This window comes from Oryzias latipes, chromosome 19, assembly GCF_002234675.1.
Source record: "Oryzias latipes chromosome 19, ASM223467v1".
Taxonomy (NCBI): Eukaryota; Metazoa; Chordata; class Actinopteri; order Beloniformes; family Adrianichthyidae; genus Oryzias; species Oryzias latipes.
The window spans coordinates 21,199,380-21,260,018 of NC_019877.2; the positions used below are offsets into that span (position 1 = coordinate 21,199,380).

General features: G+C 45.8%; 1 protein-coding gene and 1 long non-coding RNA gene across 5 annotated transcripts; one reads left to right on the plus strand and one right to left on the minus strand.

Annotated features, from left to right (window-relative positions):
• Nucleotides 1-1,972: 1,972 nt before the first annotated feature.
• LOC101162080 (ATP-binding cassette sub-family A member 5) lies at nucleotides 1,973-30,810 on the minus strand. 4 transcript variants are annotated; one of them, XR_002872187.1, is made up of 39 exons: nucleotides 30,502-30,594; nucleotides 26,935-27,104; nucleotides 26,121-26,313; nucleotides 25,878-26,051; nucleotides 24,291-24,388; nucleotides 23,855-24,081; nucleotides 23,641-23,782; nucleotides 21,875-22,063; nucleotides 21,638-21,785; nucleotides 21,037-21,235; nucleotides 18,281-18,339; nucleotides 17,790-18,076; nucleotides 17,550-17,669; nucleotides 17,334-17,472; nucleotides 17,049-17,139; nucleotides 16,815-16,954; nucleotides 16,592-16,711; nucleotides 14,907-15,108; nucleotides 11,110-11,276; nucleotides 10,917-11,044; nucleotides 10,565-10,702; nucleotides 10,374-10,487; nucleotides 10,004-10,174; nucleotides 9,818-9,931; nucleotides 9,609-9,743; nucleotides 9,447-9,515; nucleotides 9,284-9,375; nucleotides 8,110-8,233; nucleotides 7,917-8,034; nucleotides 7,759-7,850; nucleotides 7,024-7,199; nucleotides 6,801-6,876; nucleotides 6,635-6,729; nucleotides 4,139-4,258; nucleotides 3,912-4,064; nucleotides 3,689-3,768; nucleotides 3,526-3,581; nucleotides 2,492-3,065; nucleotides 1,973-2,285 (listed from the first exon to the last, which is right to left on the minus strand). XR_002872187.1 is itself a non-coding variant. In XM_004080673.4 (38 exons), the coding sequence occupies exons 1-38, from the start codon at nucleotides 30,681-30,683 to the stop codon at nucleotides 2,931-2,933; spliced, it is 5,064 nt and encodes a 1,687-aa protein (XP_004080721.1). In that variant the 5' UTR covers nucleotides 30,684-30,810; the 3' UTR covers nucleotides 1,973-2,930. The 4 variants fall into 4 exon arrangements, 3 of the variants coding, with proteins under 3 accessions (XP_004080721.1, XP_011486769.1, XP_020567686.1); XM_004080673.4 differs by lacking the exon at nucleotides 30,502-30,594 and adding an exon at nucleotides 30,671-30,810 and having other exon boundaries at nucleotides 1,973-3,065; XM_011488467.3 differs by lacking the exon at nucleotides 30,502-30,594 and adding an exon at nucleotides 30,667-30,788 and having other exon boundaries at nucleotides 1,973-3,065.
• A 3,175-nt stretch (nucleotides 30,811-33,985) lies between these two features.
• LOC105358030 lies at nucleotides 33,986-35,023 on the plus strand. The gene is made up of 2 exons (XR_002872214.1): nucleotides 33,986-34,522; nucleotides 34,616-35,023. It is a non-coding gene; the product is annotated as an uncharacterized LOC105358030 (long non-coding RNA).
• The last annotated feature ends 25,616 nt before the right edge of the window (nucleotides 35,024-60,639 follow it).

Consider the following 60,639-nt stretch of genomic DNA (forward strand, 5'->3'; position numbering starts at 1 on the left):
TATTGCACGCATGAAAACTGGTCATACGTGAAAATACGTGCCAAAAGTGATAAAAGTTGTGGTTTTTGCATGAAATTTTGACTAATGCACCATGTTAAAGTACTGAAGTACAAATAAACTATGCAAAGAACACGTGAATCAACAAAAACATGAACCGTGCGTGATTATTGGATTGTTTATATGCCATTCATTAGAGATTCAATTAAGTCTTTTTAACGTGAAATGTGCGCCATAGACGCGACATAAAAGGTGGTACAAGTTCGAAAAGCCTGTTTCGTGGAACGGTCGTGGAAAGCCAAACATTTGTGTATGCATCTCGCAAAAATCACCCACAATTGCATAAGATTTACCTAACAATTGTATACAAACTTCGTAAAATACAAAATAAACTGCGTATTTCTCAACCGACCAAAACTTTTGATCAGCTCAAAACTGAATTCACGTAAAGATCCGTCAGCTGAAACCCTCGACAGATGTCTGCACACACTTGGGAATTACATTTATCACGCATGGATCACGAAAGTTTGAAACTTCATAAGTGGAAAATGCGCTAAATGCACGTACTGGCTGTGTGACATGGCCTCCAAGCCCAGTGCTTATCCGTCAGGGGCCAGTTTCAACTGTTCGGGCTGACACAAGCATGGCGTCTTTCATATATGACGAAGCGTGTGGGCTGGAATGTGGGCTCTACTGCGTCTGAGATCATCACACGTCTGTCCGACACAGTCCAAGGGCGTCCGACATCACGTCTTCGTGAAAAGTAAACGTCCTTCCTTGAAGCCTCAGATTGGAGGGAAATCTCTTCCTGCTCTCGCCGAGGACAAACGCTTCGTCTTCTCTTTCCTCCTTTGCCCCTCCCAAGGCTCCTATCCTGTCTTACCCCAGACCTGAATTTACTTATTCTGGTCCAGACTCCGACAATGGATCTGATCAGCTGGTCTCTGAATTCGATCGACAAAGTTTTTTCCACGCTGAGGAACGGGGAAGCGGACCCGTCCTGCCCAGAGGGGACCCACGCCGTCGGATACACCAACGACCCGTGGGGCCAGTGGAGGCTGGTGTGCCTGTCCCAGCTGTCTGTGGAAGACGTTGAAGATGTGTATCTATTCGGATTCATGGTCATCGGATTCCTCGCGATTGGGATCGCAGGATTCGTGATTTACCGGGCAGTCTCGGAGGAGAAAACGGCGAGAGGCAAGCCGCCCGAGCTGTGTGGAGAGATCCTTGAAGAAGTGAGGACTCTGAGCGAGAAACTGTCCCAAACTGATCAAAGGCACTGGGCTTTGCTGAGTGCCCGCGACCTTTGAACTTGAGCGGAAAATGGATAACAACTTGGAGCGGCTTTCTGCCCGGATTGAAGGGAGGCTGGCCTAAACAGCCAACAACCCAGACTGACCGGACTTCGGAGATTCCGTTAGACCGGTCAAGGACAGAACAAGCGGGACAACAACTGCTGCTGGTGCCAGAGAGACTTTTATCTAATCGGACTCCCCTGAGCTGAGACTGCTGCCCTTGGTTCTGCCAAAACAAACCGGCAGCAGCTGATGTGAGGAAGAGGAGGAGGACGTCTTCTTGACCTCTGCATTCCTGTTCCCTCCCTCCCCTCCCGGGAATCGTCTGGACTGCACCTCTGGACGCAGCAATGTCCTTCCTGTGCCGTGTTTCTGGTCATGTTGAGCTTTTCCTTGTATCGACACATTGTTCTCAGCGTGAAGTTGTGACGTTTGTCACCAATGACGTGTCGACTCAGCGAGGAGCGCCTCTTCATTCCAACCTTGCTCTGTATTCCTAAAAAAGTGGCTTTAAGGAAGTTTTTAATCATAACAGACTTATTTTCCCCCTAAAGCTACGGTACTGAAACTAATGTCAGCATTGGCTGAATGACTTCTTGTGAGATGAATAAAGTTCTGTTGCAGAATCAAGTTACCAGCAGTTTTCAGTTCTGGTTCACGTTGAAATGAGTCCCTTAGAGAACGGCTCACCTTATATCGTTTATTTGTGAAAGGTTCACACAGAGCCCGTCCCCCACAGATCTTTACTTGGAGGAGGGGGGGGGGGGGGTGACAGAAATACGACTAAACCACAAAGGAAAGTCAGTGCACAGACACGCTTATAAATACTTGATAAGTTAAATGACGGGTATAAAAGTTCCCAGAAAAAGTGCAATTTTACAACCACCAAAATGAAAGTAATCGCTTCAGACTCCTTTCCCCGTAGATCCAAACCCGCGAGGCTCCGCAGAGGAAAGGTTCAGCTCCAAACGGATGCAGCAGGTCTCGCTGTTTCTGAACACACAAGACTTCAGTGAAAAATCACTCAGTGGTAAACGTGTAAACAACCATGGAGGACAGAAATAATGTTGGAGTGACACCAAAAACGCCTTAAAAAGAGAAAACAGAAATCCCTTTGCACCGTCGTTTTCACCTGAATCAAAAGTTACAATTAAATCCTAATATTGCACCAACAGAGCAGCTCTCCAGCAGAGGCTCACCTGTGCAGCAACCGTTAACCAAGGCAGGTGAGGGACACGCCCGGCTCTGAAAGGGTTCAAAGTGGAGCCCTTAGGAGGCTCCTCCCCCCAGAGGCCTGGTGGCCCAACAGAAGCGTCCTGCTGCGTGTCTGGGGTTAGAGGGGGCTCTGCTGCAGAAAACAGCAGATGAGTGTGCTGGTGAAGAAAGTTTTCTGGAACATCGCCGTTGTGGGAGCGGCGGGGGAGGAGGAGCTTTGCTTCCCCCGTGGAGGAGTCAGTTCAGTTAAAAACAACAAAAAGAAGACAGAAGGCAAAACGCCTCTGCGTGAGGGCGGGGCCTCCTGCAGAGGCGAAGTTCAGAGCCCGTAAGAACGGACCGGGCCAGCACGCCGCGGGCCACCTGTGTTGCAGGCGGAGCTCCTCCAAGGTTGGGGCGTAGTCCCCGTCAGGCGTGGGGGGGTCAGAGCTGCTGAACGACGCTGTCGGCGTGGTTGGTGGGGGTGTCCTGCTGCAGCCGGTGCCACTGGAAGGTGGTGCTGGGGAAGCCCGGCTGGTCGTCCTCGTTCTCCTGCTCCTTAGCAAACTCCATGAACACCTGAGGAGCAGAACGGGTGGGGGGAGCTTTAGTAGAGACGCTTTGCCCATAAGTGTGTCATTGAGACACGTTCACAGAAAAAGTTTTTTGCTGTTTTTATTCGTTTTCTAAAGATGGGGGACATATACCAAGAAAATTAGGATTAAATTCACATTTCTGAGTATTTCCTTATCCAAAGTCTTGTGAATCTGGAGCTTAGGTGTGACGTAGAACGAGCTCCTGTAACGGGGAGGGGAAGGGGAAGGGGGTGTGGGCTTGCTCCGCACCACAACAGAGAGGTAAATTTCCGACAAACATCTGCCGCTCTGCAGAAACTATATCCAAGAAAGTGATAAAGGCTTTTGGATTTTGGCTAAGAACGGCATAATCATGATTAAAGGATCACTGGGAAGGATTTGAAGGTAGATCTGAAGATTTTACAGGAGTCATCAGCTCAGAGGAGCAGGTCTTCTTCACCCACCTGCTCTAAAGTGCACTGGGAGAAGTTATACTCCTCAAAGTTGAAGTTCTGCTTGGCTGGAAACAGCAGAAAGACAGAAGCACATCGACTCACATCAACTCCAAAGGAAAGGCTGATCTTTGAAATGTGATGGCATCCATGACCTGAACAGGACCGGACTTACCTCGCTCCAAGTGAGCGAAGGCTGAGGACAGAGACGAGACGTCCTCCATGGGAATCTTGTAAACCATCAGAGTCGCAAAACTGAGGAAACAAGCACCAAGCTGTCAGACAGGAAGTGTGCTGTTCTGCAGCAGCAGCTTTGCATTCTGGGCTGTTCTGATGTTTGAATTCTGCCGTTTTTATGTTCATCTGCAGAGCTCAAACGTCTCACGCTAAGGTCTCACCTCTCCTGCCTCGCAGCATGAGGAAAGATCCGCAGGATCTCGTCGTGCAGATGCGCCACCTGCTGGAGGCCTGTGAGCTCCTCCCTGAGCTTCACCTCCAGGCTGTACCCGCGGCCGTACTTCCCTTTTAAATGCTGGATGGAGCCGATGCACCTGTTGGAGGGACGGAGCGTCAGTCTGCAGATCCTGCATTCAGAAAGCCGTGAGAGGCTGTTTTCAGAGCCGACCTCAGCTGGCCTGAAACCACGATGGCCACGCGGTCGCACACGGCTTCGGCCTCCTCCATGTAGTGTGTGGTGAGGACGGCTCCACGCCCGCAGTTCCTGAATGCAGCACGGATGGCCCTCCTGCAGAAACACGGGACAGAGGTGAAACACACACACACCGTGACAGCGGACCACACCGCTGCAGAAAAACACACATGGTTCCACACAATCATGTGTGACAGACATTTTCCCATGATCCTCTATGAAAGGTCCACTTATTTCCCTACAAGTTTTTAATCTTTGGCTCTTTTTCTTCTTGTTGATAAAGTCTGACCGGCTGACTTATCTCTTACTCTTTTGTCTCACTTAATGCGCCCTACAGATTTGTCTTCTATATGACAGAAGCACAAAAATGTTGCTTTAATACAGTGTTTTTCCTCTCTCTGGGTTCTCGTCGGCACCCGCCCTCCTCCCCGCTTTTTACTTGCATATTAGACACTCTGATTCATCTAGGGCCTTGTGGAGAGGGTCTGGTGGAGGGGGGCACGGTGAAACATCCGTGCTCACCTTTCGCTGGCCCCCCCCACAATTTTAACTTCCTCTGTAGACACACACACTGCATGCTAGCAGCACACACACGGCAAATACACACCAATCACAGAGGGACTCCGGAGTGGGGGGCTTTGCGGCTTGGCAGCGGTGGAGCCCCCCACACTGGTGACCTCCTATTTTACCTGCAGCACACACACAGCACTCCCACACCTCCATACATGGGTGGGGTCGGGGGGGGGGGCGGCCGGTCTTCACCCGCCTGGTCCTCTCAGGGCGGCCGGGCTTATGGGTTTCCTGTCGGCTGCGGGAGGGGTCGGGCATACGGCGCTGGGGGTCGGCCGGCTGGGGGGGGGTTACTGCGTGGCGGCGGGGGTAGGGGGGTAACCAGATGATTGTGAGTATGTGTGTGTGAGTGCATGGGTAGGACCGACCTGGGGGCTGGCTCGCTGGGACCCTCTGGGGCTTTCCCTCCCCATCACAGAGAGGGGAGGGCACTGAGAGGGTTGGGGAGGGGGGGTCAGATATTATGGCGGGGGGGGGGGGGGTTGTAGTGCATAGGGTTTTAGGGGGGTGGCTGTGGGTGCGTGGCGATCCCTGGGTTATAATACGACAAAAAGGGGTTTATACAAATCTACACTCTAGTTTCTTGAAGCTATATAACCTCTTTTTGTGATAGTAAAACCTGTCCAACACAAAAAGCCTTCAGCTCTAATCTGTTTGCTCAGCTGTTGGACAGAACAAGTTAAAAAAAACAAAAAAAAATACAGTGTTTTTCAACCTTTTTTGAGCCACGGCACACTTTTACCTTGACAAAAATCCCGCGGCACACCAGCATCCAAAAAAAAAAAAAGAGGAGAAACTCAGTCTGTATTGATCTACAGTCCCTCCACAATCTCACATGCATTTTTGTGATAACTGTGGCAGAAAAAGCTGGAAGCTGCAGCTGTTTATTCTAATAGATGTAATAAAAGTGAAGTAAGAAGATTTAAAAACTGTTTGATGTGTGTTCGTTGTCGTTTCGAGACGTTAGGAGGAGAGACTCATTGTGCGCTAAGCCGCTGTTACTTTAACCCAATGCATTATGGGAGATGTAGTGCAAAAATCTGCCGAACGCAGACAGACTAGCATCTCTGAGCTTCATTGTTTTGTTCGCTTGTTCCACGGTCTGACACCGGATTCTGTGGAAAGCTGCACAGCTAAAGACGAGCTTTAACTGGTATTTTTGGTGGAACTGAGAGACTTTATGAGCAGAATCCGAACAAGGAAGTGAAGAATTTAACCACTTCTGATTGGTCAGACTGATGACGTGTGATTAAACCTCCAAGAATGATTGGTGGAGACAGTTAAAGGGGAGGGACTTTTCAGAAAATGGCTTTAGTTGCAGCTGAATCGCGGCACCGTCATTCTTATCAAAATGTCTTTAATAGAATCAAATAAACACAAAGAAAAAAGTATTTTATGATCTTTCATATTCTAACTACTCAGTGTTTTATCAGGGCCTGTTTGGATGAACAAAGAGCTGATATCCTGGAGATGGGAAATGTTTTTAGATCAATTAATGAGGGTAATGTCCGACGGCACACCTGACCATCTCCCACGGCACACTGGTTGAAAAACACTGCTTTAATAGACGGCGCGCCCTATAATGTTCTATGGTGCAGACAATACTGTCGTTCTTTTCTTCCACATTAAAAACATCTTTTTTTGTTTACCTCCAATCTTTTATATAAGAATGTGAATTTAAACACCGATTTAGACAGATCCTACTGATACTCCTCCTACTGACCATTTTGGTTCACATTCCAAATTACCATGGCAACGAAGCCAAACTAGAAAGTACCCATCTATATAAAACTGTTTAGCCTGAGTTTGTGTCACTTAAGCCACGACTTTGTAAGGATTCCCGCCTCATGAAATAGACTTCTGGGCACTGTTAGTTTAGTAGAAAGGCCTGGTTCCACTCACCACATGCGCTGTTTGGACTTTGGATCCATCCCGGCTGACGGCTCATCCAGCAGAACAATCTGAGGGTTTCCAATCATGCTCAAAGCGAAGCACAGCTGCAGAAGTAGAAGCAAAGGTTGGTGGACACAGCAGAACAGCAGAGACTCCTGAGCTCTACAGGACTCGCCTTGCGCTTGACTCCTGCTGACAGACTCTTGGCTTGTTTGTGCAGGTGATCGTCCAGCTCCAGAGCTTTCGCCACACTGACAACGCAAACAACACACGTCGGCATTATGACCTAAAAACGGTTGTCGTCGTGGCTTTTTGCAGAGCCTCGATTGTGAATGGGTGTCTTATAAAAAAGTGTTGAAGACAGTTGTAATAAAGGTGCAGACGCCCTGAAGACCCACCGTTTGATGATCCCGGGCACGTCGTGTCCTCTCAGGCCTTTCACGGCAGCGTAGACCTCCAGATGTTCCTGCAGAGTGATTCTGGGCCACAGAGGGTTCACCTGTGGACAGTAGCCCACATGTTCCATGGGGAGGTCTGCAGGACGGAAGTCAGTGCCGTAGTCCCCAAACAGCACCTGGACATGATGAGTGAGGCACAGCATGACGCATGTTAGAGTCTGTGGCTGTCAGAGCACGGCCATGTCTCCTTAAAGTCCAGCTCCAATCACAGCTTGATCTGTTGTCAAAGGAATCCCAGTGGTCATTTTGTTCCGACAGCCGATTTTAGCCAAAATCAAAAAACCTTCTGAGACATAGTTTCTGCAGAGCGGCAATAGCTCTTTGGAAATTCACCTCTGAGTTGTGGAAAGGACTGTTGGGGTCGAGAAAGCCCGCCACCCTTCCCGCCACCCATTACCAAGGTATCTGTTTATACTTTTCCCTGCTAGCTCACAGCCTCTCACACCCCCCCAACATAACATTATCGTGCAACATAAACGGCGAGCAGTATCAGAGGTAACCAGCCGTATCTGCTCCTGATTCACAACTATTTGAATAAAGAAATACTTTTAAATTCCTTTCTAAATGTCCTTTATTAGAGAAAACACCACAAAAGTATGTTAAAAACACCAAAAAGACCGTTTTCATTGGAGTGGGTCTTTACAGACATTAGGATGGGGGGGTTCAGTTATGTACCTGGCCCGCCGTGGCCTCAGTGTCACCCGACAGCAGGTGCATGATGGTAGTCTTCCCTGCTCCATTGGGACCGAGCAATCCCAGCACCTCCCCTAAATGAGCAGCAGGTTAGCTTACAAAGAAAAGATGCAGCAGATTGACATCTACTATAGATTTACCTTTTTGAACACAGAAGGAGACGTTCTTAATGACATCTTTGGTGTTTTTGCTGAAAGAAAGTCCTTCTTTTCTCCCTTTAAACCGCTTCCTGAGGTTGCTCACAACTATGGCCGGCTTCTACATGGACAAAGGCGTGTTTGGTTTAAAAACGACTCCCTCTCACCAGGGACGGGGAAAGGCACATTTACCGACCTCCTGACAGGACTGGCACGTGAGGGCTTCCTTCACTCTGGCCTTCTCCATCCGAACATCCTCATCTTCATCCTCTCCTTCATCTGGACCCCGCTCCAGCTTCAGTTTTTGCTTTGATGAGATCCTTCAAAAATCAGAGCAACAGCCAGAAAGACAGTTTTTTTGAGCGGAACATTCCTGCGCTAACATTAGCTCAATATAATTGTGTTCTTTACATTAGCAGATAAAGCTCGTGAGGCTGGCAAACCGGCTTTTACTACATTTATATTTGATTCATTTATTATTGACTATTTAAAAAAAAAAAAATGTCCGGTGAACCACAGCTGTTCTTTTTCCTGATTAATGCAAAAAATTGGTACATTTTACTTGGAACAAAAGTTAAAATTGCAGCTTTTCCGTCTTTTAATTTATTAAACGCATCTGTAGGTGTTTACGAGAATTAGGGCCACCTTAAAAAATAAAAACAACGCATTGATGAGAACAAAAAGTCGTAAAATAATGAGAGAAAAAAATCATAAAATTATGAGTGAAAGAGTCAATATTTTACAGTAACAAAGTTATAATTTCAAAGATTATGAATCCAGAATTTACTATCCTAAAGTCATAAATCTATTTGGCAAAAGTCTGTTTACTAAGAAAAATATAATGGACAACAACAAAAAAACCTATTTTGTGTTTTAGTAGAGAAATAAAGCGCATTGCAAGCAGTTACTTCAGCATTGGTGTCACTGATAAGATGAGTCTTTTGGTGAGTCAACAGTTAAAGGACATTGGAAAGAATTGGCGGTAAACTGGGCGTCTTCAGAAGATGTGGTGGATTTCTGGCGAGCGCACCCCCTTTACGTCATCAGCAGAATATTATCAGAGGTCTAAATGCATGATGGCACATGGACTCCTATGAACTAAGGCCTAATGGCCTCACCATAAAGGGCTGTATTGATGTGGATGGAGGCTTACACAACCAACTAGCCTATATTTGCTAAAAAGCATGACTTTTGTAAAACTACGACTTTTTCTCATAAATTCATGACTTTATCTCAAAGGTTTATTCATTTTTAATGGCGGCCCTAAACTCTGTCGTAAGTCCTTGACATTAATCTTAGCCTGAACTGGTATCGATTCTCTTTTGTCCAACCAGCCAACTGTCAACTCGTATGGAGCGATCTGAGGCCACCTGCACAGCCGGTTGTCCTTTAGGCCCCTCCCTCCATAACGCATCTCCAGCCAGCGGAGCAGAAAGAGCAGTACGATGCACTGCAGGTAGGGCTGAGAACAGAGAGCCACACAGTCAGCTTCCAACCCAGCATCAGCATCCGGAGAGCCGTCCAGACACCTACCGATATGACGGAAATGAGCAGGCTCTTCCACCACGAGTTCTCCTCATAGAAAGAAGGCAAGAAGGTGGCCTGAGGAGAGACAACATCAGCAGCACAGCAATGAGACATGACGCTTCCAACACGGATCACAGGAAAGCGGCACCGCTTTGTGTTCGGCTCCACCTTGGTAACGCAGCTCAGGCAGCCCATGAGTGGGTAGAGTGGGTTGAAGAGGCACAGGACGTTGTGCAGTGATCTGGTCAAGTCAGGGCTTTCGTTCACAAACAGCTGAACCATGGAGACAGACACCACGCACACCTGCAGCACAAACCAGCAGCTAAAGCAGGAACAGCGGGACTTCCTCTCAGTTCAGTCTGCTTCGCAGAGCATACCATCATGGAGATGAAGGAAAAGAAGTCCTTGTTGTTCTGGACCCGTGTGAACCCAAAGGTGAAGATGTAGGTGAAAAGGATCATGGCTGGGCCAAAGCCCACCGTGCACAGGACCTGAGCGCAAAAAAATGAGTGTTAGACCGAGTGTTGGACCACATGCTGACATTCTGCAGCAGAGGCACAGACCACACAAGCCAGGTTGGTGGGGGTGAGCAGGTGGCCTGAGTGGAAGGAGAAGAGGACCAGGTTCATACAGGACAGGATCACGTAGAAGAAGGGGATGTCCACGGCCGCCTGACCGCACCAGTACGCCGATGGCAGCAGACCGGAGACTCGGAGCGTGGAGCGACACTTGATCTGAGGAGAAGAAACACCAGCTCGTTTCCATGGTAACAGAGCATGCTCAGATGACATCACCTCCATCAAAGCAGGTCAGTCCCGCTCTTTGTTCTTAAATGTTTAGACCACCACAACAGACAACTCTTCAGTCCTAATGTGATGACGCTGAGCTGTAAAGTCCAGTTTAAAATGATCCATCAGACGTGAACAGGTTTACCTCTTGGTCTCGCGTGTGATCCATTGCGAAATACGCCGGCATCCCCCCCGCCAGCATTCCCAACATGATGGCCTCGATGAAGACCAGGGCGTACAAGGCGGCGTCCGGGATTTTCTGCAGGACAAGCAGCTGAGCTTTTGAGTCTGAATCCGTATTCACCTCAAAGCTGTGCATCCCTCAAGCTCACTCACAAAGTCAAACGGTTTGGTCCAGGTTCGGATCTGGCCGGTTCCGTTCAGTCCTCTCAGGACAGCATTGCTCAGGATGTTGACCACCATTGGCAGAGCGTGCACAGTGGTGCTGTTGAAGGCCATGGTGTACTGGAAGTCCTGCAGGAGCAAAGAGTTCCAAAAGCAGGGTCTTAGACGGTGGAGCATCCTTCCAAAAAAATAAATAAACCCACTACCATGCTACAGACTAATAAAAATAAAATGTTCACATTCTATTTGCAAAAAATGAGCTTCCAACACTTTGAAGCTGCACTTTGAAGCTCCTCCTCTCTTGCTGGATTCAGTCAGAATCAGACAGATTAGGTATGAAGACCTTTTTGGGTCGAGTGACACGGATGGCGGCGCTGTGAGGAGCTGCAGACATGTAGTCGCTCTGCGTCATCAGCTCCACTTGGATATCCTGAGACTCCAGGTTGTGGAGAAAGTCAGAGATGTCAGAGCCTGTAAAAACAGAGAGAATCAGCTCATCTGCACTCTGCAGCCTTTAACCAGCCCTGCAGACTCACCGGTGGAGTTCTGGACCAGTAGGGGGGTTTGATATCTCCTGGACACCTGGTTTCTTCTGAGGAGGTAAACAGGCGAAAGCTGCCGCTCCGAGGAGTTGAACTGGATGTGCCCGGTGACCACAGACACGACGAAGACGGCAGCAACGAAGAGCAGGAACAAGGTGAGTCTGCAAGAAAAGAGACACTGCGGCGTGAACACCGGCCTCCTGATGGTCCTGCTCAAATAGAAACTGAGGAGCTCACGAGAACATGAGGTCTTCAGATGAGACTTAATGAGAAAACAACAAAAAACAACGAACAGTATTTCACAAACGAAAGTAGAACCCCTCTCTGTGGAAACAACTCTTTGACACAATGAAAAGTATCTAATGTTTATGTAGTAAAGGAGTTTAAAAGTAATTTTCCTTCAAAATAACTCAATAGCCAAACCCCTGGTGACAAAAGTGAAAATGCTCAATGTTGTGTGTCCACCATTATTGTCCAGGACTGCCTCAACTCTCCTGGGCATGGCGTTCACCAGACCTTCACTGGTGAAATCATCTTCCATGCCTCCATGAAGACTTCAGAGACTTTAAGCTCCTCCGCCTTCCTTTTTAGGACATCCCAAAGATGTTCATAGGGTTTCAATCTGGAGACGTGCTTGGCCAGTCCATCACCTTTACTCTCACTCCCTTAAGTGTTTGGGGTTATCATGCAGGAATACTGCCCTGCGGCCCACACTTGTCTTTGTAAAAGTTAAAGTCCCATTATCTGTCACACACACTTAGGTGGGTGAAACTTGCTCTCCACATTTGACCCATCCCCTGGAAGAGTGAGCTGCAGACACAGGAACCATTTGGTGGTTTAAATCCTTAATGCTGATGGCATTGGATCCCATTTTTAGTATGACTCGGCCTGGATTTGAACTCACAGCCTTACAGTCACAGGGCAGACACTCTACCACAAGGCCACTGACCTGTACTCCTCACCTGGTTGACACCAGAAGCGTGCAACATCATCTGAACCAAATAGGTTTATCTTGGTCTCCTCAGACCACAGGACATGTAATCCATGTCCTTACTCAGCTTCTCTTCAGTAAACTAATTCCGGGCTTTCTTCTTTAGAAAAGGCTTTCGTCCAGGACAACAGCCATGGACAGCTATTTGATGCAGCGTGCGGCGTATTGTCTGATCACTGACAAGCTCACCTCCCCATCCCTTTTAACCTCTGCAGCAATGCTCGAGGCATTCATATGTCTGTGTTTCTAAAACCACCTTTGGACGTGACGCCAAGAACGTACACTCAACGTCTTTGGCCGAACTGAGACGAACCGGTCTTTTTAAACGGCAGGATGGTCCTTAAAACTGCAACACAGTTTCAGGGTGTTTGGAATCTTCTCATGTCCAAGGGCATCTTTATGTAAAGCTTTACTTCAGAGCTTCTGAGGATTGTTTGGCATGAGATTCCTGCTGTAACCGCCCATGTGTCGACATGTCCTTGGGTAAGACACTGAACCCCACATTGCTTCTGGTGGTTATAGGTTGGCACCAGTGTTTGGCAACGGAGCCGCCATCAGTGTGCAAATGTGACTAAAGTGCTTTGGACCTTTAAGGGAGGTAGTAAAGTGCCGTCCAAGTATACACCATTTACTATTTATTGATGCTTGTAATAGGAGTTATATACATTTTAACTGCAATACAAGATGAACACCGACTACTTTTCATTGTGTCAGTCTCATGAAAAGATTTAAATAAATATCAGTAAAAATGAGAGGGGTGTACTTACTTTTGTGAGACACTGTAAATATATCAAAGAAGGTTTGCAGGTCTGGTTGTGTAAAGCTCAGTAGATTGTAAGTACCGTAATTTCCGGACTACAAGCCGCTACTTTTTTCCTGCGCTTACAGCCGTGCGGCTTATTCAGTGACGCGGCTAATTTATGGATTTTATTGGCGGACGCCGTGTACGTATTTTCGGACACAGTGAATGGTTTGAGTTCTCTATCTAACACCAAGCACAAGTCATTTATGTTTCAACACGCCTCCAAGCAGCCAAACAGCATGGACCTCACTTCAGGTCTTAGACACTTCAGTCATGGTTCAACAAAACGAAACACGCATGTCCAGCCGCATCCCAGAATCCTTTGGTGCCATTAGACACAACGTGCACGTGATCGCCGCTACAATATGATGAAGCTTTCAAGTTAAAAGCAATCGTTAATAGCAGCGTGAAAAAATCCACCATCACCAACGGGTTTGGAAAAGCCGGTCAGCTGCGTGACGGAGAGAACAGCGCATGGAGTGCATTTACCTCTGAGTCATAGTGACTCGGCTGGCTGCACGAAAATATATGGGAATAATATCAGCCTTTATTTTGTCGGGACACGACTGGAAACACAAATTGACGTGGTCGTTTTAACGGTTATTAAGGACTGAGCGGAGTTTTGCATTGAAACGCTCACAGCCTCCGTGTGAGCTGGAGACATGTCCTGCTGCTCATCACATAGAGCTGCGGGGCCGATGGCAGTCTGAAGGCTCCCACACGTAACAACGCATCCGCCCCTCATACACAAAACGTACAGTATTAAGTCCGATTGCTCTGCACAGACACGATTTGCTCTGTTCACCGGCGCAATGGGGATGAAGAGCTCCTCCTTGAAGCCGCCCTGGCCAGAGCTGTCGGAGTAGATAGGAAGGGGAGACGAGGAGCGCGCGGGGCGAGCGCAGAGCGCAGAGGCGTCGAGCCATTTTGCAGGCTGCAGCCAGGGCTTACTGGAGGCGTCCGCGGAGCAACAGTGTTTGTTGTGGAAGGAAACTTCTGACCCACGCGCCGCGAGGAGGCGCGCGTATCGCGCTGAGGCGCGCGCTTTTCAGTCGCCGCTGCTCTATTTTACCGGTGTGTTTTTTAACCAGCCCTGTTACTCCCATAACGCTGCCGCGACACAAGCGGAAGGAGAGCTTTTCCCGTTCACCCCTCCATCCACTGGTGATACTTGCTCATTCTTAAACACGTACAACAGAATGGCGAGCCGGGCGTTGGCCCCGCCTTTAGCCCCTAAGACTCATGGGAAATGTGGGATCGCGGATGTAAATTTCCTCATCATAACTGAGGGATGTAATGTTGATTATATGGTTACTGTTTGTAATTTTATGTATGATACCTAGATTGTCAATAAGTTAAAAAAATAAAAAATAAAATAAAAATCATAACTGAGGAACTTGTGAACAGAATAGAGGTGCATACTGTTTGGCAGATGCAGATATATTTAAATACATGAGCCTGAGGCAAAACTGACTCCACGTACTGTGTGCTAATAAATCACACTTGCTCTGTGAGTCAGGACCTGATCCGTCAGGATTACAATGTTGCCTAAATCATGTGGCTTGTACTCCGACGCGGCTTGTGTATGTGTAAAATTAGGTAAACACGTGAAAATAGGTGGGTGCGGCTAGTAATTGGGTGCGCTTTGTAGTCCGGAATTTACGGTAAATGTGTTCAAATGAAAGCAAAATGAGTGAAGTCCCCACATTCTGGAAAAGTGCTGGTGACTTCAGAACAGTGGCACCTGTGATGAAGAAGCAGCTTAAAGTTGAGGACGTTTCTGTCAAAGACGGCGACTAGACTCTTAAACAAAGGCAGTAAAAGGTGTATCCTAAAACATCAAGATACACAGACTCAAATTTAAGCTGGGACCTCAATTATTTCTTAATCATTTTCAGATTTTCATATGAGGAAGGAGTAAATAAAGACTGGTGTCAGAATCTGCAAATCTGGAGCCCTCATCACCGTCTTAGAACACGTGGATTTTAGAGAACTCACGTGTGAGCAAAGGCCTTCCACTCCCGGTACATGTTGAGCATGTGCAGCCAGGCCACCGTGCTGAACTGCTGACCCCAGAGGGCTCGACCCGACACCGTGTCCATCCCGCTGTCTGAGAAGGCAAGTAGCCGCTGGTCTGCGTCGTCCACACAGACACCGTCGGCCTCCTCCTCCGTCTGCTCCCTACTGAACACGCTGTAGTCTGCAAGCCGACACAACAACAGGAATCTGTTTCTCTTTACCGCCGCAAAGGGATGGAGAAGTTTGTGTTCAGGACAGATAGAGTGACACAGTGCAAGATGATTACATCCTATAATCTGAAAGAGATCAGCGACAGCAAAGTCAGAACTGGGGAGTCAGAACTGGCGTTCCTGCCTTCCACGGAAACTCTGCTGCGTCTTCTTGACTGTCGGAATTCGTTTTCCAGCTTCCTCCACTTGTGAACCATGGATTCATTCATCTTGAATTCTCTTGCAGATGTTGCCATGTTCCTCCATGTAGCTGATAGCATCCAGTTTAAACTGAGCTCTATAAGCGTCTCTTTACATTTTCAGGGTTTCCGACACGATGTCTTTCTGCATTATTCACATGCCTGCACTTCTGTACTATTCGGGGGGTGGGGGTGTCTTCTTTCACGTCCTCACTTCCCTCCTTACCGCCCTCATGCTGTCCTCTCCTACATCCTCTTTACCAAAGTCACACAACAACACATCAGGCCGTACATTTTGGAGAAAATGTAAGACTCTTAAGTGCGCTTTATGGTCGTGAAAACACGGTTTATGAATTTATGGACAAAAGACAAAGACTACAGCAGATGAATAGTACACAGTGTTTACTTTAACAGCCCATTTAGAGTAGAGCTGCGCTGCAGGGCACTAACCAGTCCACTAACCAGTCCACTTAATTCTCAAAATAAACAGATCCCAGTTGGTCCCTTTTTTCTTTTAACCTTTAAACAAAACAATTCTGTGAAGTAGTTTAAACAATCAGGCAAAACTAGTGCAATGATGATGATGACTATTCATGACAACATATCAATGGAATCATTTATTAGTTTCGGTTGCCTTTAAACATTATGGATTTATTCATTTATTTTTTAATCACGGTTTCCCAGAGTTGTAGACGGTGCCTCGGTAGTCGTCTTTCTGCTGTCTCTTCAATCTAGGTCGTTATTTCCATTAAGACAAACCAATAGAGAGACTTGCCGTCATTTTTAAACGTTTATTAAAAGAGTTATTGAGCTGTTGAACTGTTTTTGCACATTTCCTGCTCAAACTGCTGCCATAAAATGTCGGGATCCGTTCATGGTTTGTAGAATTCTACTAGGGCATTTATTGGAAGTGATTGGCTTGAAATACACAGCACTGATGGAAATAATAATACAATAAAGATCTGATGCCTGATTGGAATTCAACATCCAATTCCCGTCAAGTCTGAAACTACGATTTCCAATAACATGATCAGAAGGGGACGTCCATGGTTCAAACTTGAACTACTAGTGTGAATCCTGCACAAAACCCACACATACACGAGAAGAACAGGCAAATTCTACAGAGAAAAGACCCGGCTGGGATTTGAACCATCTCGCTGTGAGGCAAGAGTGCTAACCACTCCACCCCATGCAGCCTGCGCCCTTACCCAAGATGAATAGTTGACCGTCTGTCTAACATTTGGGTGATACTCACCAGCTTGATCCACGTCAAACTCTGCCTCCAAGCGCAGGAAAACATCTTCCAGCGTTGTCATAGAAACACCATAGTGAATGATTCCTGCCTGTGGCTGCGAGTCAAGCGCCGAGAACAGGTCTGCATGAGAAACCCCACCACGAAGATGTTATAGACTCACACTACGGCCCAAACGTTACTGTCTTTCAGCAGCAGGATAGGTCGGACTCTTGACCAGACTGACCTGGAAACGTGTTCACGCTTTCAAATGGCAGTGTGAATGTTAGCTCCGCCCCCTGCCGTCGGGACAGGTGTGCTTTGGGAGTGTGGCTCTGGACCAACGTTGTGATCTTGTCAGCATCGCAGTCCTCTTTGATAGACATGCTGCAATGGTCCGTCACAGATAAACAGCAGTTAAGGGACACAAGCTGCAACTGGACTCTGAGCCCTTCTGAATAAGAAAGACTAAGTCACTGACCTGAGATGGTAGCCCACTCCACACTTGGTCTTCAGGTACAAGGAGGAGCCCACACATTTAAGCTGCCCATGTGAAATCACAGCTTTCCGATCTATGAGGAGGGACAAATAATTCAAAATGACTCTATTAACTGTTCTCGGGTGTAAACGTTGACTTGGTCCGCTGTCCCTGTCAATCACATGCTTATCATGTTAAGCATGCCATGCCATGAGATCAGCTGCACATCTGTGCAGTACGTTCCTGTAGTGTCGCCTCTGCTTTCCCCGTGTTTGTCGGACTGCGTACCTGCGAGGATGTCTGCCTCGTCCATATAGTGCGTGCTGAGCACAATGACCCGGCCGGCGCGGCGGCTCTTCAGCAGAGACCACACCTGGTGCCGGGAGCTGGGGTCCATACCCGCTGTGGGTTCATCCAGCAGCAGGACCTGGCAAAAGGCACACAATCTCAACACCGAACCCCTGACGGCCCGCCAAGCACAGAAACTAAAGACCGTCTCCATACTTTGGGATCCCCGAGGATGGCGATGCCCACGGAGAGCTTCCTCTTCTGGCCTGCGCTGAGATTCTTGACCTGAGCGCTCCTTATTTTGTCCAACTCGAGATCCTTCAGCACTTTGCTAACCTGTTGATCAAACACAATACTGCTCAGCACCAAACAACAACAGTAGTTACGAGAAACTGCATGCGTACATATGCATGACCACAACGCTAAACTCTGAAATGAAAGCCTGCATCTGCTCACCTCCGAGTCCACGTCTGCTGGCGGGATTCCTTTGATGGCGGCAAAAACACCAAGGTGCTCCTCCACGGTGAGCACGTCGAAGACGATGTTAAACTGCGGACAGACTCCCACCAGCTGCTTCATCTCTGCGCCATCTGCCATCTCTGTGATTGGAGAGCCAAACATGGAGGCGGAGCCTGTTGTGGGGGGGCAGATGCCACACAGGATGCTCATAAGCGTGGATTTCCCAGCCCCGCTGTGCCCCAGAAGAGCGGTGATCTGGCCCTCGTAGATGTCAAAGGTCATGTCTAAGAAGTCCGGAAAGAGAATAATCAGAAAAACCCAAACATGTTCTAGTTCTGCTGCTTCAAAGAGCCACTCCAATCATAGTTTTACAAAAGCATTCCCAGTCATTTAGTTATGATTATGTGGTTTCTCCACAGAAAAATGCATCAAGAACAGGTTTTTGATCAGAGTTGGTCTTTAATTCTGCTCCGGCTAAATGCACAGACCTTTCAGAGCTTCTACCATGCCGTCCTTGTCCTTGAAAGATTTCCCGATGTTTGTGATCCTGTCAAACACGCAGAAAGAAGAACAGAGACACAGTGGGTCAGCCGAGAGAAACAGGTCCTTCAAATCCACCAGATGAGAGACCCGGAGCCTCATTTACAAAGACCTCCAAGCAAAACAAAGCTGCATAAGGGACGAGGAAATATAAAAATACAAACCTTAATGCAAACATCAATATTTATGTTTTAAAAATCTGTGGAAAAAGAATAGCTGATTCACATTGGCACTTCATAATTCATAGGATTGAATCGGAAAAACTGTAGATATTTTCAATTGATAAATGTTTCACAATCTAATATATTGTGCTGTAATCAATGACCCACATGGTGCAATTCAATTCAATTCAATTTTATTTGTATAGCCCAAAATCACAACAACAGTCGTCTCGATGGGCTTCGAAGTAAAACATGAACTCAAAAGGATCACGAATACAAAGAGTTCAATAGAAAAATACTAAAATGAACTAACAAACTGACTAGGCTATACTGGCATCCCTGCCCTTAGACCCCCCTTCGCGGTAAGGAAAAACTCCCAAAAACCGGATTCCGTAAAAACGAAGAAACCTCAGGGGTGCCCACATGAAGGAGGGATCCTCCCCCAGGACGGACAGGCGATGTACCAGAACTCTTAGAGAAGAATTAACTTATCTAAATCTACAACTACATATATAAAAGTCCAGCAGACGAGCTTCATCCAGTCGTGGGTGCAAGAGCTTTACATTCAAAGAAATGATTCTATCCTTACAAACGCACAGTAAATTCATGAGAGAACACCGCCATAAATTGTAATCTTGTAACTAGAGCTGTACCTGAAATTGTTAGACTTGCATCTTTACCTGCCTGTTTTCCTTTCTTAGATACACAATCCTCCGTCTGTCAAACATATCTTATGTTTTTTTTTTTTGTTTTTTTTTCTTTCTTTTTTTTAACTTGTCCTGTCCAACAGCTGGGCAGACAGACGAGAGCTGAGGGCCTCTTGTGTTGGACATATTTTACTTTAACAAGAGGGGTTATTAATCTTCTGACAAACTAAAGGTATGTCTGAATAAACCCCTTTTGTAATTGAGGCCAAACTTTATTAATTTCAATCATGTCTGAAAATCTTTGGTGTTGGACCGGACGGAAAAGGAAAGAGGGGAAGAAGAGAGAGGGACGCTAGAGAGAGGGGGGGGTAGGGGGTGATAATAGGAGGGGAAGGGGGATAAGACCATGAAGCAGCATACAGCAACAAGTTTACTGGTTGTTAATCATTATGGTAAGGTTCAAATGCAGTACAAAAAGGGCGGGGCCTGTCCACACACACACTCAAATGTTATAAACACACCTGCTAGCTGCAAAAATGTCCACCTGTCGACATGTACACAAAACAGATAGTGTTCACACACGCATACTTATGCCTTAAAACCAACTAAACCGCCGATGGCCTCAGCGGAGACCCCGACCCGTCAACCCCCCCTGCCCCGTACCAATAGTGGACCCCCCCCTCCCCCAGAATGCCCCCCCACAGGTCAGGGCCGACAAGACCCCCCCCCCCCCCCCCCCCCCAGACCCCGCAGCCGAAGCGGAGGACACCCAGAGCGACCGGGGGCCCCAAGAGGGTTGTCCCGTCCCGCCCCAGAGCCAGGGAAGGGCCGATCCCAGCCCCAGGCGTAGATGGGAAGCCCATCCAGCGCCGCTGCCCCCCCCCCCGAGCAGCGCCCCCCGCCAACCCCCCCCAGCACAGGCAAAGGGACCACCCCCCCCACCACGCACCCCCACACCCCATATCTTATGTTTTGACACAAATGTGCTTTCAGTAAGTACAACCTGTTGTGACGTCAAAACAATACGCTCTTTGACATCCTGTAAATATTTGACCGTTTACGCGATCAACGTGAATCCGCCCATTCTGACGCGGAGAAGAGCGGCTTTTTCACCCCCCTTCCTTTGTGTTTGTAAAGTGTTGCATAGCGGCATAAAGCCGCACAGAATCTGCAGATTTATCTTCATTGTGAAAAAAAGTCACTACTGTAAAGCAGGGCTGCTTGGTACTGGTCGTGGAGATCTACCACCCCTTCGAGTTTTCCAAATCTCCAAGCCCTGCTAGCTGCTGATTAGCTCAATCAGATGTCTCCACATTCTGAGATAATCAGCAGCTAACAGTGCAGGGAGGGCTGGACAACAGCAGGGTGGTAGATCTCCAGAACCAGGAACAAGCAGGCCTGTTGTGAAGTGTTACATGTCAGCACAAGGCTGCTTTTTTCCATGTCAGAATCCGCTGGAATTACGTGAATTGGCTTAAAAGTTGAAGAAATGTCAACCCTGGAGCTAAAGCTCTGGTGATAAAGGGTTAAAGTTCAAGGGTCTTTGAGTCTTTAGGGTCTTCTTTGCTAAGGATTATCAGATAGGTCATCCTAATTTTTATCTTAAAAGAAGTCCTATGGAGCAAAAGGTTCCACTAATAAAAGATCATGAGATTAGCAGTCCTCCAATGATGTCTGTACCGTGATTTAGATTTCAAAAACTTAACCAAAAAATAAATAAATAAAACAAGTAGCATTTGCCTCTTGCTTGTAACCCCTGTGTTTTCCTGAGGTGTCACAGTCAGTGGTTTTTCTGAGAACTCACACGTGAGCAAGAACAGATTAATCGGGGGACAGGCCCACAGCCTATGACAAAGTTTGCATTTTAGGCTCAGAACAAGTTTTTCTAGCGCTTACCGAATGGCTTCTTTTCCTCTAAACTCGGAGGAAACGGGCTCCACAAACTCGTTAGACTCGTCAGACTGGTCAGTGGAGTCTGGAATGCCGTTGGTTTCCGTCTCAAACACTGAGGTTACTTTAACGTAGCGCTTTCTGTGCCTGGACCAGTAGGATGGCTGCAAGAAGTAGACCAAGGATCTCCTCATTCCAAACTCGCCTTCATGTTGGGGGCAAAAAAAATGGAGAAAGTTATAAACATTTTCCTGGGTTGGTGTGTGTATGTGGGAACTAAGTCATGGAATTTACTTCTGACACTCTTATCTCATGACACCCCCTCCCCCCATCTTCACCCCCAAAATCCCGCTGTCTTCTTCTGCTTGCCTTTCTGTCCGGTTCAACAAGTAATGCATATATATATACAAATTTTTTTTAAATAAAGCTAAGCCTCAAATACAAAAGGGGTTTATACAAATATACACTCTGTTTGTCTGAAGATCCATAAAGCCCTACTGTCACAGTAAAATCTGTCCAATCTGTCTGTTTGCTCAGCTGTTGGACAGGACAAGTTCAGAAAAAATATATAATAAAAAAAAATGTAAGGAACACGGGTTGTTCTCACCTGGCAGTACTTGGTCCAGGTAGATGGCCAACAGAAGGTAGAGGATGCAATCCAGAACCAGCATAACCAGAGGGACGTAGAGTGGATGAGGACCACTGGTCAGTGAGGAAAACACTGCTCCATCTCCTTGCGCCTCTAGATAAACCACCTAACAGGTCCATGGTACATAGATCAGCTCTGTACTCAAAGAAACTTTGACAAAAACTGACATAAAAAGTCTCCCATTTGTTCTTCTACCTGTGCAATGCCAATTGAGAAGGCGCTGGGCGACAGCAGGCACAGAAGCCACACCAGTGGCTGAGGGAAGTCCTTCATAAGCACGGTGAAGAGAGACAGGCAGCCAAACACCACGGTCAGCATGGAGCCCACCGTGCTCGCCACTTTGGGCTTTTTGAACAGTGGAGTCAGCATGAAGGAGAAGAAAATCTGCAGATTGCAAAACACCACCAACTCACAGAATGTCGGCTGAACAAACAATGCAGAGCAGGGATTAGCAGGTTGATTGATCATTATTTCTGGCAGGAAAAAACCCCTCCAACGTTCATGGTTACTGTTTACGGCTTCCACTGTCAGCCATGACTCACCGTCTGCCCACATCAGAAATAAGTGCCTGTTCATGCTTCTAATCTATTTATGTTGAGTCCAGCAAACACTCAACTCTCGCTTCTTAACATATGGACCCCTGTGTTGTCATGTTCATTTTTGTTGCAATGCAAGTGGTTCCAAATATTGGTGTCTTTATACAAAACTAATAGGTGATACTGTCACACGACGAACATCAAAGCATATTCTGTCATGTTTTACACTTAGGTTACAAATATTCTGCCTAGGCGTGTGACGATAACAGCATCACCGCACGAGTGCGCGACGCGGCCGCCCGCCAGAGAGCGGTTAACGACGACACCACGCCCCCTGCTGGTTCATCACCGCAGTGATCAAAAATCCCACACCGTAACAGATCTAATTCTGGCTCCAAAAATGGAACAAGAGTGATCATGGCAACCAAACAAACTGCACTTTGAGGGCAAATGCTAAGGATCATAAAAGCAGCATACATTGGACACGGTGCAGCCTGTGCTGTTATTCGATGCTCATCAGATGTGACACATACTTGGAGCAGCTCAAATTTAGACCTGTACTGTTAAACAGGTCCTCCTTTTGGAGGAGATGACGCCGGTGCCGTTTTTTTTGACTTACCGTAAATCTTTGACCAATGCCACCAACGTGAACCACCTGACTCTGGTGGCTTTTTACATCAGCTTTGAGCTGATATGCAACACTTTACTGACTTAAAGTGTTTCGTATCAGCGCTAAGCTGCATTTCTCCAATTCAGAATCAGTTGATCTACAATGCTCTCCTCCACTTACTACACTTCCTGTTTTCAAAATAAAACAAAAACTAATGTAAATGTTGAGTCACTGTATGGGTGACATTTCTATACATTTTCGTCATCCAAACTTTGGAATATGGCATTAACTTCTCTAATTCTTGATGCTAAAGTCACTTTTAGCCTTACAGAACTGATCTGACTGCAGCATCAAAGCCTGAGCTAAAGTCCTAAATCCTTCATGCCTCTGGGCGATGTAGTCCAGATGGTTCAAAGAAACACCAACGGTCACTAGATCCTTCAAAGTTCTGAGGCCAGTTCCAAACTTAGCGGCTGGGTAGCTCGGTTGGTAAGGTGGGAAGCTACCATGCAGGTATTAATGGGGTTCGATTCCCGGAGGGGAATGAGCAATGGTACTGGGGGCAATTACCATATCAATGCTGAGCAGTTAACATCACCCAGTGAGGGTCCTTAGGCAAGACCCCTTAACGCTACCGCCTCCCGCGTGCGGTTCGGCTGCAGCTCACCGCTCAAAGGTGACCCATCCCCCAAGGGGAGAAATTCCCCTGGGAATTATTTCTAATTATTATTATTTCGTGGGATAAATAATGAAAAATAAAAAAAAAAAATAAAAAAAATACACACACAGGTATAAGAAGGGCAGCCGATACTTACAGATGAGATTCCATAAAGGAAGATGAAGAAACAGATGATGAAGAAGTCACTATTAGGAAACAGTGCTGTGAAGGTGGCAATGATGGCCATCAGGACGGACATGGCGGTCACTAGAGCAGCATACAGGAGGCCCCAAGACAACCTGCAGCGAGACAGGAAAATATGTGGACCTCCACACGCACAGGAGAATGTTCGAGCAGCTGACACTCCTCACCAGAAGGCTGTGTTATAGAGTCCCATCATGTTCATAGTGTCTTTGAGACGATGCTCTTTCTCAGCTACTACATTGACGATTAGGAAGGTGACGAAAGGGGTGAAAGCCAGAACAAGGTAGATGGAGATGAGAGCATGGGAGAACTTGTGCACCTCCACGGCGCCAGGCTGACCCATCATTACCACATTCACCTTCATCTCGTTCCACACCGAGCGCCTTGTCTGCATCTGCACACATGAGGACAGACTCACACAGAGGAACAGACCATATCTACCAACTAAACGCTTCATTGGTGGGCAGGAGGTCCAGAATCGTATCTTTGTCTTGAGGTTGAATGGTGACAGCTGATGTCACCATTCAACCTCAAGGCGTCACCTGGATGAAGAAGGAGCTTCATTGGCATGTATTATCTTTGCATGTCTGCAGTGTGTCCCACCTCAATGATTGCAGCGTCGATTTGGGTCTGGAGGAGGACGAACCCAGAGTACCAGTAGTTAGCGGCCCTACAGTTGATCGACTCGCTGAAGCAGCCAGCTGCAGAACAAGAAACAGAAACATGAGCTCCAAAGCCATGTTCACACTGCCCTCTGCAACACGCGTTCAAGCAACCACTTCCAATGAAAAGTCTATGTAAACACACGTAAATGTGTGTTTCAGGCTTCTGTATTCAACACTCTTGGGTTCATGCGTTGCTATGCACATTTTTAAGACCGTTTTCAGGCTCTATGTCAGAACCCATTGAAAGCGTGTTGAAAGTTAAACCAGGTCCAACTTTGAGCAATCAGGGACTCGGATTTCGTCGTGACGTAAATACATTAATTTTTTAATTCATGGGAGTACCAGTCATTTGAGAATTGATCATGGAGGAGAAATTAATAATTGCAGTTAGAGCACGCCTGGAATTCGATGATTCCAAATCTTTCATATATCAGAATAGAGCTGTGAAAGAAGAAGCCTGAAGATGCTTCCACATTTCACACCAAGCCTCTTCCAACTGTTGGTGGTGGACATGCGCTAGTAAACAGTAAAAGAAGAAGAAGAATAGCCCCCCCTCACTTGTCCAGTGTGAACACCATGGGCTACATATGTTCAGGAGTGGCCGGTGTGACCGTAGCTTGAGACACGAGAAGCTCAGGCTGCTTATGTGTCAAAAATGATTTTCTGACCCCTTCACACCAGGGGTTTAGATGAGCTATACCCTCTACAGTATCCTAAGGAATAGGCCCACACCCTCTGAGCCGGTCACAGCCTTAAGCTTTACTAAATCTGATCCAACCAGGGACAGGAGGAGCTAACTGAAGGCTGTTGTCATATTTATCCATCAAAAAAAATGACGCCAATTTGACCCCAAGAAAAAATTCAATGTTACAGCCCCGGGTTTCCCAACCACATAGCAGTTTAATGTCAGACTATATTTTCATGGACAGGTCTGTATGAGGCTGTGGTTGACAATTAATTTTTTTTACGCTTTCGATTTCCTGAAAATCTAATTTTCAAATAAAAAAATTATCTCAATGAATCTTCATCCTCTCCAAAATATCTGCAGCACATTTAAACTATTTTTCTACTGTTTTAAGACGACCGATTACAACGTGATATAGGTTTTCTCTCAAACGGCAAAGTGGAGTTTAACAACCGGATGCCAACTTTTACACTGTTTAACCGTAAGTATTGGCTCACCTGCCTTGACTAACGTGAACTGAAACGCCATCTCATTCCTAAACCCATAGAGTTCAATATGATGTTAGTCCACCTTTTACAGCTTCAGTACCACATGTACTGTACTTTTGTTTTTTCAGGGGCCCAGTTCCAAGTAACCCACGGATTGGTACAGGTCCGTGGCCGGGAGGTTGGAGACATTTTTGTGCTTCATCGTTTTAACACAAATTCAACAAAAGGCTTTTTCTTTCCAACTGTGTTTGTTTAAAGATGTACTGACTGGGAATACCCCAGAATTGTATTGTTTGTATGAGCAACGACAATAAAGATCATTTATCGACTCCTCTTATCCAAGCAGACTCACCAATGGACTCTGTGAAGTCACTGGGAAGCGGCACCTTGTTGTGGGGAAAGCGCAGACTGTAGGACATGGCAGAGCTGTCCAAAAACACCACACCGATGAAACTGGACGGCCTGTGTAGGCTGTCGTTCTCCAGGTCCTCCTCAGTGTCAAACACGTGAAGGCGGTCCTGCAAGTCTGTAACAGGAACGGGTCAGAGGGGCCATTGAACGAGCCGCCGTCGGCCACAAGGGCTTCCAGACTTACTCAACACCAGAGCCACCTCCTCCATGATGTGGGAGGTGATGTTGGTGGGGGGTGTGTAGCCCAGGACCTCCACATCCTTGAAGGAGATGTCATTCTCCAGCTCCTTGGTGTCGATGCCTTCATAATAGATATGAGGATTGAGGATGCTGATGAGTATGAGGAGACCCAGGAGCAGAAGAGGGAGGATGAGCTCCTGTAGGCACAGAGGAGAGTCTCATGCATTTAAGGAAATGACTTCATGCACTTTTTTCTTTAAAACCAGTGATGTTTGTGTGCAAACGGATGCCTTTTCACAATGTAGCTTGTACTCATGGTTCCAGGAAAATGTTTACTGCTGCTTCTGAAAACAGAGGCAGCAGTAGAATAAGGAAATGTAGGACAGAGACGCGTTACTGAACTGGTTGCTTCAGCGCACGCCCTGTTTGTCTGTGAATAGGAGTACAGAAACAGAGAAACCTTTCCTTTCCTGTCACAGTACGATGTTTTAATCTGTAACAGACACCCTAAACTGTCCTCTGCAAGAAAGCAGAATAGATTTAGAGGCAGAAGGAAGGCAGGGCCTGTTTATATACCAGCTTCAAAGCTTAAAATAAGGCACTGTGACTCACAACATTATACACTTCTCAATGGTGGCTGAAGGACAGCACATGGAATAGGCCTTTTCATTTGACATGAAAATGTGCAACAGGACGGGGTAAGGGGTACAGAAACACACCAATCCACACTTATCAGTGTTTAGATGTCAGCTAAATAGGAAGGAAACTGAAAGGCCGCTCAGTCGGTGCACTGACAGATTCTGCTGAACGCTCAGCACCTGGAGGCTCTGCTGCTTTGTCCTCCACTTGATGAGAATGTTCTTGTAGAGAAGGCTTTTGGTTTGAATCCAGACTCCAGCATCTCGTCTGTGCGTAGGCTGCGTGCTGCCAGCGCTCCTCATCTGGATGCTGTACGAACGGGAGGTCGCACCGTCGATGCTGGCTTCAGCTGTAACCAACAGATGAGTCGATCACATGTGAGGGCTGTGATGGTAAATGCTGTGTTCTAACTTAGCGCCTTTCTGCCATCCTTTAAGGCCCAAAGCGCTTTACAGTGAGGGTCCCATTCACACACGCATTTGTGCAGTGCTGCCGAACACCGGCGGCAACCTATAACCACCAGGAGCAATGTGGGGATCAGCGTCTTGCCGAAGGACACTTTGACACACACACGCCTCTTTCCTATTCCAATCAGAGGTCAACCGCTCCACCTTTGCACCACAGCCACGTTTGTTATGGTAACAGACGAGGCAGTTGAAGACTTTCAAAGTCTGATGTCGCCAACGACACCTAAATAAACCCACACTCTTTAATATACTGCAACTTCCTGTCCATTTACACGCTAAACATGAATTAGCCAATTCTGACGTGGAGAAAAGCGGCTTTTTACATTGGCTTTGCTCCAATATGTAACATTACTAACACAATGTGTCGGATAATGCCACAAAGTCACTCTTCTGTGTGACAGAACCAGCGGATTTATGATATTTGTGTAACTGGCTGAAGAGTTACGATAGTCAAAAGAACGCCAACACTGGAGCTAAAGCTTCTGTGTTAAAGGGTTAAAACGGGGGTGCCCACAACCAGGTTTCCGGGCCGGTGTCCTACAAGTTTTCCAACCAACCTGCCATGGAAGCTCCTTATTGGCTAAATATACCTGATCCAGGTAATCAATAGAACATAAGGGAAGGTTTATAGACAACTAGCAGGAGGCCGGCCTTCAAGGCATTTGATTTTTCTTAATTTTTTAGGCCGTCTTGAATAGTCTATAATCAAATTTTGTTCTTAGCTTGTAAATGGACTTTATCTGCTAAACAACTGTATGGTACGGTAGGGTGAGGACACGTCTCAGCAGGTGTAGTGGAGGTCTTGCAATGTTGACTTCTAATTCTCATATATGTTTACGATGTACTTTTTTTAATAATTTCATTTTGTTTTTAGGGAAACACATTTAGCACCTGTCCAGGGACTTCAAATGAAAAATAGCCTTTTGGATAACTGATGTATTTACAGACATTTTTTAATGTACAATGTCTCTGTCAAATAAACTGATAAATAAATACATAAAAATAAAAACTTTGGTCTAATCTTCTTTGATAACCCGTTTACTCTAGTACTCTACCACCGTCTCGCTCTTGAACTTTGGTTTAAGGTCAAATGCTGACAGCTTGTATGCTTCCACAAGAAAACTGGTCCGTTCATTTAAAAAAAGAAATATTAATCTTACATGATGCTACGTAACAAGGACTCAAAAGAAAAGAAAACCCATGCACAAGTAAGAGGATATTGTAAAATAGTTAGTTTCACAAAGTGAAAGTGGTGTATAAATATTTTACACAGCTCAAAACATTCAAGTTTTGTCTTCAAATTTGATTGTTCTAGCCTATAAATATTGAAAACTGACATTTTGTATCTTCAAAAATTTGAAGATCACATCAGATCAATAATAAAAAATATTTTTTTAGCATAAATGTCGGTCCTCTAAAAATTATAGCCATTTCTATGCACTCCACACTTGTTTGGTCCTCCTTTAGCCTGAATTACTGCATTGAAGCACTGGGGCAAGGAGGATATAAGTCTCAGAGTGATGGAACCCCAGGTTACTTTGACAGCTGCCTTCAGGTCATCTGCATTGCTGGGTCTTGTCATTTTTTTCTAAAAAACATCCCAAAAATTCTCTATCAGGCACATATGCTGGATAACCAAGCACAGCAACACCACAGTCGTTAAAGACCCGCTCTGATTAAATGGTGTTTTTAACACGTTCTTGTGGTATTTTTCTGATGATGGAGGACATACATTAAGGAAATTAAGATTAAAACTGCGTTTGAGTATTTCTTTATTCAGATCGTTGTGAATCAGGAACGGGGGAAAAAAATGTCGTTTGAAAAAGCGTGTAGCTGTGACATAGGTGCTGCAATCAGAAGGCCTCAAGCTCCCTGCTCCACTCCATTCTGATGCATCCACTTACAAATACGACCATGCAAATCCTTGTTTTCCTCGTCCAAGCTTAATTTTAATCCGTGTGGTCGGTTCTTTTTTGTGTTGGAACGGAGCTGGAAGCCAGGATTAAGAGAAGGCTAACACGCGATAACAACATTTAGCCTTTGATGAACATAAATCCATGCGGAAAAGCTGCAATCTGCAGCTTGGCTGCACGTAAACATGTGGGAATAACATCAGCCTGTATTTTGTCGGGACACGACTGGAAACACAAATCCACGTGATTGTTTGAACAGTTTCTAAGGACTGAGAGACATTTCTGCTTTGAAAAGCTCACACACCGCCCCAAAGCCGCTGTGTGAGCTGACGGTCCGAGCTCTGCTCGAAGACACAGTTCCACCGTGAGACCCGGTTCTTCTGAGTTCGGCAGCTCGTTCACCTAGAGCTGCGGGACGAATCGCAGTCCTAAGTGTCCCACACATAGCGCAAACGTAACAAAGCATCCTCCCGTTCCCTCAAACACAAAGCTATAAGTCCGGCTGCTCTGCTCAGAGACACAGCTCGCTCGGTCCACTGGCAGCCGAGCCCACGGGGCGCACAGGGAGGAGCGCCCTCTCGGAGGGAAGGAAGAGGCGAGGAGCCCGCAGGGTGCAGAAGCGTCCGCGGAGCAGCCGGTGGGTCCTAATTGCGCTCCAAAGCCTTCTCCGGAGCAAAACACCTTCTATGCATGACGTAAAACCAGAGCAGTCGTGACCCACGATCGGAATGAACCGTTTACATGAACAACAGGCACAACCCACCTATCTTGATCGGAAAGAAATTTTGATCCGAATGAGTCTGATCGGGGCAGAGGATTCCTAACGACATGTTTACATGACGCACTTTTCTTCCGATCAGGCATTCTTTCCGATTACTTTTGTCCATGTAGCAGCTATTGTGAGCTTTAAAAAGCAGCATTTCCTCAAAAAAAGTTAGTGAGCAGAAAGCACCATAAAGGGTGTGAGAATATCCTGGTAATTAGGTGCATTTACAGTGGGGCAAAAAAGTATTTAGTCGGCCAACTGTGTGTAAATTGCTCAACCCTTGTGCTGACTTGTGGGGTCCACAAGGTAAGCAGCTTGATGTGAAGAAATCAACTGTGGGAGAAGATTTTAGAAAATGGAAAACATGTAAGACCACGGATAATCTCCCTCCCTAAACCACACAAAAACCCCATAGCGCCGCGGGTTCTGTCCTGTGTGTCGCATAATTACAACATCTCTGTTCTCAGTGTGCAGCCAAATGAACAACATTATTTTTTTATCCGCAGGTTTCAGTGTTCCATAAATAGCTCCTAAACTCCATGATTTCAGGGGCTTCTGCGCGAAATAAAATCACATAACTGGGCTGGATTTCGTACTCACATAAACTGCACATTTGCATGTAATCTTGGCTTTACAGTTGAAAAACAGTCTAACCCGACCGACGCACGAGCCTGCCTATGTACGCACGAGCGCTGCAAGCAAGCTAGCTAACGCAGCATGACAGCCTGCTGAAAAGGTTGTTGCGGGAGCAGAAACGTGACATACTCACGGATGAAATACATTAAGGCATGTCTCTGTTCAGCTCTGCATCCGCGGGTTTGAAGCTGCTTTCTGTCTGGTAAACGCTTAAAACAAGCTACTTCGCTTCTGTCCTCGCTACTTCCGGGAAACTGCTAGCTCACAGAGAGCGGTCTGCTGACCAATCAAATCTACCCCTAGAGTGACTGACAGCAACTAAACCAATCATAATTCAGCTTGTTTAAAATATTGCCAGAAACTACAAATGCTCAGTAAACAACCCGGATCTTTGCTCCTACTGGAAAGGTGTTTTTAAATAAAAGTCTACGGATAAAGGTTTCTTTTTTATTTAATTTTTTTATTAGAACATCAAAAGATGACAGACATATTCACATAAATAAAACAGAACTAAATAAAAAAAAGAAAAAGAACATGATAAAATGCAATAAAATAAAATTAGAATTGTAGTCCACAATATTACTATGGATTGTCATACAACAAGAATGAAAATGGACAGTTTTGTGGTCTTTCACTAATTTCAGCGATTTAAAGTATAAACAGATCTCTTTATAAAATGTAGTAAATAATGGTTTGATTTTTTATAAATCTGCTCTTATGAATGAAAAATGTCCCAGATATTAATAGAGTATTAAATACCAAACCAAATCAAGAAATTATTATTTATTTATTTTATCTTTTTTGAAATGGTTTATTTCAAGCAATCAACTGGGAATAATACACAAAAACAATACAATCATCAATTACACATTCGTACAATAACTAATCAAACTTTGGATAATTAGACATATTAATAAATATTGCTTGAAAGGGAAAGTGGAAGGAAGCGAATTTATATAATCCCACCCCTCACCAGAAACTACTACAAATTATATGATGGACCAACAAAAAAAATCCACCCGAAACTGTTAACATACATTTAAAAAAGACGATCGAGTGTTTCAATTGATATCGCAGAAAGAATAGGGTTTTTTTTGAAAACCAAAATGTTTATGTAGTAGTTCCTTGCGTGGATAAACTGCATTAATTATTTTTAAATAGATTTTTTTGTATTTTGGAAGACTTGGATATTTAATAAATTGACATCTTAACTAGCACATTTCCTCTTTTGTGTAATGCTGTGACACTGATTTTTTTTTTTTAGATGTTGGAAACATTTTTCTAACAAACAAAGGTTGTATAAATGAGTTTGAAAGTTTTGAATTAACCGGTCGACCATAGAACAACAGAGATGGAAGTTGAATATGATCCTTATGAACCAGAGGACATTTGGACCAAAGTCTGAGGGATGGCTTTCATTACATTGGTTAAAGGTTTCTAAAGGGTTACGCTCGGTCCAGTCAGAAGCTTCTATTCAACACATGGAGTAGTACAGTTTGTCCCGATTGGAAAAACTCTAAGTGCCATTCTCTAAACCAGATTATCAACAGCTTTAATTCTTTTCCTAAAAACATCGTTCTTTGGTCCAAACCTAAAATACAATTTGCAGTTCAGGCCCAATTAGAAAAACTCTGAGTCTAAGCTTTGCAAGATGCATGATATATTCTGACTTTTAAATGACTTTCATCATGCAAAAGCAACTTTGTTTTAGCTTTAAGTGTGTTATTATGTTGATTTCTCAATATGAACCCCAAAGTGGTATTTTGATCCATTGACGCATTTCTGAGTATTCCTCTAAAACCCTGCTCTCTGAGCACCAGCCCCTCCTAATCCATGAAAGCGAGGGGGTCCTCACATTGTGATGTCACAAAGTGAGGAACAGCCCCTTCCAGGAAGGGCTGCCAGCACCGCCCCCAGACTAACACACACAGGCCCACTTTCAGGTAGCAATAATCGGCTAAACGCTCTCATGTCATGCACATCTATCTTTTCAAAAGTTCGGATGTTGTCTGTTAACGTAGACGAGACGCAGACACAGTTGGCGTCATGAAATGGGCGGCACCCACAAGGAGCGAAAGGCTTAAGAATAGCATGGTATAGGCCAGGGGTGTCAAACTCATTTTCACTGAGGGCCACATTAGCATAGTGGTTGTCCTCAAAGGGCCAGATATAACTTATAAATGTAACTAAATGTAATGAAAAATGAATGTAACTACTCCTTAATAACTCATTATTTATTTACTAAAACTTTTTAAAGTGACAGTTACAGTTGCATAGAACAGAAACATGTTTGCTTGTTAATCAAGCATAAATCCTTTTACATTTGATTCTGTCAGGTTAGGTTATATGGACGGTGTTGAAGTCCTAATGTTTAGTTACCCAATCCGATATTTCAATTCTCCCTAGATATGAATAAATACACACCAAATCTAATTTTTTATTAAAAGAAATTCAAAACTTTTATGGTCTTGAGGGCCACTAAAATGACATGGCGGGCCACATTTGGCCCCCGGGCCTTGAGTTTGACACATGTGGTATAGGCTCTTTCAAACATGGTTGCTTTTCGTACCAATGTACAACATGCAAAAACTTAACACAAATTGGCAAAACGGCTTCTATTACCATTAACACAGTACTGATCAAAGGCAGGGCAGTCCTGGAAATACTGAGCGGCTTTTCAAAGATGGATAACGGAGCAAAGCAAGTCAGACCAAGACCGGAACCCACACCAAGACCTGAACCCGTTGAAGAATGAACCATGAAGGAAACAGGTCAAAAGGTCAACCACCAACTCAGCAGGTTCACTGTTTCAACAATAATACAGACATTCAGCAAGAGAAAGGCAGAAAAGATACGTTTTTTTTATTGTCTGGGACAATGTCAATGGTTTAACACAAATCCCCAATTTGCATTAGTCTTGTTTTCACCTTAGTCTCCATTCTTTAACCTAATTGGATTTGTATCAGCTGGGCGTTGGAAGGTATAAAAGAGAAAACCATCCACTCAGGAAAACTGGTTCCAGGCCACGGACATGGCTTATGGTGACATTTCCAGGGAATCCTGTACAGGTTGGATCAGGCACACAAGATCATTTTTACCCGTTGTCTCAAAAAGTAAATCCCAGATACTGTTTTACTCTAATTTCTTGGAAGGTGGGGGGCATTACTATTCTTTCTAAAGCATTTTGTTTACAGCATGATGTTTTTTGTTTCTGCAAACATGAACCTTTGGGGATTTCTTCATACATGGTGTTTTACGGTGATGTGACTGTAACTTTGCTGCTGTTACTGCAAGACTGTTTTGAATACGTCCCGTTCATGCAAGTGGCTCTAAGTTTCCCTATCAGGCCAAGACGAAGTACACAACTCCGCACCCGCCATCCTTCTCCAGGTTAAGGGTCCCGCAGTCCATCCAGTTCTCCAGAACTAGATGAATTCTAAGTATTATTGATCTTTTTAAGTCTCTGATGTAGTGGGCTTTACAGGGTTAACAGAAATAAATTAGTGCTTCTTTCATAGACACAGATGAGCTCCTTATGGAGACTTTATCATGTAAAATCTACTTTTTGAGTATAATATCATGTTAATTCCTCTCCAAAAACAGCCCCAAAGCAGTATTTTGATCTATTCAAGCATTTCTGAGGATTCTTCTAAAACCTGTTCTCTGAGTACCAGCCCCCCCAATCCATTAAAATGAGCGGGCTGTCATACATATGCAGAAATGGAGCTGCGAAAATAACTAACTTTATATTTTCAAAAATCGTTCTTAAGTGAGCCAAAGGTAACATATTGTCATATATATATGCATGTAGGCTTAATAATTGCATGGCATACATGCCCCTTTAAATCTGTTGTCCCCTCTGTCTCTCTTTAGAAGTGCATCCCTCCTGAGCTTGTTTAGGAGTGGGGGCACAGGTTTTCTAATATCACCCAATGGTGACATCATAACCTGTGTCCACGTGGTGAAAGGGAACCACAGGATTCAGGTGAGCGACAGCAACGATGTTTTACTAAAACCTCAATTCATCATTGTTTGAAGAACAGGAAATAGATCTGATTGTGTCCTCACCCTTTTCCAGGTGGAGCTGAAGAATGGGGTCCCTGACCCCTGTAGTAGGGGGTGTCAAAGATCTGCTCAAATCTGCATTGACTGACACATCACCTGACCTCATCTTAACCCTAACCTCCACCAAACCCCCCCCCCCCCCCATCCCATCCATAGCATAACCTCCACCCATCCCTGACCTGAAACTAATCCTAACCCCAACCCCAACCCAAGTGACCCCCCCACCCCTAATCCTAGTTAGGTTATGTGTATATTTGTGTATGTTTGTATGTTCTAAAGAATGTTGTACATTTTTATCACATGTATTAAACTGCCCTGCTATAAGTGTTTGTGTGTATAAATGTGTTGCTGTTTCTCATAGTTCCATCAAATGTCTAAATGTGTAAAATCAGAAAAAGTTAATAAAGGTTTTATTGTTTCATTCTGTAGATTTATTGTATGAATTTATCAACAGTTTACATGAAGTCTGTATTAAAACTATTGCTATAAAGAAAATCAACTTTACTGCTTTTCATGAATAGAAAAATAAATGTTTATCCATTCTGTGATGGATTCAAATAAAGAGATGATAAAATCTTTTTTTTTAACTTGTCCTGTCCAACAGCTGGGCAGGCAGATGAGAGCTGAGGGCCTCTTGTGTTGGACATATTTTACTTTAACAAGAGGCGTTATTAATCTTCATACAAACCAAAGGTATGTTTGGATAAACCCCTTTTGTAATTGAGGCCAAACTTTATTAATTTAAACCATGTTTGAAAATTTTGTGTGTTGGACCGGACGGAAAGAAGGGAAGAAAAAGGGAGGGATGTTAGAGAGAGGGGGGTAGGAGGGGAGGGGGGATAAGACCATGAAGCAGCATAAAGCAACCAGTTTACTGGTTGTTTATCATTACGGTAAGGTTCAAATGTAGTACAAAAAGGGCGGGGCCTGTCCACACACACACTGAAATGTTATCAACATACTTGCTAGCTGCAAAAATGTCAACATGTACACAAAACAGATAGTGTTCACACACGCATACCTATGCCTTTAAACCAAGTAGTGTGAAATCTTTCATTCATTCAATCATGCAAACTATTAGTGCAAAGGTGAGCTAACACCTGTGCTCATGTGAGTGTTTATGTTCTTCTAAAATGGATGGTGGAATGTGAAAAGAAGGAGGAGGAGCGCCCAGCCACACCCAGACCCCCGCCGCAGGGGCAGCCGGAATCCCCCCAACGCCACACGGGAACAGGCAAGGAACAACCGCCCCCCGGGCGACCAAGACCGCCACCCAGGCCAGGGCCAGCAAGATCGCCGTGAGGCCCACAGGGCCAGAGAGCTGGGAGGCACGGAGGGAAAGAGAGCGCCGCCCCAGCCCAACCAGGAAAGCAGCCCCCCCTGCCGGGCCGGGAGAGCCCAACGCAGGGCCCCACCGGAGAAGGACGCCCACAGCCCCAGACGAGCACCCCATCACCACCCAGGAGTTCCGGGCATCCCCCTGCCCCAACCCCAGGTACGAGCCAGGACCCCCCAAGGGAGACCCGCTCCGCACTCCAGGCAGCCACCCACCCGGCCCACGGTTGGTCCAGGGAGGAGCAAGGCAGGGGCCCGCCGCCCCCACCCAGGAGGGGGGAACCCCGGGGAAAAAAGGGGGCCCACAAGGGGTGTTGTAAATATGGCCCGACCAGGCTCGGCCACTGTTGGAAGTTTGGCGGGGCCCAGCGCTCAGGGGCAAAGACCAGGACCCACCCCCCAGGGACACGAACACCCCCGGCTCAGGTGTAATATGAACCCCCCCCACCGCGCGGAGAGAGCACCGCCGGGCCCAGGAAGCCGGCACCCAGGGGACACGGCCGCCGTTGCCAAGGGGCCCGCACCCCCCAACAGGGAAGGGGTAGGGGACAGATGGACCCAGGTCCCACCTTTCTTGCAAAATGTGTGTGCGTGTATGTGTGTTTGAGAGGGTGCGTGTGTGCATGTGTGTGTGTTTATGTTGGAATGTATATATTGAAGGGGGAGGGGTGTGTGTACTAAGGGGGGTGCAGTTAAAATTGGCGAGTAGGGCACTAAGGGGACATCTCCTGATTACTCACAGTGATGTCCCCTCACCCTCCCCACCAAGGGGCCCTAAATGTCTAAGGTGCGGTTAAAATTGGCGGGTAGGGTGCTAGGAGGACATCTGCTGCTTGCTGGCAGTGATGTCCAAGCACCCCCCCCTACCAAGGACCTTACATGTCTAAGGTGCAAATAAAACCGAAAGAAGGGGAGCCCACTCCATTCGGCGACCATAGGAGGGGGGCCACTGCCAAGTAGCTCCCCCCCAAGGCGCATCGCAGGCTAAACCCCCCACCCCCTCACCCTAATATGAGGTTATATGAGGAAGGAGGTAAGTTGGGGACAGCTGGTAGACTGCCCCCCGGTGGTCAAACAGCCGTCCCCCAGCCCTCCCCCCCCAGCAAAGGGGCCAGGCCCACCCAGCCCAGGGGCCCCACCCCCGGAGGCGCCGACACCCCAGGCCCGGCACCACCCACCCCACACAGAGAGAGAGGAGCCAGAAAGCCCCCCCCCCCCCCCCCCCCCCCCCCCCCGGAGCACGCCCAGGCCCCCACCCCCAAACGCCGGCCCTAGAAGAGCTCTGGTCAGGCCTTGACGGGACCGAGGCAGCCAACCGGCCGGGGCAACCACCGATTGCCTCAGCGGAGACCCCGACCCGTCAGCCCCCCCGCCCCGTACCAATAGTGGGCCCCCCCTCCCCCCCAGAACGCCCCCCCACAGGACAGGGCCGACAAGCCCCCCACCCCACCCCAGACCCCGCAGCCGAAGCAGATGACACCCAGAGCGACCGGGGGCCCCGAGAGGGTTGTCCCGTGCCGTCCCAGAGCCAGGGAAGGGCCGACCCCAGCCCCAGGTGCAGATGGGCAGCCCATCCAGCGCCGCTAGCCCCCCCCCCCCCCGAGCAGGGCCACCCGCCAACCCCCCCCAGCACAGGCAAAGGGACCACCCCCCCAAGCCAAGCCAGACCACCACCCCACCCCCCCACCACGCACCCCCACACCCAAGCCCAGAGGATCACGCAGCACCCCAGCCCGCCCCGACCAGGCACCGGACCCGAACCCCCGACCAACGGAGCCAAAGAGATGATAAAATCTAAAGTCACCTGTTTATCCAGTCCCTTCAGAAGTTGTTCCATCCCAGCGGTAGAAGCTGTCCTCTTTTCCTGATAGTCCAAGTCTCAGGATGTGCCGAGGAAGACCTGCTCTGAAGTTCTCCATCAGGTCTTTGTTGGTTATTCCATGGAACTGGTCCCGGATCTGTTAGGATTCAGGATTCTTTGTTGTCATTTCACCACAGAGATGAAAGAAAACTTGTATCTCTGTTCCCGGGCCAGCCGTTTAGTGACAAACAGGAAGAGACATGTCAATGTGAAATATGATGATTTCTATAGAGAATTGCACAGAGGAGGATATATGACAGTACTGCACGGGGGGGGGGGGGGGGGGGGGGGTTGTTGTGATCTTCCAGAGTTCAGCGTCTGACTGCTTCTGGGAAGAAACTATTCCTCATCTGGTGGTCCTGCTCTTTATGCTCTGCAGCCTCCTGCCTGAGGGGAGCAGGAGGGAACAGAGTGGGTGAGGGGTGGGTGGGCTCTTTCAGGATGGGGGAGGCTCGTTTCCTTCATCTGGTCTCATAGATGTCAGTGGTGGTCTGCTATGGAGTCCCAAACTGTTCATAACTAAATAAATAAATAGGAGCTTGTGCAACTACATGTAACGGGTTCACAAAGTATTGAATAATCACACATTTTATTTTTTTATTTTCAGTGATGAAAGTCTTCCGGGAATTCCCGGAAATCCGGGTTTTTGAGCAAACCGAACGTACTTTCCGGGAAATAAAGACCTGATCTCTACGGACAAATCGCTTTCTGGATTAAAAAATGGTCTGAAATCAGCTAATTTTAGCTTTATTTTCTATATTTCTCCGCAGATCGCTTCCTCTATGGTCGTGGCCATCTCTCGTCTTCCCGGCCTAATTGACCAATGACGGGACGTTTTAGTTGCTTTCGGATGCGTCGACGGGTCTGATTGGCTCTGTCTGCACCACGTGGTCAGCGTGACTCGCTTCCCTAGAGACCAAAACTGGCGGACCCACGCTAAATTTTCACAAACACATCTGAAGAGTTTGCGATCAAATTTGTGTTAAAATAATGGCAGGCATCGTCATTATTGAGCGTGGTCACGACCTCAGTTGTGAGAAGACGATAAAAAACAAATTGAAGTGGTCTTGGCTGGAAAAAAAAGATTTTTAAGGTAGTGTAGGTCAAATACTTTTTTGTGTAAAATAATCTCAAAACCACATTTTGAAATAATTTCAATTTTAGTTTTGAGTTTCAGTTTTTATTTTGAATAAATTTCTCTATCTAATTTATTTGTATTTCCTAATTACCATGATTTAGTTCAGTATAGTTGACATTAATTATAAGTATTTGATGGTTTGGACCCGCACTCCCTTAAAAAATAATGTTTACAATGTTTAGCTTAGTTTGTATGTTTGTTTTGATATTTCCCAGATTACTTAGTATTGGTGTTAAAGAATTGATGTATTATGTTATAGAATTAAAGTTTAAAGCAGATCCCATATTTTGATGTAATTATAGTTTGAGAAAACAGTGCAAGTGGATGTTGTACATCAGTCATTTCTAAAGCAGAAATAATGTATAAATAACTGAGGTATTTTCATAGAATATCATAGTTACTGGTGTTCTTTTTGCCATTTGGGGCTTTGATGTTACTATATTTTAGCAATTGTATGTTTTGTAGCTTTAAGGAAAAGCGTAGATTGTAGGATTGTGTTACTTTGAGCAATTTTCCAAATTCTTTTTTAGGACCAGCAAGTCCTTAATGGAGAGTCAAACTAGGGGTTTGACTCTCCATATATACATGGTTTGAATGACAAATCATGATGCTCCAATTAGTCTTAGTTTCTTGATAAAGAAGTGAATAACTAGCTGCCAGAATGCACCAGAATGCATCTAAGACCACGTATTTTTCCAAAATTTCGCTCTGTGCCCGCCATATCGCTCAAAGAAAAGTTCAGGGATTTTTTCCTTACCTGACTTTCATCACTGTATTTTATATCTGGCAGTTGAGTTGCATGCCATTAGGGTTCACAAAATAACAACGCAGAGCAGAAACTAGCAGTGGTTACATACCAAATCAATAAATTTCTCAAATATATAAAAAGATCATGAAATTGTGAAAAACCTGCACACAGATTTTAAATTAGTCATATTATTAAATATATTTCATTTTGCTTTAAAAACCTGTTCATTATTTTAAAACAGCATTTTAAAATATTCATTTTAATCATGTTGCATATTATTATAATTCTGTTTTTTTTCAGAATCTCACATTTCAGAATCAATATTTTCCAAAGTAGCTTTGCTTTTATTTCACATTGCTGTTTTTCAGAATTACTCATTTCATAATGACCTTTTTCAGCAGAATGAGTCTGTCTGTCAATCACTGAAAGTGGGTGGGTCTAAACATTCATTGGCTGAACCCTGAACTGACTCATATTCCTTTTTTTTTTTTTTTTTTTTTTTTTTAACTTGTCCTGTCCAACAGCTAGGCAGGCAGATGAGAGCTGAGGGCCTCTTGTGTTGGACATATTTTACTTTAACAAGAAGGGTTATTAATCTTCTGACAAACCAAAGGTATGACTGAATAAACCCCTTTTGTAATTGAGGCCAAACTTTATTCATTTCAACCGTGATTGAAAATCTTTGGTGTTGGACTGGACGGAAAAGGAAAGAAGAGGGAGGGATGTCGGGGGGGGGGGGGGGGGGTGATAGTGAGAGGGGGGGTAAGACCATGAAGCAGCATAGAGCAGACAGGTTTACTGGTTGTTTATCATTACGGTATGGTTCAAATGTAGTACAAAAAGGGCGGGACCTGTCCACACACACTCAAATATTATCAACACACCTGCTAGCTGCAAAAAATGTTCACATGTCAACATGTACACAAAACAGATAGTGTTCACGAACGCCTACCTATGCCTTTAAACCAACTAGTGTGAAATCTTTCATTCATTCAATCATTCAAACTATAAGTGCAAAGGTGAGCTAACACCTGTGCTCAGGTGAGTGTTTATGTTCTTCTAAAATGGATGGTGGAATGTGAAAAGAAGGAGGAGGAGCGCCCAGCCACCCCCACACCCAGACCCCCGCCGCAGCAGCAGCGGCTGCCGGAATTCCCCCAACGCCACACGGGAACAGGCAGGGAACAACCGCCCCCCGGGCGACCAAGACCGCCACCCAGGCCAGGGCCAGCAGGACCGCCACGAGGCCCCCAGAGCCAGAGAGCAGAGAGGCGCGGAGGGAAAGAGAGCGCCGCCCCAGCCCAGCCAGGAAAGCAGCCCCCCCGCCGCGCCGGAAGAGCCCAACGCAGGGCCCCACCGGAGAAGGACGCCCACAGCCCCAGACGAGCACCCCACCACCACCCAGGAGTTCCGGGCATCCCCCCGCCCCAACCCCAGGTACGAGCCGGGACCCCCCAAGGGAGACCCGCTCCGCACTCCAGGCAGCCACCCACCCGGCCCACGGTTGGTCCAGGTAGGAGCAAGGCAGGGGACCGCCGCCCCTGCCCAGGAGGGGGGAACCCCGGGGAAAAAAGGGTGGCCCACAAGGGGTGTTATAAATATGGCCCGACCAGGCTCGGCCATGTTGGAAGTTTGGCGGGGACCAGCGCTCAGGGGTAGGGACCAGGACCCACCCCCCAGGGACACGAACACCCCCGGCTCAGGTGTAATATGAACCCTCCCACCGTGCGGAGAGAGCACCGCCGGGCCCAAGGAGCCGGCACCCAAGGGACACGGCCGCCATAGCCAAGGGGCCCGCACCCCCCACCAGGGAAGGGGTAGGGGACAGATGGACCCAGGTCCCACCTTCCTTGTAAAATGTGTGTGCGTGTATGTGTGTTTGAAAGGGTGTGTGAAATGTGTGTGCATGTGTGTGTGTTTATGTTGGAATGTATATATTGAAAGGGGAGGGGTGTGTGTACTAAGGGGGGTGCAGTTAAAATTGGCGAGTAGGGCACTAAGGGGACATCTCCTGATTTCTCACAGTGATGTCCCCTCACCCTCCCCACCAAGGGGCCCTAAATGTCTAAGGTGCGGTTAAAATTGGCGGGTAGGGTGCCAGGAGGACATCTGCTGCTTGCTTGCAGTGATGTCCAAGCACCCCCCCTACCAAGGACCCTACATGTCTAAGGTGCAAATAAAACCAAAAGAGGGGGGGCCCACTCCATACGGCAACCATAGGAGGGGGGCCACTGCCAAGTAGCCCCCCCCCAAGGCGCATCGCAGGTTAGACCCCCCATCCCCTCACCCTAATATGAGGTTATATGAGGAAGGGGGGACTGACTCATATTCCTGGATACGCGCTCTGTGGTGTTCCACTCAGAGAGATGACATATTTCAGCGACATCTGCACGGCTTTGCTGACATTAGCTGATCAAATAGAGACAGACAACCTGTCTGCTGCAGAAGATGCAAACATCCACGACTCTATTTTCTAGTTTGAGGGTTTGTGTGAACCACAGAGGAACTTTCTTTAAGCGCCGGTCGTCCACGTCTTGAAGTTCCCGTTGAAATACTCCAGACTCTCGTTCTCTGTGCACGATTGCTAGTGTCCCAGTTTTCCAGCCCAAAAGTCACCTAAAAACCGTCAGACCCGACAAAAAAAAAAATCCTGATCCTTTTAAAACCGGACCATGGAGGGTCATAAATGAAAATGCAAAATGTTTTTTGCATTGGAAAATGCAGAGGTTTTATTTGAAAAGACTCTCGCTATTATCCGGGAGCTCTTCTCTGCTCTGTAAGCTGACACAGCTGTCGTCACATCTGTTTCCCTCACACGCCATCGCTGTGGCGGCTCCCGGGAGGCGAGCTGGCGGCCAGAAAGAGACCCGAAGCAGCGCCAGCCTGCTCGGGACTAACTCAAGAAATGATAAATGGCACCGATAATAAAGAGTTCACAGTAGGAGTGGTCATGGATCTGAAAAAGCTTTTTCACACTTTTGATCATAACATTTTAGGAAAGAAACTGGAAAGAAATGGAATACAAGGACTGGAATTAAACTGGTTAAACAGTTACATTAAGAACCAGCAGCAGTTTATACATCTGGAAGATTGTAAATCATCCCTGCTAGATTTAAGCTGTGGAGTACCACAAGGGTCAATATTAGGCCCAACACTGTTCATCCTATACATTAATGACATCCACTTGGTATCAAATACTCTCAAATTCTTTTTGTATGCAGACGACACAAGTTTATTCTGTACAGGGGAGAGCCTCAGGGAGGTAGTAAAAGGAGTAAATACAGAGTTAGGAGAACTAAAAAAATGGTTTGACAAAAATAAACTGACTCAATGTTAAAACTAAATTCATGATTTTTGAAAATCGCCACATTCCTGCAGATTTAGAAATAAAAGCTGCTATTGATAATCATGTTCTGGAAAGAGTGAGTGAAACGAGTTCCTCTGAGTAATTCTGGACAAAAAAATAAGCTGGAAGCCACAAATAAAGCTCGTCAGAGCTAAACTTGCTAAAAGCATGTTATCCTGAGCGTAGTGTACTGGTTAGGCAAACAGGTTAAAACCCAGATGCAGGAAGGACTTAAAACATGACCGAAAATGTTCCAAAACATGTAACCTTTGTGCTATCCTAGGCACTTCAACATTTGGAGTCGGGTCATCTAGACCCACTAGACAGTGCGCTGAACCTTTTTTCTTCAATGATTAGTGAACCTCACTGGTGTCCATGAATCTTTCCACCTTTATCAAGGTAGGGAGAACACGTCAAAGTAAGGGTGGGGTCATCTAAGATAGCACAAGGGTTAACATGAACCAAGGACTGGGCAAAAACAAGAACACAAAAAGACAGCTCTTTAAATAATGAGAACAAATGAAAGAACTAAAAACAGATGCAACCGACCCCAGGAGAACGAAAGGGGTCAGGACCTGAGAGACAAAGAAAATCCCAGAAACCGAAGACAACACAAGAGACAAATCAGGAGACACACCGCACAGCCGGCATGCGGGGAGCAGCAGAACTGGGAAAAAGAACCACTGTACATTGGAGCAACTTAGACTAGAGACAAGTTTGTTTGTGAGAATTCCAGGATCAGGTCTTTGGAAACTGAGCTGGAAGCTAAACTAATTTGAGTAAATATTGATAATTATTGACCTCTGAAAACACAGAAGAATGTTTCTGCTGTCTGAATAGTCAGCTGGAAAAATGGTGAGTGAGATTCAGGAAAAGATCTTAAAAGGCAGTTTCCTTTCCAACACATGTATAGAGCTTCAAGAAGAGGAACAAAACTCAAAGGTTTCCATGAATCTGGAAGGAGCTTCAGAAGAACTTCATCTCCATCAGACAGACCCAATGACACAACTGTTGGTAATGAACTAAAAACTATTGCTGGGGAAGGTCCATCACCAACAGAACTTCTAAAAGGACAGGAAGGCTTGGCTCTGCTGTGAGACAACAGTATCTGGGAATCTCTTCATACCAAGAGGCAGCTCAGCCGTAGGAGCATCGCCGCAGTGCCCATCCAGCAAAAGCAACATGAGCAGTAACAACCACCGACCAAGCCGGCAAGTCCTGGCATTGAGAAACAGACCTGACTCCGTATAAAACTGGTTTTCAGGAGGTTCTTGCTCTGCAGAACAATTAACTCAAGACATTCATCACACATACCAAGACAAAACAGAACAATCCTACAATCATAAACAGTTCAAGAAGAGACAGCATGAGGGACAGTGTTATGTGACCATTTTCTTGTCTTTTCAGTATCTTTATTCCAGCTCCAGGTTTCCCAGCCTGCCCCAGAAGCACCTGATTGAGGAGGGTTTAAAAGGCCCTTTTTGGCTCCTCCCTGGCTCCTCCCTTCTCCCATGGCTGGCAGCCACACTAGCAGGATGACTCATGCTTGACAGCAGCCTTTGTCCCTTCTCAGATACTTGTTGTTAGTGTTTCCACATGAGTGGGAATAAACCTGGCTGTTTCGTACCGTAAGCCCTTGGTTGTGTCATTTATGTTGCACCCACTGAGCCTGGATGTAACATATGGGCGCTCGTCCGGGATCCTCTTGCCCCAGGTGTGAGGTTTGTGATGCTTTGTTGGTCATTGTGGGATTTGGTGTGAGATTGGCTGCCGGTTTGGTTTCTGCATCTGTTTGGGGTGTTAAGTTTGGGTTCCCTGGTTAGAATAGAGAGTGTTCCAGCAGGTTTGATTTGCTCATCTGCCATCGGTTCACTCATTTGTTATTTTGCCTTTTTTATTTTTGAGGTTATCCTGAGTGGGGATTTTGTCCCTGTCAGGGGTAAGCAAGTCAGGACCTTAGCGGTCACTGACGCTTTGCTTTTAAAGACACCTCAAGCCCGGTACGCCTCAGAAGATAGTTTAGGCTTTAGTTTTAATCAGGCAGGTACCAGGGGCCCCTTTGTTTGTTTAGGGAGAATAAGCTGTGTGAGATCTGTAATTAGTGCTCTTGTTTTCTTGTGGCAGTTTGGGCTTTGGGTTTGCTCGAGGTTTCTAAGTAGTGGTTTTGGCCTGCTGTTTTTTTTGTTTGCTAAAGCATCCTGATTGTTTGCTAATAGCAGGTAGCATGGCTTCCCTTGCTGACTTCATAGAGTCGCCTTCTGAGGAGCTCCTTCAGAAGTTTACTAAAGAACAGTTGTTAAGTTTGGCCTCACATTATGGTATTGAGACTGGAGGTTGGAGTAAACGTGGAAAGGAACCTGTTAAGGATTTACTTCGAATTGCCTTGGTTGGGGAGGGGCTGCTGAAAACATCCACCCTTGACCCTTTGGCACCTGTAAGTGTTCCTACTTCAATTTCACCTGACACAGTTTCAACAGATTTGGCTCTGGAGGTGAGACTCAGAGAATTAAGTATGCAGGAAAGGGAGATACAGCTGAAAGAAAAGCAAATTCTGTTGGAACATGAACGTTTTCTAGCAGATTTAGAATTTAGGAGGGCTTCAATGCACATTAGCTTGGAGCAATCAGAGTTTGACGTGGCCCGACATATTAGATTGGTTCCCCCATTTGCTGAAAAAGATGTGGAGAATTATTTTCCACACTTTGAGCGTGTTGCTATCATGTCTAAGTGGCCCAAACAAGCTTGGACACTACTTCTACAAAGTGTTTTGGTCGGGAAAGCTCAAGAGGCCTATTCCTCTCTAACAGTGGAAGAAAGTGGGGACTATGAAATTGTAAAAAAAGCCATCTTAAAAGCATATGAGTTGGTTCCTGAGGCCTATCGCCAACGGTTTCGGGGGCTAATTAAACAGGGCAACCAGCCTTATGTGGAGTTTGCAAAGGAGAAAGAGACACTCTTCAATAGATGGTGCACATCTCAGAAAGCAGAGTCATTAGATGAATTTAAACAGCTTGTTTTACTCGAGGAATTCAAAAATTGTCTTCCTCCGACTATATGCACTTATCTGAATGAGCGACAAGTTACCACTCTGTCTAGAGCCGCAGTTTTGGCTGATGAGTTTATGTTAATACATAAATTTGACTATCAGAGACCATCGGGAGAATCTAGACCAGAGACGCGTCAACAGAGTTCACCTCCCCGCATGACTAGCTCTAAAAGGTCATTTGAAACAACTGAACGTGTCTGTTTCTACTGCAGGAAGCCTGGTCACTTTATTGCTGATTGCCCTGTTTTGAGTAGAAAGCAGCCTAAACCTATTGGCCTTCTCCATACAGACCTTGGCCAAGAGTGAGTAAGGGGACAGCAACAGAAGGTGGGGTTGAATGCACTTCATCTTTTTTGATGGATGGGTATGTATCTCTTGGTTCGAATTCGAATCAAGAGGATAGCCGTCCAATTAAAATCTGGAGAGACAGTGGCGCTTTTCAGTCTGTAATTCTGCGTGATGTTCTCCCCTTTTCTGAGCAGTCTGAGTTGAAGTGCAGTGCCATTGTGCAGGGGTTTTGTGGTTTTATGACACTCCCATTGCACTCAATCAATCTCAATAGTGTTTTAGTCTCTGGGAAGGTTTCTGTGGCTGTTTGTCCGTCTATACCCATAAATGGTGTGTCTCTGATTCTAGGCAACGATTTGGCTGGGGACAGAGTGTTAGCCGCTCCTGTGGTTACTTCCACCCCTACAGAGCTGGAGTGTCCAGATAAGTTGGAGCAGGAGTACCCGGATGTTTTCCCTGTGTGTGCTGTCACCCGAGCCATGTCTAAGAAGCCCTTAGAGAAAGAGATGGACCCCCATGTTGATTTGTCAGACACCTTCTTAGCTAAATGTGACACGTTTGGTTTTGGTGATTCTTTTCCTTCTCATGAGGACCTTAAAGCTGCCCAGGCTTCTGACAAAAGTTTATGCTCTTTGTTTGATAATGTTGTCCCGGAGGGCGAAGCTGAAAAACTCTCCCGTGCTTATTTCATCAGCAATGGAGCACTGATGAGGAAATGGACGCCCCCTGAGCTAACCTGTGAAGACTGCTGGGGGAGTTTCTTTCAGGTTGTGGTCCCAGTCATTTTTCGTACTGAAGTTCTTTGCCTTGCCCATGATCATGGTTTAGCAGGTCATATGGGTGTGAGGAAGACTTTAGACAGGGTTACGAGGAATTTCTATTGGCCTGGTGTTAAATCTGATGTGACAGGCTACTGTAAAACCTGTCATGTTTGCCAGGTTGTGGGGAAGCCTAATCAGACCATTCCCAGGGCTCCTTTACATCCCATTCCAGCTATTGGAGAGCCTTTCGAGCATGTCTTGGTTGATTGTGTGGGTCCGCTTCCTCGCACCAAGTCTGGAAATCAGTACCTCCTAACTATGATGTGCACAGAAACACGTTTCCCTGAGGCTGTTCCCTTGAGGACAATAACAGCCACTGCAGTGTCTAAGGCCCTTGTCAAGTTCTTTACACTGTTTGGACTCCCACGTGTGATTCAAACAGACCAGGGGACAAACTTTATGTCCAGGGTTTTTTTGCAGGTGTTGCAGCAGTTTTCCATCAAGCACTGCACATCTTCAGCCTATCATCCCGAGTCCCAAGGAGCCTTAGAGCGTTGTCATCAAACATTAAAGACCATGCTGAGGGTTTATTGTCAGGAGTTTGGGAAGGAATGGGATCCCATTGCTACTTTTTGCAGCTAGGGAAGTAACTCAGGAGTCTCTGGGTTTCAGTCCGGCTGAGTTAGTGTTTGGACATACAGTGCGGGGCCCTTTGAAGCTATTGAAAGAGAGGTGGTTGGAGGAGCCCACTTGCAAGACAGATTTAATGCAATATGTCTGTAGTTTCAGGTCCAAACTTCTGAGGGCATGTGAACTTGCCAGGAAGAACTTAGAGAAGGCTCAAGAAAAAATGAAACTGAGGTATGATAAACACACTCAGTACAGGGTGTTTTCCCCAGGGGATAAGGTGTTGGTTCTCTTACCACTCCCAGGGTCCACCTTGCAATCCCAGTACAGTGGGCCTTTCACAGTTGTGCGCAAAATAAGTGACACTGATTACTTGGTTCGGACTCCTGACCGAAAAAGAAAAGAACGTCGGTGCCATGTGAATCTACTTAAGCCTTATTTTGATAGGGAGATAGAGTCAAGGCCTATTATGTCATTGTCTGTGTCAGTTTCAGACCCAGTGGACACCTCCAATGTGGCTTTAAGGGGCATTCCTGAACGAAGACTCTTGAACTCTGAATTATTTTCAAGTTTGGATGTACATCTGGCTTATTTGGACTGTGAAAAGCGTGCTGACATTGTTGCTATCCTTCACAGGTATCTAGAGCTTTTCTCGGACGTGCCAACTTGCACCAGTGTTCTAGAGCATGACATAGATGTTGGTGACGCTCTCCCTGTAAAGCAACATCCATATCGAATAAACCCAGAGAAGCGTCGGATAATGCAACAGGAGGTATTGTACATGTTGCAACATGGGATTGCTCGGCCTAGCTCCAGTCCATGGAGCTCTCCTTGTCTCCTAGTTGAAAAGTCTGATAAGTCACCACGTTTTTTTACTGATTTCAGGAAGGTTAATTCGTTCACTAAGCCAGACTGTTTTCCTTTGCCCCGCTTGGATGATTGCATTGACCGTGTGGGATCTGCCGCTTATGTCACAAAACTAGACCTACTTAAAGGCTATTGGCAAGTTCCTTTGACCCCTAGGGCTTGTGAGATTTCAGCTTTTGCTACCCCTGATGATTTTTGTCAGTATACGGTCATGGCTTTTGGCATGAGAAACGCACCAGCGACATTCCAACGGCTGATAAACACAGTGCTAAGGGATGTATCACGTTGTGAAGCTTACCTGGATGACGTTGTGGTTAGCAGCTCTTGTTGGCCTGACCACTTGTCACAACTCAGTGATGTATTTTTGAGGTTGACTAAGGCTAATCTAACACTGAATCTTGCTAAGTGTGTGTTTGGACAAGCTACGGTCACCTATTTGGGAAAAGTGGTTGGTTGTGGACAGGTCTGTCCAGTCGAAGCGAAGATTGAGGCCATTGTGAACTTCTGCGTTCCTAGCACAAGACGTGACCTCAGGCGTTTTCTCGGCATGGCCGGTTATTATAGGGGTTTCTGCAAAAACTTTTCAATTGTGGCTGCTCCGCTAACCACATTGCTCAGCCCAAAGGTTTCCTTTGAGTGGTCTGAGGCTTGTCAGGTGGCCTGTAGCAACCTGAAATCATTGATGGCGTGTGCCCCTGTTCTTGTTGCTCCCGACTTCAACCTGCCATTTAAACTGGCAGTGGATGCCAGTGAGGTTGGTGCTGGAGCTGTCCTTCTTCAGGGTCGATCAGGAGTTGAGCATCCAGTTTGCTACTTCTCCCGAAAGTTTAACTGCCATCAACTCCGGTACTCCACCATAGAAAAAGAGGCCCTTGCATTAATTTTGGCTCTTGAACACTTTGAGGTCTACGTTTCCTCCACCCAAACAGTAGTGGTATACACAGACCACAATCCACTGATTGCCCTGCAACGCATGAAAAATTCTAATCAGCGTCTGATGCGGTGGTGCCTGTTTTTGCAAGGTTTCATTTTGGACATCCACCATATTCGAGGACGTGATAATGTCCTTGCGGATGCCCTTTCCAGGTCGTGAGTAGCCGAAAACGTTGTGCATGTTGGCGACCAACATGCTTATGGGAGGGGATGTTATGTGACCATTTTCTTGTCTTTTCAGTATCTTTATTCCAGCTCCAGGTTTCCCAGCCTGCCCCAGAAGCACCTGATTGAGGAGGGTTTAAAAGGCCCTTTTTGGCTCCTCCCTGGCTCCTCCCTTCTCCCATGGCTGGCAGCCACACTAGCAGGATGACTCATGCTTGACAGCAGCCTTTGTCCCTTCTCAGATACTTGTTGTTAGTGTTTCCACATGAGTGGGAATAAACCTGGCTGTTTCGTACCGTAAGCCCTTGGTTGTGTCTTTTATGTTGCACCCACTGAGCCTGGATGTAACAGGCAGTTGGAAGCAACGTCAGTGGTTGCAGCTGGATTTCCTTCAAACAAAGTAGAAATAGTCTTAGTGTATGAGGTTCCGTTTGTGCCAAAAATATCAAATGGGTTTTTGCGTCCACTGTTATGTCTTTGGTCCATTGTCTATGTCTACTGATCGTGTTTTTGCGTCCACTGTCTATGTTTTGGGGCCATTGTCTATGTCTATTGAACCAGTTCATTGAACATTGGTTCATGTCTATGTACTACTAAGCAATATCTTCTGCATGCCCATGCTTCTTTGATTATTACTTTCTTTGGAACCGTGGATCCTGAGGAACGTGGCGTGGACGCCGAGGACGGCGTAGCGGCTTGAGGCGAAGCATGGATGTCGAGGACGATGGAGTGACGTGAGGCGAGGCACGGACGCCGAGGACGGCGGAACCAGCTTGGAGTGTGGAGAGAGGCTCTGGACGGAGGAACCAGCGTGACCAGTGGTGGAAGAACCGAAAGGTGAGCACAAGGCGAGGTAAGTTAAGTAACTTAACTTGATTAACAGATACTACAAGGCCAGACATAAGCACCGGAGTGAGTATAACAAACTGGCACTGTATACTGGTGAGTAGAACCCTTATGAAGGCAGTCAGGATGATCGGTGATGCAGGAAAGGTGGTTCCTTTTTTTTTCTTTCTTTCTTTTAACTTGTTCTGTCCAACAGCTGAGCAAACAGATTAGAGCTGAAGGCTTTTTGTGTTGGACAGGTTTTACTATCACAAAAAGAGGTTATATTGCTTCGAGAAACTAGAGTGTAGATTTGTATAAACCCCTTTTTGTCATATTTTTTTCTTTTATTTATTTGTTACATTTAGTGTGTGTGGGGAGGGAGAGGGGAAGAATGTGAGGGGGGGTGGAAGAGAGTAAAAGGAAGAAAGGTGAAAAGGTGGGGGATACAAACACTGATTTGAATAAGTTATTATTTTAAGCTGTAACAATTATACCAGATCTGCTGGAAAGACAAATATTACATCAAAGGTGAAAATCTGACACTAAGATGAGCGAAAAAAACATGTCCATCAATACACTGTGGGTAAGGAGGAGGGATGAAGCAGACAGGGAGCAGTGTGCACGTGCACGTGGGGGTGGAGATACATGCATGCTGCCGACGTGAACCGTGTGTTCATAAGGGGAACCTACCCAGCCAGACCAGGAGATGGGAGGAGAGCCCCACAGGCCAGGAGCCCCCCCAGCATCCGGACCCAGGCAGCCTGGGATGGGGGGGGGAAGGGACCGCCCACCCCACCGGCCAGGCACAGAGAGGACCCCCCTACAGGGCCCCCCCCAATGCCCAGAGGCATAAGTGAACCCAGTGTCCGGCCCCCAGGCCACAGGACAGGAGCGCTTAGCCGTACCAGGCGGCAGCCGGACACCGAGACAAGGGCCAAGGACGAAGCCAGGGCCCCCAGAACCCATGAGCCGTCCACCACCCGACCGGCGCCCTGTCTACCCTGTCTACGCAAGCCAGCCCAGGCAAGCGACCTGAGCAACCCAAGGATCGCCACGCACCCACAGCCACCCCCCATAACCCTACAACCCTACACACTACAACCCCCCCCCCCCCCCCCGCCATAATATCTGAGCCCCCCTCCCAACCCTCTCAGTGCCCTCCCCTCTCTGTGATGGGGAGGGAAAGCCCCAGAGGGGCCCAGCGAGCCAGCCCCCAGGTCCGTCCCACCCATGGACTCACGCACACGTACTCACAATCATCTGGTTACCCTCCCCCCCCCAGCCGGCCAACTCCCAGCGCCGTATGCCCGACTATTCCGCAGCCGACAGGATACCCATAAGCCCGGCCGCCCTGAGAGGACCAGGCGGGTGAAGACCGGCCGCCCCCCCCGACCCTACCCATGTATGGAGGTGTGGGAGTGCTGTGTGTGTGCTGCAGGTAAAATAGGAGGTCTCCAGTGTGGGGGGCCACTAAGCTGCTAAGCCGCAGAGCCCCCCACTCCCTCTGTGAGTGGTGTGTATTTGCTGTGTGTGTGCTCCTAGCATGCAGTGTGTGTGTCTACAGAGGAAGTTAAAATTGTGGGGGGGGCCAGCGAAAGGTGAGCACGGATGTTTCACCGTGCCCCCTCCACCAGACCCTCTCCACAAGGCCCTAGATGAATCAGAGTGTCTAATATGCAAGTAAAAAGCGGGGTGGAGGGCGGGTGCCAACGCGAACCCAGAGAGGGGCATCCCCAGTGAGCCCCGCCAGCATACCCCTGGCTGGCGGGGTTCACTCGGGATGCCCCTCTCTGGGTTCGAAGCAGAGCAGGAGCAGATGCAGGGGGGGGGGGGGGGTGACTGACAGGCGCCGTGACAATTGTATCATTCTGAAACGTTAAAGCAGGGGTCGGGAACCTTTTTGGCCAAGAGAGCCATAAACGCCACATATTTTGAAATGTAATTTCAAAAGAGCCATACAATAATGTAGGCTGTGTCCGAATTACCGCCCTAACCCCTATATAGTGCACTATATAGTGCGGTCGCCATTTTGTAGTGTTGTCCGAATCTACAGTTCAAAAATCATGTGCACTAGAAATTTCCCAGAATTCTCTACGAAAAACCAGTGTGGATCGATGCTCACTCGATCGGCGAATATTGCCCAGAATGCACTGCGTTCATACCAGAATGCATTGCGTGTGACCCACAATACACTGCGCTTGAATTATTCGAAGATGGCGGACGGTTGCGCGAGAAAGAGGACTCAAAAATGTAAGTATATTTAAAAGTATCAAGTATCTGTTGTAAAATATATTTGTAAATACGTAAGATGATGTGTTTAATATGTTATATTCCTCAATCGACTATCTACATTGTTTGGAAGCTCATCAATTTCGGTAATGCTAAAGCTAACGCTAGCGCGAATTAGCGCCGAATGCTAAAAACAAACGCTGTTGATATTACATAAAAAAAGCAGTGAGTTCTAACCGTAGTAATAAGTTATTAACACATTTTTTAAATGTGTTTATATATGTAGGGACTGACGAGGATAAAGAAAATGTGATCCATCTGTGGATGGAGAAAGATAGCCTGTTTGTTTAAGGCAAGCTCGTGCCGGATGGGAGTAAGAGACACTTGATCAGATTTGTATTTATTTATCATTAAACTGTAATCGTTGTCATGTTGGGGTAAAGGTTGTTGTTGAAAGAGGAGAGGAGGAAAGAGCACGAAGGGACAAAGAGTGACAGGAGAGTCTGTTAAGCTTACCTGAGTTTAAAATATTGTTCACAAAATGTAACGTCGTTGTTTTTGCCATTTGTTTAATAAATGCGGTAACAAAAATGAATTATTTACATGTATTATTTAAATCTGAGCCATTTTTAACAATCTCAAAAGAATTTTCATATAAATATCAAATGTACATATTTACATTTTCGTTTTATATGTTAACATTTATTTTTATACATCTTAACAATAATCCTGGTCTTGTAGAGTCATGTGTGTCACAGTTGGAGCTGAAAGGAAAGCAGAGATTTGTCCTCGCAGACAGACGCCACTTTACCCGTCCTACTGGTTCCTGGTGTGGCTCAACATCTGTGGCTCCCAGCAGTCCCCTTCGCTGATGCACAGATTGTGCAGAACTGAACTGCAGGCAATGATTCTCATTGCAAAGGTTGGTTTTACTTCCAGTGCCCCCAGAAATATTGCTCTCCTCCTCATCTTCATAATGCCAAATGCTCTCTCCACCACAGAGCATGCCTTGGCGTGGTGCTGGTTTTAACGGGCCTGAACCGCATTCCTCATGGGTTCCCTGTAGGGTGTCAGCAGCACGATGGGATGAAGAATGCAGGGATACCCACCATCACCCAAAAGGATCCTTCAGGTGGGTAATGTTTTATTTACATAAATTGGGCTTTTACGTAGAACCTGTGAACTGTGGACTGATCCTTGATTCCCAACAAAAATATCTCTAAATTTGGCATTAGTCAGGTACAGCCTGCAGTTGAATGGAATAAAAAAGCTTCCTGTTAAAATAACAAGCTGCATTTTCTTTTAGGACCTTTATTCTTAAGTGGCAGCTATCAGTGTTCCCTACGACCTTTTGGAAGGTGGAAGACCAAGCGAGCTGCTAAAAAACCAGACGTGACTAATGGCAGTTCATTCCCACTGGATGCTGGGTGACCCTGCTCATCAGCTGGAGGATGCGGTCTGCCGTCCTGTGGACAATGTCGCTCACAGTGGACCGTGGCATGTCAAAGGCTCTGTTTACCACACCGTAAGATGTGCCACACGCCAGCCAGAAAAGAAACACCAGGACCTCAGTCTCCTGTACCTGCCCCCCCCCCCCCCCTCCCAGGGTGTGAGGAACCCGAAGCTGCTCCACCAGATGCTCAATGGTCCTGCGGGTCAGCCGATCTGCGGGTCTGCCGATCTGGTTTTGTGTCGGACTGACCATCAGTGTGAGGGGCCACGACAGACACCTTTATGTTGGCAAAGCAGTAGAGTCATGGAAGACCCTGTAAAATAGAAAAATAATTATTTCATTGAGAAAATTAAATCTGATTTTTTTTAATGTTTCATTTTATTCTGATGTCTTACATTTTAGTTTATGACGTATTTATAAATGCTGGAAAATCTCGTGGGTTTTTTTTGGCTGGGTTTTTGGATTTTTATATAAATATTTAAAAATTAAAGTATTTTTGTTTAAAACAAGTGATATGGTTTGACTCTGAATAAAAAATACTAAACTTTGATCTCACAAGTGTTTCATGTAGTTAGACTATACAGTTCATAGCCCAGTGTTGAAAAATAATGTTAAAAAGTCTTACCCAGCAGACTGTGTAACCTTGAGCACAATTAGTAACAAATGCTTAAATTGAACTAATAAAAAAACTTTAAGTTTAACACACAAGTTGTTCATGTCTGGTCAGGGGCATCCAGAGGAAATCTTCTGAGACATCTGCTTCTCCTCCTTGCTGTCCTGTGATGCTGCATATCTGCTCGTTTTGGTTTGATCTCACGAAAAACGGTTGAATTATTGCCAGGAACACGGACAGATTCATATATAAAGCTATTTTCAGTAACGTAGAAGATAAAACTACAGAAAAAAAATGCTTCCTCGCAAGAGCCCGTAAATTGTTCAGCGCCACAAAAATAAATATTGCCATGGACTAATGACTTGAGGGATTATTTATCAACTAATACATTAAATCTACACCAATTTGTTTGTAATTTTATTATTTATAAATCAGCCACGTTTTCCATGATCAGAACACAGCAGATTCATAAATAGTCTTCATAAAATGTTTATATTTATTATATTTTTACTTTGACAAATGGGTGTCATTCTCGCCGTTAAATAGAAGTAGTTCCCCTCCAGACCAGGTGGTGGCGGTAATGCGCCACTTTGTTTTCGTGCCGAGCGCCATTTGAAAACACCCGAAAGAGAAAACTAGTGAGCACGGGTGTCCGAATTGCTTTGAAAATTCAGAGAACTATATAGAGAACTATATAGTGCCGCACTATATAGGGTTTTAGTAGTTAGGGGTTAGGGCGGTAATTCGGACACAGCCGTAGTGTTCCTTTCCCATACTGAGGCACTGAGACGTAACCTCTTTTAAGGTTCTTTATTCTGGTTACTGCAGACCGCAACAAACGCCGTACAATTAATTCAGCAAATCCTTATTCTCTCCAGCGAGACGAGAGCGCTTCTCCCAACTTTATATTCCCCCCCCTCCCGCTCCAGCCCTCCCATTTCCCTTATTCGGCCCATAGCTGAACCCCATTGGTCCAAATTACCTAACAACAGGCTGAGCGACAGAACTGAGGGCCAATCAGATCTCTGCTTGATGCGTTCAATGAACTCCAGAACTTTTAACGCGGCCCAACAGCCACCCAGTCCAAATCAGTAAGCAACGATATGTTTAAAACTAAATATACAAGTGAATGTGTGCATTTGATGTAATTTCAACATTTTTAAAGTACAATAAGTCTGTGGATTCTTTTTAATAATATTGTTATGCTTTTGCTGATAAATGAGGCGTTGAGACTTTAAACGTGATCGTAGGTTGGTCTGAATGTTCTGTAGATGTGAGAAAGACTGCTCACATGCAGACGTGGAGCCAAACACACCCACCCACGCTGCAGTGAGTGACGGGTAGCGGGTTTTACGTTATTACAATCCCTGCGCGATTCACCTGCTACCTGTGCCCACAACTCCACCCCCACCCCCACCCTCTGGTTTCTTCCTCACACAACTGCGCGCTCTTTCTCAGAGACGGGAGCGCGCAGTTTTAGGCACGGCAATTCACAGGTTTCCGGGTGGTACAAACTCTGTGAAATAATAGATAACAGTAAACTGATAGTTTTCTCTCCAAGCACCGCTACTACTGCGCGCCTCTGGCATCGCATCGCGCCCGAGAAGGACTGGTCTAATGAAAAAAAGAAAAAAAAAAGTATAATTAAAGATTTGTCTGCGAGCCACATGTGACCATCAAAAGAGCCATACATGGCTCGCGAGCCATAGGTTCCCGACTCCTGCTTTAAAGCATTCAACAGTGAAAACACAGAGCAGCTGTGAATCCAGCCCATGGGGTATTCCAGGAAGCATGTTTAAACTAGCCTGACTTTAAGCCTGAACTCTGGCTGAAATCCGCCTGAACTTGCTTACTCTGGGTATGTCGGTTCCAAAAGACCGGATATGAGTTGGCGTAATTACGCTCGACTTGGTAACCCTGGGTTATTGCACGTGCACAGAAGGTACATAAAGACATTCTCAATGGATCCCCGATTTCCGGAGTCACCATGGAAACGCGTGGAGAGAAAAAAGAGAGCGCTATAATTCAGTGAGACGGAGTCTGAGCTTTTAATGACGACGTATGAAGATTATACGTCTATCAAAAAGTAATACGGCTGCATCAGCAAAAGAAAGAGTTTCTGCTTGCAGTAGAAGAACAGAGAAAGTAAACGCACAAGTTTCTGATCTTATTTCCATTTTCCTTGTGACGCATATATATATATAACTTATCCAATTTTGCCAACGTAAATGAATTACTTCTATTGGTAACAGATAATTGAGTTAAATTTATTCAACCTAATTTCTTACGTCTATAAAACTCAGTAATTGTTTATACAACTCAAATTTATGTATTTATCTAACTAAATGTCATATTACTCCAATTCAATTAATATTTTTTCCATCTTAATTAATTATAATTCTCGATCTCTCATATGTCTAAGTATGAGCCTGCAGATATGCTAATTTTTATTACAATAAAAAGGATGGGAAAAAAATGCACGTTCCGCATAAATCCATTAAAGAATTTTCCATCATTGTCATCATCCCCACTGCTTATTTCTCTTTGAACTTAGCTCTAGTTTTATCTTTTCAGATCTCTTGTCAGTCAGTTAGAACCTCATAAATGTCTAAAGTTTCTCTAAAATGTTCAAATGTTGTTGCAGTGTAGAGACAGGTCTGTGATTTGTGACGCTGTGCTCATCCTCAAACTCATACAGTGGAATAGCTTTTGCTCTGTTCATTCTGTTGGGAAAATGCCCTTTAGTATTGCTGTTGGCCGCACAAAAGCCTTCAACAACTTTTAACCATTCTGACTTTTAGTTTTTGACTCAGGGGTCTGCAACCTGACAGAGGTCACCATGAGAAAAAGGAGCCTCTGGGAGCAACACTGTCATAGACCAGCAGGTGGAGCAGCAGTTTGCATTAGAGAAGTCAGTTCTAATATGTCCAACCATGACAGTGGATAGTGACAGGGGGCTGACTTTGTTGTGTGAGGGACGCTCATGGCAGCAGGAGTCCAAGGGAGAGAAAGTGAAGGACTGCGTGAGGCCGGACCACAAACTGAGAAGGATTATCTTGTTGGGGTTTTGCTTGACATCAGCAAGTCTCTCCTCTAGAAAACACTTGGGGAAGAAAACAAATTCATAACTCCAAACATTTCTGAGAGAGGCCACAGGTCAGCACAGACGGAAAGCAAACCTGGAAGAGGAAAAGCAAAAAGGCAAACCAAATTAGTCTGGTTTATTCCAGGAAGGAAAAAAACAGAGAGAACTGCATTTTAGTAATAATGGACTGTACAAGGCAAGGCAAGTTTATTTGTATAGCACAATTCGTACACAAAGTAATTCAAGGTGCTTCACAAAACAGAAAAATGTATTAAAATCACAATACATCATAGAAATAATCAACGTAAAATTTATTTTAAAAGAAAAGAAAAAATTTAAAAATTGATTTAAAAATAAAGGAAGTAAAGGAAAGAAAACTGCAGATAGGACCTTTCAGTCAGATACACGGCTAAACAGAAATGTTTTAAGTCTAGATTTGAACATGAACACAGAAGAGGCCTGTCTTACGACTTCAGGGAAGCTGTTCCAGATTTTAGCTGCAGAATATTGAAACGCTGATTCCCCTCACACAAGATAATCTATATGTGAGATGTGTTGTTTGATCCTCAGCACTCTGTGTCTCTTTCTGATGCAATGCATTAAAATGCCAAATACACAGAAATGTTTAATTCTTGTGCATAAAAGTCATGGAGAGGATCATTTGACTCAGGGGTCTGCACCCTGAGGCTCCGGAGCCACGTGTGGTTCTTTAAAAAAAATGAAAAATCAAGTTTTAACGTTTAAAAAATATCTGTAAAGTTACATGTAGGTTGTTAGCAAAGTAAAAAGTTTGGGGTTTAGAGTGCTGGATAGAGAGAAAATGTTCATTCATCACACATACCAAGACAAAACAGAACAATCCTACAATCATAAACAGTTCAAGAAGAGACAGCCTGAGGGGCAGTTAGAAGCAACGTCAGTGGTTGCAGCTGGATTTCCTTCAAACAAAGTAGAAATAGTCTTAGTGTATGAGGTTCTGTTTGTGCCAAAAATATCAAAATGGGTTTTTGCGTCCACTGTTATGTCTTTGGTTCATGTCTATGTACTACTAAGCAATATCCTCTGCATGCCCATGCTTCTTTGATTAATACTTTGTTTTTACTTTGTGATGTATATGCTTGCTTTATGCTTAAAACTTTGCATTTGTCTTTGTCCTTACCCCATGTCATCTCACTACGGCAGTGGCGGTTCTACACTAACTTACTCCCTGGGCGAGTAACCCCACCAGCGCCCCCCCCCTCCCCGCACACAAAATTTGACAACATCCTGCTGTGTTCCCTATCTTCTATTTAGCCATTTTACTCAAAATATGCATGAATTTTCTAGACTCGTATTACAGGGGGGTCAAACTCAGTCACACAGGGGCCTAAGTTAAAAACACGCTTAAGGTTTTGGGCCGAAGAAGATAAATGTTTACTGAACACACTAAACCTAAACTTTTAAACCTTTTAAACTGAACTTTTTGAACATAAATATGAATAAAAACAGGAACATTAATCCAGAATAACTCCAGTTAAACCTTAAATAATTTGAAATATTTGTTCTCCATAGAAATATATTCTGTCAAAATTATACAAATATGAACATGCTGCAGGACAAAACAAAGAAAGCCTGGAAATAATAATAAGAAATTACATATCAAATAATTCCATTTTTATGCTCTTTCATCCTTCTTTAGAGCATTTTTTTAGAGCTGGACTCCTGCTTCATTTTTAGCAATAATTTCTTAATGAGTGACGTCCTGTGTGTGTCTTTGTAAAACATATCAGAGGGATTAGATCTAAAAAATAAAACTTATTGTGATTAATATGTTTAGGTCTTATAAAACATTAAAGACTAAATCTTAGAACTCATCAGTGGGATTACTCCAAAAATGTTTGGCATTTCCCTAAATTTGTGCAACACCAACAGTAGAAATCCTCCAAAAAACCTCAATCCATATAAAATGGTCTGCCGCCCCCCCCCCCCCCCCCCCCCTTCCCCTTCCCTCTCACACGCGGCTCCGTCTCTATGACGGGAGGCGCAGCTGCGGCCCAGAGTTGATTGTCAGATAGAAAAAGACTCCCAATCACCTGTTAGTGTGATTCAGCCAGCCACCGGCGAGTTGCGCTCCCCTCTCGAGTTTTTTGACTTGTGTTCCAAAGACTAGCGCAAAGAGGGTGTGGCCGCAAGCGTCTTGCAGCAGAGGGCGGTGGTCACGTGCGCATCGGGTCTGCTGTGTCGGAGCAAAGAATTGTGGGAAATAATCTCCATTGCCTGCTTTTTCGAAATTGGGTTGAGCACGGATGTTTGTTCTTCCTAATTCCTTTTCATGTGCCTTTTTTTCGTTGTTTCCCTCTGAGTTTTTTTTTTTTTTTTTTTTTTTTTTTTTTTTTTTGCACCATAAGTGTGAAGAGCAAATAGGAGGAAGACATTCTTAAGAGTCTGATGTGTCAACATAAAAGTATTAAGTGTCGGCTGCTGAAGTAATTGCAAATTAAAACTTCAAGCTACCTCTTGAATATTGTATGTAGCACATTACTCATCGGACACGCCCCCTATGAAGTGCCGCCCTGTGCGACGCCACATCGCCCATATCAAAAACCGCCACTGCACTACGGCGTCAGGAAAGTCCTTAGCAACCGTTGCTAGTGACGTTAGCTTCGTCTCACCATGTCATGTCAAAGTTGTCAGAAAGTTGTTTCCTGTACTACCACGGAACAAACACGTTTTAA

Excerpts from the sequence above, each read along its gene's own strand:
- LOC101162080 (XM_020712027.2), bottom strand. Across the intron at positions 16,955-17,048 it reads GGAGTGGGCTACCATCTCAG|CATGTCTATCAAAGAGGACT; the intron begins GTCAGTGACTTA and ends GGACCATTGCAG. Across the intron at positions 4,259-6,634 it reads AAGTCCAAACAGCGCATGTG|GAGGGCCATCCGTGCTGCAT; the intron begins GTGAGTGGAACC and ends GTGTTTCTGCAG.